Genomic DNA, 61337 nt, shown 5'->3' on the forward strand with positions numbered 1-61337 from the left:
TCAATGCTCATAATCCGACCAAATGTAGTATCTTACAACATAACATTTTTATAAAGCAGTTTATTACAACATCCTTTTTACAAGGTAATTTTTCACAAAAATCAAATTTTATAAGGTAGATTTTGACTAATTTGCCTATAAATTACAAATAGGGGTAGAGGAATTCGAACCTGAGAACTATTATACACAGACCCTAAATCTTAACCACCAGGCCAAGACCTCATTGGTATCGAGCAGATATGTTCGATTCAAAGTTATTTTGGAACAATAGAAATGTGCAATAGAAAGAGCTTGGATATAGACCATTAGGCCAATAATCTCGATTCCAGGCATTTATTTCAAAATCAGAATTCATCTGTTCAACAAATATGTGAATGTGACCAACCATTTTACACATAAATGGGGCAAACCAGTACTCAGGTAACAAATACAATCAACTACAAAATAGAACCAACCATCTCGATGTCTCGTTCGGGGGCGAAAATGGATATCAAGGAAAGAAATTTCGCTACACGCGAAACACCCATCTGAAGTTCTTTTAAAAAAATTAAAAAAAAATCAGTTCTTGACAGTTGTGACAAACTTCAGCAACATCTGAACAACTTCAGGAGAAATACTGGAAGATTGTGCCTTTAGCTGTTCGATTTTAGCATCGGTTTCTTTTTCAAGACGCTTAACATTTGCACCAGAGTCTCCGCTACTCTGTAACATTGGTATAGGAAGGAATGATCACAGTTATAATGAGCAATAGGTTGAAAATCAAACTGAAAAGACTTTAAAACTGAACTTGGCAAAAACATGGAAATAGGGACATTAACTTTCACTTGCAAAAATATGTTCCATGGGATATAAAAACACTCCCTGTCCAAAAATAATGGTCATGTACTCATGTCCAGTTCACACGAGATTGGAGAGGCGACATTCTGTGATAGGATAGGATACGCTGGTAATTTTGCATCATATAGCAGGGGCACGGGCCGCACGGTATACCATTGTTCTTTTTTTACACCATTGTTTTTATTTTTGATACCATTAAAAGTTCAATGTATTTACAGAATTGCCATGTTATGTTTTACTTATCTATAACGGTTATAGATATTTACTTCCTCAGTTCACACAGTAATTTCGCATCATATAGTAGGGGCACGGGCCGCACGGTATACCATTGTTCTTTTTTGTATACCATTGTTCTTTTTTGTATACCATTGTTCTTTTTTTACACCATTGTTTTTATTTTTGATACCATTAAAAGTTCAATGTATTTACAGAATTGTCATGTTATGTTTTTACTATCTATAACAGTTATAGGATATTTACTTCCTCAATTCACACGGATCAGAAGTGCCATAATATCATTAAAATACTCTTTTAAATAGTTATGTCCCTTCTGTTCCCTCCCCCTCGCATATTTCAAAGGGCAGTCTCACCGGAAATTCTATCACAAACTATTACTTTTTTAAGAAATAATCAATTATGTAACTTCTTTCCGAGTTTCCGGTCATATCAAGAAGTGCTTAGAAAACATAGGTTTTGCCGTTGGAGATGCATGGCCAAGGATATTAGCCTGTTATACAAGGATATATACAAGTCCAATAACCATTGCCTTAAAATTTGTCTCATGTTAAAGGACATCAGTAATTGGGGGTAAAAAAGAAAGGGGGACAAAGGAATACAGGAAGGGTTTGATTTAGCTTTCTGTATATCTTTGCTATTAACCTTAAAGGAACCTCTAAGAAGAATCAGAGATACACATGCAGAAAAAGTTCAGCAAATAGTAGATTTATATCGATCTTACCTCAGCAAGTTTTCTTTGGTATTCGGCTTCCATATGTGCACGGAATTCAGCAATATCCCTTTCAGCCTCTTCCTTCGCTTGTCTTAGTCTGGCCATCTTGGCTATTAGAGAACGAACAAAAGGTAGAATAATGAAGTCAAAACCAAAGGCAACAGTTGAAAATTGGCAGGAAAGCTGAATTCATAGGCCAATTTAAAGCTATTATTGTACATATTCTAAGGTAAATAATGCCAAAGCTGTATTTTTCTGGCAATAATAGGAGCTTGGAAGCGAGCTAATGGCAAAAAATATTGTTAATGCCTTCCCCTAAATTCATCATGTCACGAATTCTAAGAGGAGCACAAATTTATAAAAATCAGGGATGGTAAGTCAACTAAATAAAACTCGTATTTGTTACACATAATCAACGTATAGTATCCAATTATCCATCCTAATATAAAAAATATGAGGATGCTTTTTAGGTTAAGTTCTCTTACTACAACTACACAAGAAAAATATGAATTGTGATCACAAACACATAACTCTAATTCTCTAAATGGAGGACAACATGCTTCAGACAATCAATACCATTAAACGTGATCACGGTGAAAATTATTCCAGTTGATGTCTATGATAGAGAGAAATTAAAATCAAATACTAGTACATATAATGTGTAGGTGTACAGTACACGCATGGGAATTGCAGGCATACCGTTTTTGGCTGTATTAACAATGTGCTGGGCCTCTTGCTCTGCAGCCAACAAAAGTTGAATTCCATTTTGGCCTCTGTTTACTTCCATACTTACTGTAAAGGCTCACACGTCCTGAAACATTACCACAAATATTCTGTTATGACAAGAAATACACCTGATTGGCGGGTAGCAAAGAAACCAAATACTTCAGGTAACAAAGATTCAAAGAGGTCTCTCAAACAACTATCTAACGGGAATCTAAATACATCAGGATTCAGGTCTGGTAGTGACTTTATAAAGATGATGAACATGAGTGGATTAGTGGACAGATAATAACAATTTGTATGGCAAAAGATTAACTTTCTTCTAATTTAAACTCATCCTCTTTCTAATTCAAAACAGATAACAAGCTATTAAGTTTTCTATCATGTGACCAACTAAAGAAACAACCAAACAATAGTTGTCAGCAACTCAGCATAGTATTCCGGCACTACTGGAGAAAATGAAAGAAACATGCTATATAAGGATCTCCCTTCAGGAAACCACAACAAGCATCACCTCGTCTACTTGTCTACCGACCAGTGGCGGTGTCAGGAATTTTCCGTTAAGGGTTCGAAGTTTTCAAGAAAAAAAAAAGGCCCCCTAAACCACTGAGAATAAAAAGTACAAAAAAAAAAAAAAAGAATGATAATATAAAAAAAAAATATAAAGCAAAGGAGAAACAAAGAACCATAACTATACAAAAAATAGAAAACCAAGAATAATAACTATAAAAAAATAGAAAAACTGAAAAACTAAGAACAATAACTAAAAAAAGAAATTTCATCGAGTACAAAGCAAAAATAAATAACGAAAAAAGGAAAAAGAAGGCTTTGGTCAGGATTCGATCCCGCGTCTACAGGGTATTATTGAGGGGAGTGTACCACTGCGCTATGCCTACTCAACAATACCTATTTTTGCACGCAATTGTATTAATCCTGTTTTTTTCTTTATTTATTTTCCAGATTTACAAAGTCCAGTGGGGGTTCAGTTGAACCCACTGAACCCCTACTGGCACCGCCACTGCTACCGACTTCAAAAACTGCTATTGCCTTTATTACATTTACATTTATAATATGTCTACTATAATGCAGACCACAGGAAAATTGAAAGGCCTTCTGGATCTTTCCGGCAATGCAAAAGGAATGCTCGTTAGTTATTTCAAAATATTGTAATTTTTGTATCACAAAGAACTTCTACGGCCCGTTTGGTAGCCGGCCATATATGGTGTCAACGGGAATGAATTTGTATGTAAATTTATAAGGAAAATCAATATTCATTCCCATGATAATGCTAGTTCACTTAAAATTATCTCTTTTTCTTTATGAAATTTCATTACCATCCATTACCATTTGGGGAGTGGTATTAGGTGGGAATGCAAATTTATGAAGAAAAACACCAAGTTTGAGACAAAATTTCATTACCAATTTACCATGGACATGAGGACATCATGATGTTATTTTCTTGTCAAAAAACACTTAGATTTATTCCTCTTTCTCACCATTTATTACCGGCTACCAAACGGGCCGCTAATGTCATAAGATCACTAACACAAATAGATGAGAAACCATTCTATACAAATATATGAACTCGTTTGACAAGGGTTTTTTTTATACAAAGCTACATAGGAATCATGACGATTATGGCACCGCTCTAAAAGAGAAATAACCACAATCACATTACCCTCCCATCAAAAGTTAACAGCTCGCATAATTTATTGCCTCTCTAGCGTTAGCTAATAGATCCATGATTATGAGATTTACAATAAGAGAACATGTATGACAAAAGACAAACCAAAATTTTCTTCAACCACACATCCATGATAAACCGGCAAAAACTAAGATAAACCTACAAATCTATCGTTACCACCTCGTTTAAAGGTTGCTAATCAGAGCAAACTGTTAGCTTCACATAATTCCTAATCCACATTCAAACTGATCTACAACTCATCCAAAAGCAAGAGGACAAGTAACCAAAAACAAAAAGAAAATAACCAAACTAATTGTGACCTCAACTAACAAATTATCCTATCTTCCAAGCAACACAAGAAAGCTAAAAAATAATTTCAAATCAGTTACATGGATTAAAACGTACATTCAGATATTACAATGTCGATTCGCCGGAAATATTATTGCTAGAATCATGAAAGCCAAAGGATACAATTGGGAATCAGAATTTTAATCAGTTAAAATCAATAAGCATGATTCATGAGTACGATCTAATACCCAATTCGAATTACAGAATAATGCTAAAATCCTACCCCTACAGAGTTTAATTATTAAAAATCCCTAATTTCTGCCACACAATTAAGCAAAATTCTCTAATTCATTGGGATAAAACTGAAATTAAATAAGATTCAGCAATCAAGTCAAATTAACAAATTCGTATAAAATAAACAACGAAAATCAACACATAAATCACAAAGATCGGGGTCTAATCTAAACCATATAGTTTGATTGCCGATGAAATCTGGGAAAACAATAATATTGTGATATAGTATAATTATAGTTATTATTATAAAGTGTAAATCAAAATATGTGAAAGAAAATCGACGTGCGTTGATCGAGTAATAGAAAGCCACGATCTTGCGATGAAGAGAGAGAGAGAGAATGAGGGGACTTACAGAGGGTTGAGTTGGGGGAGAAGCAGAGAGAGGAAGGTGCTTCAATCGTCTGGAGATGTTGCTGCCAAAGTGACAGAGAGACAAACAAGTGAACTAGAGATAAAATAATTACGATTTTAAAAAAGTATATAAATGTGAAATTTGAAAGAAAAAAATATTATAAACTTTTAGGATTAGTTAAACAATGAAACTGATTAGTTAAGCAATAAAATCAATTAGTTAAGATTTTATGAGTTTTAATTAATAATAAGTTTTTTCAAAAATAATAACTATTCGACTCATCACTTTAACTATTTTTCTTTATACTTAACTATTTTGTTATTTAATTAGTCAAAAGAGTGGTCTAACCGTTAAGCGGTCTTACACAAAAGAAGAGGTCAAATAGTATAAAACAGTTTATGTTTCTAGAAATACTTCTAAAATTGAGTGGTTAAACACCTTCAAATTTCTCTAGAAGTAGTTTCTAGAGAAGCACCCGTGCGAAATAGAAACGGCTTTCCAGAAGCTTGACCTATTTTGTGACTGGTTTGCGATGGATAGATTTACTACCACTTATTTCAATTTCTACTGCCTTATTTCGCCTACTTTTTTTACGAGTATAACCGGAGACGTGTCAAGTTCGCGTGCCTCGTGCATCAACATATCATGTCTGAAACGGGTTATTGGCCTAATGATAAGTTGTCACGTGTTTATAATGGGTCATGATAAGTTGTGTCGTGCCGATCACGTACATCTCTTCCAAATTAGGCTCGTGCACGTGCTATTTGCCCCCCTAATCAAATTTTTTTTTTTGTTAATTGGTTAAAAATAAACTTATCGACGTGCGAGCTAGCCCTCCGTGCACGTGTCAAGTTTTTAAAACAATGTTCTTAAACAACCTATGGACCTTCAACCCGTCACTCATGTCGTGTCTGGCTTACAACAAGCTCGTGTCATGTCTGGCCAATTTCGCGTCACGCTCGAAAAGTCCGCTGCTCGTATATAATGAGAAATATAAGATCTACTATCGGTATGTTCTCTTGTCTAGTCTATTTTTTCTAGTTCTTGATCTGAATATTTTATGTGAATGTTTTTTGCCTTTTCTGGTCGGATCTGATCTTGATTGATTTTTCTGATATGAACTAATAAATAATTTAAGAATAAGGTGAAAATAATAATAATACGTCCACTTCATTAAGGGGTTATGTCCTTTTACGTTTTAATTGTTTGATTAGTCAACAATGTGCTCCAACCTCGCCCAAATTCTCGCAATTTTCTCTCCTCACTTTTTTTTGTCTGCCATCTCCTCTCCTACACTGACCCCCTAATTAAATATTTTTATGTTAATTGGTTAAAAATAAACTTGTGGACGTGCGGGCTGGCTCTTTGTGCTTGTGTCAAGTTTTCACAACAATGTTAACCTATGGACCATCAACCCATCTCTCATGTCGTGTCGGGCTTACAACAGGCTCATGTCATGTCAAACCAATTATGTGTCACGCTCGAAACGTCTGCTACTCGTCTATAATGAGACATATAAGATCTACTATTGGTATGTTCTCATGTCTAGTCTATTTTTTCTAGTTTCTGGTCTATATGGTCTGAATGTTTTATGTGAGTGATATTTGCCTTTTCTGGTCGGATCTGACATAGATATTTTAATTAATTAATTATTAATATATACAACTCCATCCAAAATCAAACACTCTAATAATTAAAAAATAAATCTAAAATAAAATTCAATCAAAAATCAAACACTAATCTAAAATAATATTCAATCCAAAATCAAACAATAATCCAATATCAAAGCGCCACTTAGGAAATCTAATGGTTTTAACGAATGAAAAATAAGAGTTCAAAATTATTTATGAATTAAAAAAGCCGAGTGCCACGTAGATAAATAATTAGGTGGCATATAGATAATTAATTACGAATACTACGTATATACAACTCCATCCAAAATCAACCACTCTAACAATTAAAATAAAATAAAATAAAATTCAATCCAATATCAAACACTTATCTAATCTAATATATAAAATATAGCAGTTGATATATATAACAGTTTTATTTTAACTTAACAATTTAAAAGAATGTGTGCATCGCACGGGCTAAAATTTAGTCTAAAATAAAAATCATCCAAAATCAAACTCTAATCTGAAATAAATTTCAATCTAAAATCAAACATTAATCCAATACTAGAGCGCCACGTAATAAATCTAATGGTTTCAGCCAATGAAAAATAAAATTTCAAAATTATTTTTGAATTAAAAAAGTCGAGTGCCACCTAGATAAATAATTAGGTATCATGTAGATATTTTTATTAATTAATTATTAATATTACATACTTCCTCCATTTTTTTTATAATTGCACCATCTTAGGTTTTGGCACTATTCACATATTCTTATATAGTTATTTTTTGTGATTTATATATAAAGAAAAATATATTCATGTGGGATCTTGTTAGATTCGTCTCCAAATATACTTTTAAATTATCAAATTCTTGTAATTTTTTCAAATGTATAATAAGAGATATTAATGGTTAAAATAGTACATTGGCAAACGTGAAATTTAAAATGGTGCAATTATAAAAAAATGAAGAAAGTATATACAATTTCATCCAAAAATCAAACACGGTAATCATTAATATTACGTTATAGGTATATACATAGTAGTTTATTGAAACATAACAATTTAAACATTGGTCTCATGCACTCAATAATTTGCTCCAACCTCGCCCAAATTCTCGCGATTTTCTCTCCTCTCGCTTTTTTGGTCTGCCATCTCCTCTCCTCTCCTCTCCTGCGGCGACACTGGCGCTGATCCTCCTCTCATCGCCGTCACCCGGCCGCCGTCAGCCGCCAGCCGCACTCAACTCCGCCTCGACCTTAAACTGAAGCTTCTCTCTTAGGTTTGATTTTATCATTACGGCCAATTACTTAATTTCTCCATGCTTTTTTGCTTAATTTCTTGTTTAATTCAACCACCTAAAAATTGGGTTGTTTTTAATTGGGGCTGCTTAATTTCTTGTTTCATTAGAATTCATTTATGCTTGATTTCATAATGTTGAAATTGGTTGAAGGACTTTGCCCTGTTAATGAATAATGGTTGCATTTTGTGATTCTTTGGGGGGTTTTTTGTGAATCTGCAATTGCTTGTAGTTTAACTACCAACGGATTGTTCAATGATAGATTTGATTTTTAGTGCATTAATCTGCAATTGGATAATTTTTTCTATTAGGCTATGTTTGGCAATCACTTTCAGTCATCTTAAATGATTAGGTGCTAATAATTTAAGTCACCTTAAATTAAATTTAAGTAGGAGCGTTTGGTAAGGAGCTGAAATAAAATTTAAGGTGGGTAAATGGACTGAAATTGAAACGTTACTAGAACTAGCTTCTGTAAATCAGTCACGGAAATTATATACCTCTGTATTTTTCTTTTTAAAGAAAAAGGAAGATATTAAAACCAAAGTCCATCGAAATAATTAATCAAACATCAAACAATATTACCGGAATCGATGCTCCATAATAGAAACATGCAGCTTATATTATCATCAAATCTCATATCAATTTCTTCAATGACAATGTCTTAATTTCCTTGTTCATCAAAGCCTAAAAATCCAATTATGCTAATTCCTGAATTTTCAGCAAAATAAGGTGTTTTATGGTGATTTGAAGGTGAGATTTAAGGTTTTTGACAAAATTTTAGGATTAAACCGAACAAATTTGAAAACTGAGAGAAAGAAAATAATGGCGAATTTGGTTGTTCTTGGCCGTAATAAAGAAATGGGGAAAGGAGAGATGTAGAAGAAAGCAGCAGAATTACCAACTAAATAAATAAAAAAAAGATAGAAGAAAACATGAGAGAGATGACGCAAATCCTAAATAAGTCTGCCAAATGACATTAATATTTTCTACAAAACCAATCCAAAGCAAGTCTATCAAATGACCCATCTTTCCCATTTATCATTCTTTTAAAAATAATTGCTTTTAGAGACCCAAATTTAAGAACCCAAATTAAAACACCATGTACTTCGTAATAATATTTTATTCATTTATAGAAAAAAATAATGTTGATATAGGAGTATATGATGTTGCTAAAAATTCAATAACTTAAACAATCAGTTTTACCAAACAATTTATCTAATCAGCTATCTTATCAGTTTCAGTACCTTATCAGTTTCAGCTACTACCTTATCGATTTCAGTTAACTTATCAGTTTCAGCTTCATTTCAGTTGGTGTTGCCAAACATAGCCTTAGTGGTCCATGGTTTTTCTTCTACGGATAAAGGGAGAATACGAGCCTTGTATTTTATGGAAAATATAGATTCTAAAATTCAATTACGAGTAGTATGTTTATTAGTAATTATTGGTAAAATTTTGTCTTGAATATTAACTACACTAATGAATTTTCTCATTTTGAGAAAATTGCTTACCTATGCTTTGATTAGCTTATTGATAGAATAGGGATTAGGGAATGAACGCAAGCCAAGGATTACGATAACACTCGTAATTTTAAGGACAAATTAGCAGGAGAAATTCCTTCTTTCACTGATCTTCTTAGAGTATTACCAACTCAGAATAATCCCATCTCGGTGGTTTTATCTTTTTGAAATGGTCTCAAGATAACTTGTGTTTAGGTCTAAAAATGGATTACTAGTGGTTCATGGATCCCTGAGTAGGGTTGGGTTAACAAAGGCTTGATTATGGGGGTTGGGATGTGAGGCAGAAATACTGGTTTTGTTAACTGGATTAACAAGTTATCGTAAGGCAAACTCTGGGATTACTATGATATAATTGCTAGTTGGGATTAGTCTAGAATTACCCGTTAAAGTTTGGTTTAATACTATTAAATTTTCCTATCTTTAAACAGGAGCTTTGCTATCGTAAAGAAAGTGGAAAAGATAGTTATATTTAATAAATAGTTATTCTTAGAGCTGTAAATTTGTAATTGCTAAAGTTAAGATCATGGGGGTTATCCAATGGTATGTACGTAATTATTAGTAAATTAGAAAAGTGATTTTCTTATTGGAGTATCTTAATTGGTATAATATTCTTCATAAATATTTCTGGGATGGAATGTGGCAAAGCGCATGCCCCTGTCCTAAAAACAGTATACTTTCAGTGGTGATCTGTAAGATGGTTCTTTGATAAAAGTACATGGTGTGCAAAGGAATGAAAGTTAGGTAAACATAATTGATCCTAGGAAATAGGAGCTTTCCTTGAACGACAATCAGAACCAGTCCAAAGGAAGCACCTGCATATTCTCTGTATCTCCCTCATTACCTTTTTTGGCAAAACAAAAATCTAGCACCAATATACTTGAATGCCAAACAACACTGTTTTGACAAGTTGAAGACTACCTGCATAAGAAAGAAGTTTTGCAGCCCAGCTCTTCACCCTAGCCACAATTTTCTCAACAAGGGGTTTGCAATCCGTGAAGCTCAACTTTCTAGTTGTTAGAGGCAACCCTAGATACTTAAAAGGGAAGGTACCTCTGAAAATACCAAGTTTAGTAATAATAGCACCAGTGACTGAATCAGACACACCAACTAAGTACATTTCACTCTTCATTAAGTTTGCTTCCAGCCCAGAGGCAGCAGAAAATTTACTGAAAGCATCAATAGAATAGACACAGATGGTTCATCACCTCTCGAAAACATTAGTAAATCATCAACAAACTTCATGTGAGTTAGATCAATCTTTTTGCATCTAGGATGGTACTTGAAAAGAGAGTCAGAACTGAGAGAGGAGAGACACCTAAACAAGTACTCCATACCCAGAGCAAACAAGGAAGGAGACATGGGGTCCCCCTGTTTTAACCCTTTCTTTGCTGGAATGGGAGAAGAAGGGAAACCATTCACCAATATTGAATAGGAAACAGTAGAGAGACAAGCCACGACCCATTTCACAAATTTTGCAGGCAAACCCAACTCCTGAAGTATAGCCTGCAGAAATGGCAACTCCAAGGAGTCATAGGCTTTCTCAAGATCCACTTTAATCATAGCACTTGATCAACTCAGTTTCCAATAGAACATTGTCAGAGGTAGCTCTACCTGGAAATCTGGAATGAAACCAGTTTGAGCAGAGTTAACAACATCACCAATTACAGCCTGCATCCTGTTAGTGAGGATTTTAGAAATAAGTTTATAGATCACAGTGCAGCAGGCAATAGGCCTAAAGTCCTTCACATTTGAAGCATTGTGAGCTTTAGGAACAAGTGTCACTACAATGTTGTTCGCTTGTTTCAACATACTCCCTGCGAGGAAGAAGAAATGTTGCAAGTTGTATAAACCTCCTCTTTGACAATCCCCCATGCTTTCTTGAAGAACAGACTATTCAGACCATCAATCCCTCGAGCCTTATTTATATCAATACCCTTAGAGCTAAATCATTCTCTACATTAGACACAGGCTTCACCAGTGATTCAGCACCTTCTGCAGAAAGTTGTTTACCTTTCCTCACAATCTCCACATCAATACCAGTGATAACCAATAAGGTTCACATAAAAACTTCTAATTTCCTCCTTAATGTCAGCAGTAGTAATCAGTTTGTCTCCTTCATTGTTATACAACATATCAATATTGTTTCTAGCAATTCTCTCCTTCATTGCACTGAAGAAGAACTTGGTGTTAAAATCTCCCTCTTTTAACAACCGAATCCTAGACTTCTGCCTGTAAGCACTCTCTTGAATTTTAATAAATTTCTTCAGTTTCAAGCGGCAATCTCTCTCCTGCTCCTGTAATTCAGAATCAGTAATCAGTATGAGCAGTAACAAGTTGAGATTGCACTCTATCCAAGTCTTGTCTAAGCAACTCAATTCTTTCTTCCAGTCTAACAAACTCTTTGATATGAAGATATTTAAGCCCAACCTTCACTGTTTTCAATTTCTACCAGAGAGTAAACATAGGCGACCAGAACAGCTAGCACTCCATCCTTTTTGAACAACGTTAAGGAACTCACCATGTTCAGCCATATAGAAGAATTTAAAAGGTCTTCCCCGTTGATGCACATTCACACTGCAGCTCAAAACCAAAGGAGAATGGTCTGACACGCCTGGATTCATATAATCCACAACAGCATCTAAGAAAGAACTATGCCGATCAATATTTCCAAATTCCCTGTCAATTCTTTAAGAAATTCTCAAATGTCCAGGCCCCTTATTGCTCCAGGAAAAGAAATGTCCACAACTTTTCAGTTCAGCCAGGTCAGTGGAGTTAAGACAAGCCTCAAAATCTCTAGTTTCAGCATCAATAGGATTACCATGCACTCTATCAGCAGAGTAAAGCAGAGCATTGAAATCCCCATGAGGCCATGACTAACCATGAGCCAGAAGTCAAAGCTTTCAAGTCAACTAAATCACTCCATAATGGCCTTCTAGTATCCATAGAGTGCAAGCTATAAACAGCTGTAAAATCAGTACTAAATTGTCCATTCTTAGCACTGATAGTGCCATGAATCAATTGATCTGTTTTCATCAGCACCTAGAACTCTAGAAGGTTACTAATTGATGTCTCCATCCCACCCATATTCTACCTTTTGGAGAAGAAGAGTAGTTCATCTCCCACCTCCACACATTCCCAAACTTCCCCTGAATCTTCTTGTGATTACTATACTTGACTTTACTTTCTACTATAGTAACTAGATAAATGTTATTTGCATTAAGGAACTTCCTAACTTCACCTACTTTAGAGGGGTCATTCATACCCCTTATGTTCCAAGAACATATATTCATGGTGGAAATGTTGAAACTCCACTGCCCCCTCTCCCTTCATCACCAAACTGGAACCCTACCCCTTCCTGAACTTGAGCCAGACCAACTTGAGTGATGGGAGTTCTAGCCTCCTTATTCCTCATTGTAACAACTCTCCACCCATCATCTTGAGCAGGAACATGTTGAGGTGGTTGAGTATCAGGAACAATATTAGTGTTAGGAGCAACCACTGGATTCACCGTAACAGTGACAGGTGGTTCCTTCGTTTTAGCACTTTGGTTCTGCACAGTCTGTTTAGGCCTCCATACTTTCATTACCCTCTTCTGATTTGGCACTGCTGGCCTGAACCTTGTAGTATTCTGTATTTCAGCACCACAAACATGCCTAACCACTTTATAATTATTGAAAAATGTTGGCAACCAGTCATACTTCACTCTACCTTCTGAGAGATAGTTTTACTGGTTGGATCCTGGACCTCAACTGACTTAGGCAAAGTTCTAGTTGCATCAACTTCAATCAGAATTCTAGCAAAGGAGATTCTCAGCTGTTTTGAAGTGCATTCACCAGCCAATAAAAGCACTCGAATCATACTACCTATTCTGCTCAGAGAATCATTCCCCCAACAGTTGAGAGGCAGGTTTGGCAGTTTGACCCAAATAGGTATGACTCTCAAGATCTCCTCCTGAAAATCAAAGTTTGGACCCAAGGCTTAATGATTATGGGTCTGCCAAAGAGTAAGTGTGGTCCCCACAGCAACACTTCCTCCCTCTCTACACAAGTACCAAATCTAACCACAAAGTACCCCTCATCATGGAGGTACACTAGAGGTTCCCATTCCTTCTCAATAAATAAAAAAACAGCCCAAATTTTGTATCCCAGTAAGCATACATTTTATCAATATCAAACTTATCTAAAATAGCCACAAGTTTCCCATCAGCAATTGTAGGAGCTACGAATTTCAGAGAATTACCTTTAGCTATAAGATTAGACCCAAATAGGCTTACCCATGGAGTTTTTGGTGCCATTTGAGTAGCCTCATTACGGGTCGTATCGCATCATCATCATCCTCTGAACTAGCCTCTTCTTCACCATGCTCTGTTTTGCGACCATTAGAGAAGGCAGAAGCACCTACAGAAATGACAGTATGCTTGTCCAACCCCAATGACGAGTGAACACTTCACATAATTTCATTAATTTTGTCCCTTGTCAACGCTTCATTCACACCTCCACCCTCCTGTGCTTCCTCCACCACCCCGAGAAGCGACGGAGTATGAAGCACACTCCTAACTTCCAGAATAGCAGACATCAGTCGATGAATAGCATTATGATAGGCAGTAATGACATCCGTTAACTCTGGTGAGAGCAGTCCATTGTTGGGATGAGGTGGCACATGTGTGCTGAAAATCGGATCAACAATTCGCGCCTTTCTCAGTTGATTTTGATTATTCGGGCAATTCACTTGAGTCCGAATGAGGGAGAGGAACCTCACTCGAAACCCCTTCCTCTTGACGAGTTGACGTTGTTGCTTCTTCTTTCTCGCCATAGCCGAAGGTGGCGTACGATAGCTATAGACCTTATCGTGCACCAAACACCATTGCTAGAGAGAAAGAATTTCACGCTTTTTTCCACTTCATTCCAGACTTGTTCTTATTAACTAATCTCTTTTGTAATTTTTGGATTACCTTGCATAGGACAGTGTATATCAATCGGATTCATAATTTAACTTCCTCTAATATAGTGGAAAACTAGCATTTTTTTATTCGGGAAAAAACAAATAGTAGCAGTTTTTTTTTTGCTTTGTTGTGATTCCGTCTTACTGTAACTTGAATAAAACCTAGAATTGCAAAAGTTACCATTAATAGGCTAGGATGTTGTTAGATAACACGTCCTCACACTTTATTGGACAAAGTCAACTTTAGTGAAGCACAAGAAACTTCTAAAACTCAAAACTAACATAAAAATTACTACCTTAACAAGCTAGATTGTGTTAAAGTAACTCGATTAGAACCTATAAATGCAAAAAAAAAAAAAAACACTAGTAAGCTAAGATGTTGTTAGATAGCATATTCTCACATTTTATTGGCCAAATACAACTTTAGTAAAGTAAGAAGAGTCTATAAAACTCGAAAATAACATGAATTAGTCAAAGTTACCTCAACTAGTCGATAATTTGCTAAAGTAACTCGAATAGAACCTAGAAATGCAAAAATAACCGTTAACAAGCTAAGATGTTGTAAGATAACATATTTTCACATTTTTTTGTGGACAACTTTAGATTCTCACATTTTTTGTCGACAACTTTAGTAAAAATAACACAAGGGATTTGTAAAACTCAATTCATGAATTTAACTTCAACATTCATGACTCTAAACAAAGTCTTACGAAGTATGTGTTTTCTTTGTTGGACATAATTACAAGGTATTCATGAATAAACGATTTTCGAGGCAAGTTGACATGCTTCATCACTAGTGAATGTCTTTGATTGATCGCGCTTTTTGCATTATCATGAATCTTTTAATATGGAAGCTAGCTACTTTTTTCCATTAATCAATTTTATACTATTTGATTTAACGCCCTTGATTGATATTTGTTTTGAATTTTTTTATTATTAAATGTATTGCGATTGTGGAAGTATATTATACGTGTGTTATTAAATTGTGTATGGATGAACAAGGGGCATGGCTATAATGGTGTAGTACATACGTTGTGATGGAATCAAGCTGCAGAGCTGCTTGTTGTAGGTATAGGTGCTTAGCTACAGCAGTCGGGCAGATTGTGTTGGAGTGGGAAGGTGCTGGCGAATTTTTAATTTTATTATTTAAAAAATAATATAGAGTGCTTGGGGTGTTTTAAAAAACCAAAGCACTTGACAAATCATGTGCTTGGGTATTTTTCAAAACCCAAGCACTTGAAAATTTGTCAAAGTGTTTGGGGCTCCATGTGCTTGGGACCAAATTACGAGCACTTCAGGGCATTTTCACCCAAGCACTTGAACTTTTTTCTACTAGTGTTTAGTTATATACTTCTGGTGGTCTGATTACATTTTTGGATAGAGAATGAATGAACAGGATCGAATTGTTTCAGACCATCTGCATGGGATAGATGATTTTCTTGATTTTACTTACCAATTGCATATGAGGGTAAAGAAAGTGAAACAACAATCAAATGGTTCTGTTGAGTGCCTAACTGTGATTGATCCTTTCTATTTTGTTCCTCTTTTTATGAATTGTTTGATTGCTACCTGTTCAAAATACTGAGTATTCTGTAATTTATTCATTTGTCTCGATTTTCGCCAAAATTTTGCTTGTTCAGGCTTTCCTTGAGATGAGAATGTCGATTACTTTTCTTGTTGTTACATGAACACACGCTTTAGATTGACTGCACTCCTAATTCCTAATTCATGATGAAAGTCTATAAATTGCTTATATTTTATTGTAGTTGATTCACCTTGATCTAACTTTTCGGGTTGGAACTGTGAATGTGGAATTATATTGTGCTCTTACTTTGACTCTGTATGAAATTAGATGTAAATCAGAAAGGCAGTTGTGTTTGTCTAAGTTAAAAACTAGTGTTGAAGACTTCATTTGATAATTGAACTTATCTGTTTAAAGTATGTGAAAACAGGGGCCGTGTCACATGCATATGCAGGATCTAATATGACAAACCGGTACTGAGTTTTTTAATATTAAACAACTACATGCATCACAGAACCTAACCAGTAGAAGTGTCACACAATGATACTCCAGAAAACTGATCAGTACTGAATCTGTTGAAGAACATTGTTAGGAAAGAGTGGGATGTTCAAACAATGACAAGTTCTTTTTGTTGCAGTTGATACACTTCCATAACTAGTCCCCTGCAAAGGAGATGAGGATTGTGGGACTAACGGGTGGGATTGCTTCCGGAAAGAGTACTGTTTCCAAGCTTTTCAAAGCTCAAGGCATTCCCATCGTTGATGCTGATATTGTTGCTCGGGTATTTTATGTTCTTCTTTCTCTCTTTTATGATCACGGGTACTTGACTTAGATTCTAGATGACTATGCTGCTGATTGTTATTGTGTGCCTTTGTACAAGTTATGTTTAATATTTAACACCAATTGTTGGATGTCTAATTTGCTTTTGTTGATGTTACTCTGACTGTGTAACTGTGTTGGTTTAATGATTGTATTTTTTCTTTGGTGGGGAGAATAGAAAAGGGTTTGGATGCTTTTGTGTCGAGAGTTGATTTGATCATATTTTCCTTCGGATTTTTGATAATTAAGAAAAAGGCGCTTGAGTGAGAAGTGGGATAACTCTTAGAGCATGTATATTGGTGAGAGCTCTCCAACTAGCTCTCCACTCTCTCGTTACCACCATCTCTCTACAAAATACTCTCAAGAACCCTTTCCAAAAAACACCCAACGTTGGTGGCTTCTTCAAAAGAGATCTTCAATCTCTTTTTTGCTATATGGTGGTCCCATATTATATTCTTTATTTATTCAACTTCGTAAGTAATTGTCTTTCACAAACAAAGTGACTCTCCACTTGTCAACAAGAATCAATTCTTGGAAGTTCTTGGACAAGAGCTACCTTGAAATAGCTTTCCATGAAGATCTCCTCAAGAGCCTCTAAAGAGCCCGCATGTTGGCCAAGAGATAGTTAATGTTGGAGAGCCCCAATTTACATGGTCTTAAGAGTTGGTTGAACTGTAGTACATGTGATTATGATACAAAACTGCTTCTTGATGGAAATGTATCTGCTTTTATCTTATGTTTGATGATGGTTTTTGTGAACTTTGTTCCTTAGCTACAAGCTCCTTGTATCAATAGGAGTACGAAACCAATGTCATCAGTGTTGAACACTTCAAGTCGTGAATGTAAAATTTTATTAATTTATTGCTTATAATTGAAATTTAGCTATTACGTAACCCCTTATGTAACATTAGATATGACGAATTGGAATGTGTCGAATGCTTTCCCCTTAAGTGACATTATTTAGCATGAATTGGAATTTGTCGGATTCTTTCCCCTTAAGTGACATTAGGTAGCATTAAGTATTGAAGTGGGATGTGTTGGGTTCATTCCTCTTATGTAACACTTGGCATCATGAAGTTGAATGTGTTGGATTCATTTGGTTCTCTGTGAGTGTTCAGTCATGCGGTACACTTTTTTTTATTACCATTTTGCTTGGTTTGAACAAATTCCAAGATGGACACACTCTTTGGTAGATTATTTAAGTTGGCTTATTGAATCAGGGATGTTTGGTACTTTGACTAGCTAACCTTTAGGAGCAGGAAATAGAAATTTGAAAAAAAAAGGTAGCCTATGAAGAGCAACTTCATTGAAAAAAAATTCTTGCCATTGCATCTACTTTTGACATTCATGTCTCATTATTCTCTTACGTTTTCAAGAAAATACAATGGTTAATTTTTCTAAAGATCTATACACCTATCAGCTGACTGCCTGACGGAAGCACAGAACAGAGTTGTGTTAATTAGTGCTCAAGTCTTTGAGGGATAGTTGTTGCTTGCCTCCTTTAACTCTTCTTGTCCTATCAGATAAAAGTGCTACTCATATCTCATAAGAGGTACTTTTTATTTCACCTTGTCTCTTTATCCTCTTCCCTGCATTTCAGAGAAATTTGTTAATTTTGTACAAATGTGATGTACCAACGTCTTTCTTTTACAGTTTTGGCCTTCTCCCCTCTCTATCTTTTCTATAAAAAAAATCTTGTTATTCTCTTGCGGGTGTTGCCACTTGTCCTTAGGACGAATGAGTTACTGTTTTGAAATTTGAGGTTACTTGCATTTTTTGTATATATTTCTGAAGCAAAAGCTTCGATTAGTAAACTTGATTTCTAGGTAGTGTAGAAGCTTATTTCTGATACTTCTACATAATGGTTGGAGGTTGAAACGTTGGACAAACACTGAAATGATAGTGAAGAAGAATCTCCTTCGCTTCAACTCCTTGAACTATTCAACCTTTCATTTCTTACCAACTAGAATATTGTAGAGAGTTATTTTTTCTTCATAAATTCATATACATAATCTATTGTCCTTAAACTTAATGGAAAATTACGGTTTTCCAGCAACAATATTAACATCACTGATAGGGCTGTGCAAAAAATCCGGAAAACCGAAACCGAATCCGAAAACCGAAAAAACCGAACCGAAAAAGCGAGTAACCGAACCGAAATAATAGGGTTAGGGTCAGTCTTTTTGAATTTTTAAAAAAACCGAACCGAACATGCGGGTAACCGACCCGAAAAGCGGGTAACCGAACCGCCCAAAATTACAATTTTTTTTACTTTTACCCATTTTTCCAGTAATACTTTTTAACAATATTTAATTTTTCTATTTTCTCCGAAATTTCCCTTTCAATTTTCCACTTCCCTCATTTTTCCAGTAATACTGTTGTTTTTGCTGTTTTTCTAATGTTGTGATTGATGTTGGATTTTGCTCGATCTATTACTGTTGGATGATGTATTATTGTTGTTTGCTAGTGGTGTATGATTTTGTTCTTCCAATTTTTTTTTTAGTCAGACTATTTTAGTAGATATTTAGATTTTTGTACTTACTTTATTTGTAATTTTTATAGAAAATATTTCATATTAATTTGAACTATTACCCTACCGAACCGACCGAAAAAAACCCGAAACCCGAAAAAGCGGGTACCGGTAGTTATGGATACGGTTTAGGGTCGATATTCTTGTAACCCGAAACTAACGGTTACCCGAAATAAATTCATAACGGATAACCGAACCCGATTTTGCACACCCCTAATCACTGATGTGTTACCCTGTATATTTTAGCCAATAGTAGAATTGCATCCCAGTTTTAAGGGCTTGTTATTTCAAATTTGCTTCCTGATGTTAAACCCTTGAAATTGGAGAGTAACAGACGTGGTGTTAGGTAACACATTAAAAGATGTCTTAATTTTCCATAATATCGAAAGTTTTTAATAGACACAACCTCTCTGTAGTCTTTTGTGAAGGGGTGTAATCATACATCTACCCCCACCATGTTAGTTCAGATCCCTGATTGAGGCACCAGAGTATTGATAACAAACATGATATTAAATTATTAATGGTCTTGAATCTAGAATTATGTTGCTTGCATTTTCAACAACTATTTCATATTGTTACAATTTATGACAAATGTTTATGATCATTGTTCTGGTTCAGGATGCATTGAAGAAGGGTACAGGAGGATGGAAGAAGGTTGTGGATGCATTTGGGGACGGCATTTTACAGCCTGATGGGGAAGTGGATAGGCCTAATCTGGGACGTATAGTATTCTCCAATCCCGATAAACGTCAACTACTTAACCGGTAAAGTAAATTTTTCCTGCAGAGCTTGATAAAGTAGTTCTTCCCTTGCACTTCTACCATCATTGCATGAGCAGTATGGAAGTCGAGTTTTGACATCTGATGCCCCTTCCATACTGAGCATACCTCATGTATTAAAAGCAAGGGACAATCATTGGATGTCAATTCTCCTATCCAACTGTGCAATCTCCATACTTTGAGGTTCTTACTCAGTTTCTAGTTAGGAGACAGGACAAGGGGTGTTAAATAGTTGAGTTCATTGGTTTTTGTACCGAAGAGTATCATATCCTGGTATTGGGCCTGTGTGGCAATTGGCTATAGGTTGTTGGCTTTTTATGTTGGCTGTTTGACTATACATTTTCTAAAAATAAGTTTGGTAAAGTTGGTTGTTAGTTACTCCCTCCGTATTTTTTTAAGAGATACACTTGGTCGGGCACGGGTATTAAGAAGAATAATTGAATGAAATAAAATCATAAAGCAAGTGGGGTTGGATAGATATTTTAATAATTAAATATGTGGGGACCATATCATTTTGGTGGGTGGAGAGTGGGGTGGGTTTATGAAAATATTTGTTTAATAGGATGGTGGGTGATATGGTATATTAGATGTATTATTTAATTAGATGGTGGGGTTGATAAGTTACTAAAAATGGCAAGTGAATCTCTTAAATAAATACGGCCGGAAAAGGCAAGTGTATCTCTTAAAAAAATACGGAGGGAGTACTAGCTGTTTCATACAAAATGTAATTGCCAAAATGAAAAACCAACAGCCAATGTTAAAAACTATTTTTACTAGCTTTTGAGTTTTGACGTAAAAGTTGTGTTTTTAGCCAAGTAAAAACCCATTTACCAAACATGTATTATTGGTTGTTTGACCACGTAAAAAAACCAAAAGCCAATGAAAAAGCCAGCAAAAACCCAGTTACCAAACAGACCCAATATGCAGAAGTCACATGTATGAGATGTTAAATGTTGTGTGCATTATGCCACAGGTTACTGGCGCCTTATATTTCTTCCGGCATCTTCCAAGAAATATTAAAGCTATGGTTGAAGGGACACAAGGTGATTGTTCTTGACGTCCCACTATTGTTTGAAGCCAAAATGGACAAATGGACCAACCCTGTTATCGTCGTCTGGGTTGATCGCGAAACACAGCTAAATAGATTGGTTTCAAGAGATAGAATAACCGAGGAAGAAGCTAATAACAAAATTGATGCTCAGATGCCTCTCGATTCCAAGAAAGATAAGGCGGACATTGTGATTGATAATACCGGGTCGCTAGATGACTTGAATGAACATTTACAGAATGTGTTGCGTGTAGTCAATCGGCCATTAACGTGGAGTGAATTCGTGCTTTCTAGGCAAGGAGCATTTTCAGCTTTTGCTTTTGTTGTTGTTGGTGTTTTTGTGGCCAAAAACATATTTAAATGTCGATTATAGGTTTTGTAGCCTTAATTACTTCATCTTGTAGTAATTTGGAAAGAGTGTAGTGCAGTAATTTGTACTTTCGTAGTAGTACTACGTATAATTGTAGATTTGTTGATGCACTATGTTGTCTCAATATAACATACACTTTTGACTTCAACAACTTATAGAACTTTCTATTTTTCTTAATCCACTAGAGAATTGGTAATTGCTTTACCCAATTATTCATGAAAGTTCCTTGTTCTTAAAGATGGCACCGTGCCATGCTGGCCTGAGGTATGGCAAGGGCATGAAGTCGTGGGCTAGGTTGGACCACAATTTTTTTTAAAGCGCGACAAAATATCGTGCGTGGGCCGCCATTTTGAAATTATCAGTATGGCCCGACACGAAACAAGTGGACTTTAGCGTGGGTTACCAAAGCACGTGGGCTTGGCCCCACACAGGAACACAACCCACGACCGTCTTTAAAAATCGTTTTTTCTTCTAGAATCAATGTAACAAAATGGACCTTTGATTGGTGATGCGACAACAAGATGTTGTATTACTTCCTTCTGTTAGTTCTGTATGATAATTCAATGTGAAGATGATTTTTATTTGCGCATAATGAATTTATTTCTCATTTCAAAAACAAAGTTGATAAAGACCATTACATGCATTCATATGCATATAAGTACATTCATGCGCCCTTAATCTAAAATTTACGGCCCTTCTCGTTATATATCCTTTGTTTATTAGAAGTCCTTGATCATATCATTTAACACAAATTCTTATTTACATGTGGTGTACAGTAAATATTATACACTGAATTTTAGTTAACTTAAAATACTTAAAAGTTACCTATATATATGTAAAAGTTATAAAAAATTTCATTTTAATAAAAATATTTTTTTTTTTTTTTTTTTTGACAAACGCTACAAGGAACAAAAGAAAACTAAATTAAGGGATCGAGTATCCCAAAATGCTACATCTTCGGGCAACATTGTCAGCCTTATCCACCTCCTGTCTTGGAACTTTTAGAATGGTGCATTGTCGGAACCTGCATCCCATAGCCTTGATGTCTCCTATAGTACCTACAATCGATATATCACTGACTTTTCCCATGTGAAGATACGAAATAAGAGCAGCCGAGTCCGTGTTGACCCGTAATTGACTAATTTGTCTATTTGACGCCCAGGTTAGGGCAAGGAGGCAAGCCTTCGCTTCTGCATGAACCGAAGAAACCGCCCTTCCATGATCACCTGCCGTCTCTCCTTCAAACAAAAGGTTAGAGGAGATTGCCATACCCCATCCTGCCTTCCCTGACTTCTGACAGGCTAAATCGCACTCCTATCAAAGATAAACCTAACGTTCACCAACTAAAAATATAGCAAGGGAAGCAGGGATCGTATCCACAGGGAAACAATGTTCTTTCTACTATTAATCGGCAATTCTAGACTATTGGGAAACAAGAATATGGATTGATTTGTATAATATAACTAGGACGATAATAAAATAGGAAAAAATCAGATATTAAAAGGTCTAGGGCATAGGTTCACCGATGAACAACATTCCAGGACGACAACAATCGATAACAATCAATATAACAGTTAATTAGACTAGCATGCTCTCTCGAATCGATACTAATCATAGACTTAGAATTAACGGGCTCTCGCTACGTATTAATCCCAATTCTACCTATTGAAACAAGCCTAAACATCAAATTGCATCTCTCGAATCTTAATTTGATATTGCGAAACTAATACAATCAAACCTGCGCAAATCTAATTGTAAAGTAAATAGGAGCAATCAATAGGAATTAACAGCTAAACCAACAATCAACAACAATTAATCATCCCTTCATATTCGTTCATGGATTCCCAAAACCCTAGAAAATCAACTACTCACGCATATTTAAATTAAACCAAATAAACATATTGAATAAAAACATGATTAAAATTGAATAATAAAATAAGGAATAAGGTAATACCTCAAACGAAGAACGAAACGATTAGCTGAAAGTTTGAATCTTTAATTAATTAAAAGTTGAGTTCTTGGAGAAATAAAAATTGAAGTTTTAAGCTAAGCAATCATAATAATAAGTTCGGAGAGGAGTGGCTACTAAAACACTAATTTAATATAAATAGCCTTCCCCTTAAACCTACGGAGAGAAACGAACAAAGGAATACGGTTTGGGGCCGAAAACCTGGCACCCCGGTTTGTGAAAACCTGCCGGTTTTCGGTCCTTCCCAGCATAGAAAACCTACAGGTAGCGAAAACCTGGCACCAGGGTTTGTGAAAACCTGCCGGTTTCGCGCCTAAAATTAAAATCCTCCTTTTCTCAAAACCTGCCGGTTTTCAGAACCCGGCCGGTTTTCGGTGCAAAACTGCAAAAAGTCTCTATCTTCAAAACGTCATAACTCCTTCGTTATTTATCGGAATTAGGCAAATGACCACTCGTTGGAAAGATATTGAAATTTAGAATTCAACCCAATTAAAATCACTGCATTTGGAGTTGTAGAACTTGAGTTATGATCAAAAGAGTAGACGAGTGTCGGTTTTCTACTTCTTTCACTATCCGCTTTGCTCGCAAACTCTTCCAACTCAATGTGTGTGCTCTCGAAAGTACATAATCTCTTGTATTGATTCAAATGAGTAGGAAATGCACAAAAATATGCTAATTCCTACAATGATGAGCCTGAAACTACAAACACACTACAAGGAGCACATTAGTACTAAAAATCGCTCCGAAGAGCTCATTTGAGATAAAAAAGTACTAAGGGACGGGGGTAAAAACACTATAAAATATAAACATATCAAACTCCCCCAAGCTAGATCTTTGCTTGTCTCTAAGCAAAGAAATCATCGATGAATACATAAATCAACTTCACCCCAAACACATCTTAAAACAATGGATACGATTCAAAGTAAAATTCAACAAGCATGCATCAATGCCAACCAATTAAAGCCATTCGACCACAAATCCTCCCTAACAATCGTCACGCAGAGCAAACCACAAGTGCACAATGGAATTCAAGACTAGTGCTCACACACTCTTCACTCATTTATGTGGCGGGTAAAAGATGTACCCGTTCGCTCTCCTCCCAATATGTATGTGAACAATGCCCTCCCAAACTCACAACACTCGTGTGTTTAAAAGAACATGCACTCAACCTAATAGTCGACTCGGAATATGTCATGTCATAACTTGCATTGATAAACAACTACTTTCACATTAATATGACTCTATGCACAAAGGTGGAAGGTCTTCAAAGCTTGCAATGATAGGCTTAGGTAGGGGTGAGGTAAATTTGGGTAAAATGTGAGCTTAAAGCCTTGGCTTTGGGGAGCATGAATCCTAAATACAACCACGATCAAACAAAATAATGACCACAACTCTCCCGCTCAACACATGATGAAACAACGAACACCAACACCATACTTTCTTGCCTTTTTCACAATTTCAAAAAAACAATCACTCATAAGGATACGAAATTGCAAAACTTGATTGAAACAACACTTTGAACCTTTTCTGAGAGTAATAGATTTTTTCTCTTTTTTTTTTCAAACTCTCTCCCTTTTTTTTTCTTTTCTTTTAGAAACCTTCACATTTGTTTTGTTCTTTCATCTTTTTTTTTTTTTTATTTTCAACTTATTTTCAACAACAAACACGATAAGACGAACTCCCTTTTCAACAATCACTTTGTGCTCAAAATGTAGCACACTACAACTCCCTCACCTCACTACTATTAGCTCCCCCAAGCTAGGCTTGGGAACAGTAACCAATGGGGTTTTCACAGGCTTGTAATGTGGCTAGTCACCGAATAAAAGGGCACAAGCAACAACATGGGAAGAAAAAGAGGGAACAAATGTATCTAAATTCATCTGAAGGCTACCTAAACAGAAAAATGCCTTCGTCCTTCACAATGTGCATGTATGTGAGTCATAAAACGCTACTAACAGTCGCAAATCAATACTCAAAATCAATGACACACCAGGAAGCTATCACACATCCTAACCAAATCAACTAGCCAAGCACCAAGTCCACAAATAGTTAGTCAGTGTTGACTCATGTCAAGGCATCAAAGTAATCGAATCTCAAATCATGGTTAACAAATAAACAATGCTCGTCATCAAAAACCAAGAATCAAAACAGTTTTCAATCAAGGGGCACAGGGAAGCATGGTTTTGTATTCATCGGGACGTATTTTTGTTTTTTTGTTTTTTTTCAAAAGCGATAAACTACTCTAGAAAGCAATAACACATACCTCCCCCAAGCCAAACTTAGCAATGTCCTCAGTGCTTGAAGGAGTGGAGATCGAGGGTCGCAATCTTCATTGAACCCCTCCGGCTCCAACTCTTATGTGCCTCCCTCAAAGCGATTGATTAATAAATAACCAACCAACGAGCGCAGAAGCTTGTCATGCGCACTCGCACATCTTTCGTGCAATAAGACATGCACGATAATCAACAACAATATTTGCATAAAGTCCGAATGAGCTCTATGCCAGTAAAGAGTAGGATGCCTAAAGGAAGAAGAACAAAAAGAAAAAACAATAATAAAAGAAGAATAATAAAATGAAGGAAAAGGGAAAGTAGGCATACTCTCCTTATGGAAGTTGTTTTCGCGGACTATTGATTCTTCAACCTCAATGATCAATGAAATAGCTCTCTCTGTGTTTTGGAATTCATGGTGGACAGGCTCTTCACCATATAGAGCTCTCTGCAAAGCATCCACCTCTTCTTTGTAAGTATTGTAAGTACCTGCAAAAGATTCACAAAGAGGAACTGACTCTATTGGGTCATTGGGCTTTTGATTTTCGTGGGGAGGAGGAAGATCCTCAAGCAAAGGTTTTATGAGGAAAGAGAAGGGGAGTGAGACGGTGTAAACGGGGCTAAGATTAACCCTTCCTGGACTTGGAATATGAGGGGTAGGGGTTGGCACAACAACAAGGATTTTATCAACTTCAACTTCCTCATGGACTTGCTCTATAACATATGACTTTTCAGTTTCAACAAATCCTTCATCCATTGATCCAACAGTCACATCATCATCCTCCAACTCATCCTCAACCTCTGTTATAAGTTCCTCCCACTCATGGTTGCCTATGGGTTCACTCAGTTGACCCCCATCCCCAACACAACTCGAATCATTATTTTCAATAATTTCTTGAACTTTTCTAAATCTCTCAAGAGTAGCCTTACTAGCTTTAATAATGTCCTTAGTAGTCCCTTGAGATCTAGTACACTGAATCTCAATCTCGGAGTTTAATCTTCTTAATTCCTCTAAGAAGCTATCTCTGTTTTCTGATTCGGGTTGAACAGGATTGGGCAAGGGTTCACAATAATACACGGGAGAAGCAACAGTGGAATCATGAGACAAAACATTGATATCCATGCAAGGGTTAGATAAGCCATTCAAATATGCATGATTGTCATAAAGATTAGAATGCACCTCATTATAACAAGTATTCAAGGGAGAGGGGGTAGAAACATGTAGATTATGCTCATAATTTGGATTAGCACATGGAACATGAATGACCATTTCACGCTCATACGAATCCCTTGCAAACCACATATAGTAATTCCACATATCATCCAAAGACAAGGCTCGAAAATCACCATTAAATCTACTTTCTATCACATTCCTTGTATACTCATTTAAACCACCATAAGCAAAACCACAAGAATCCCAAAGATTAAGATTTTGGTAACCAATAAAATCATTTAGCCTATCGAAATACACCCAAAAAGGCTCATTTACAAATTGAGGGAAAGAATAATAATCCATTTTTTTAGGGGAAAAATAGTAAAAAATAAAAATAAAAAATAAAATAAAATAAACTAAAGAAAATAAAACATATACATGGTCTAAAAGAACTGGAAGTTCTATGAGACTCAAGAAAATAATCTAGATCATAAAATTAATAGCAGAAAATTAAACCGTTTCCCCGGCAACGACGCCAAAATTTGACAGGCTAAATCGCACTCCTATCAAAGATAAACCTAACGTTCACCAACTAAAAATATAGCAAGGGAAGCAGGGATCGTATCCACAGGGAAACAATGTTCTTTCTACTATTAATCGGCAATTCTAGACTATTGGGAAACAAGAATATGGATTGATTTGTATAATATAACTAGGACGATAATAAAATAGGAAAAAATCAGATATTAAAAGGTCTAGGGCATAGGTTCACCGATGAACAACATTCCAGGACGACAACAATCGATAACAATCAATATAACAGTTAATTAGACTAGCATGCTCTCTCGAATCGATACTAATCATAGACTTAGAATTAACGGGCTCTCGCTACGTATTAATCCCAATTCTACCTATTGAAACAAGCCTAAACATCAAATTGCATCTCTCGAATCTTAATTTGATATTGCGAAACTAATACAATCAAACCTGCGCAAATCTAATTGTAAAGTAAATAGGAGCAATCAATAGGAATTAACAGCTAAACCAACAATCAACAACAATTAATCATCCCTTCATATTCGTTCATGGATTCCCAAAACCCTAGAAAATCAACTACTCACGCATATTTAAATTAAACCAAATAAACATATTGAATAAAAACATGATTAAAATTGAATAATAAAATAAGGAATAAGGTAATACCTCAAACGAAGAACGAAACGATTAGCTGAAAGTTTGAATCTTTAATTAATTAAAAGTTGAGTTCTTGGAGAAATAAAAATTGAAGTTTTAAGCTAAGCAATCATAATAATAAGTTCGGAGAGGAGTGGCTACTAAAACACTAATTTAATATAAATAGCCTTCCCCTTAAACCTACGGAGAGAAACGAACAAAGGAATACGGTTTGGGGCCGAAAACCTGGCACCCCGGTTTGTGAAAACCTGCCGGTTTTCGGTCCTTCCCAGCATAGAAAACCTACAGGTAGCGAAAACCTGGCACCCGGGTTTGTGAAAACCTGCCGGTTTCGCGCCTAAAATTAAAATCCTCCTTTTCTCAAAACCTGCCGGTTTTCAGAACCCGGCCGGTTTTCGGTGCAAAACTGCAAAAAGTCTCTATCTTCAAAACGTCATAACTCCTTCGTTATTTATCGGAATTAGGCAAATGACCACTCGTTGGAAAGATATTGAAATTTAGAATTCAACCCAATTAAAATCACTGCATTTGGAGTTGTAGAACTTGAGTTATGATCAAAAGAGTAGACGAGTGTCGGTTTTCTACTTCTTTCACTATCCGCTTTGCTCGCAAACTCTTCCAACTCAATGTGTGTGCTCTCGAAAGTACATAATCTCTTGTATTGATTCAAATGAGTAGGAAATGCACAAAAATATGCTAATTCCTACAATGATGAGCCTGAAACTACAAACACACTACAAGGAGCACATTAGTACTAAAAATCGCTCCGAAGAGCTCATTTGAGATAAAAAAGTACTAAGGGACGGGGGTAAAAACACTATAAAATATAAACATATCAACTTCTTGTCCCAAGATCCATCAATCTGGATCACCAATCCGTTATGAAACGCTTTCTCTCTCCCAATGTGCACCATATGGTAACCTGGGGGCTCTCTCGGCCCACCGATTGGACTCTCCTCCCTCCCCGACGTAAAGGTACCCACTTCTTGTAGTTGATTTTCCAACATAGCAAAAACGGCACCTGGATGCCCTCCCTCTCCTCTAAAAACCCTTGCATTCCTAACTTTCCACAAACTCCAAAGCAAAGCTATAAAGTTCTGAAGTCGTCCCCCGTTCCACCCATCCTCGCTATGATAAAGCAGGATATAGCTACGTAACCATTTTCTCAACGGCCACGATTCATTTTCAAATGGATTGATTCGAAGTGAACTAGTGTTCCAACTCAATTCTGCCACTGAGCAAAACCTCAAAACATGTTGCAAATCTTCCTCTCCTAAGCCACAATAGTTACACATAGTATCACAATTCAAACCCCTCCTCACTAAATTGACCTTCACAGCAAGGCCATCATAAAAAATCTTCCACACAAAATACTTCCATTTGGGTAAAATGTTCAATTTCCAGATAAGCCGAAGAGCAACTAAGTCATGATCGTCTAAAGTCCTAGAGTCCACCGCATATTTATTAAATAAATAATCATATCCTGAACTTACCGAAAACCTTCCTGATTTAGTGAAATTCCAATATCTATAATCCTCCCCTTCTTCTTTTGGAACTTCCATAGCCAAAATAGACCAAGCATCCTTCCAAACAAACCGTTCACGAACCAAATTAGCTTTCCAAGAAGAGGAATCCCTATATATAAATTCACTAACTCGCCATTTCGAAGAGGGACCAATTGTCTGATTCGAACGAACCTCAGGAATCTTACCTCCCACCCAAGGCATACTTGAAGCTAATGTTAGGTTATGATACATATGACATTTACATAAATCATGCGGAAACAACCATTAACCCAGGAAACATATTATTTACACATAATCATTTAGCATAGTTTAGATGCATACTCTTTGTTGCGTGCCTTCCCTAGCTGCGCCCGAACCGAACAAGAACAAGTCTTTTAGGACTCCAAGTGTCGTCCCTCCGTAGAAAGTCCACAGCACGTCCGGATCCGCCTTAAGATTGACCAACTAGAATCGCCCTTAAGGTACTCAGAAAATTCGGCACTTTTGGGGCAAGATGGGTTTTAATTTTCTCTCAAAAAACTCACTTTTGAATACTTTGAAACTTGTATATAAATTATGACCCCTAGGCCTTTATTTATAGAGTTATGGAAAAGGAATCGTAATCCTAGTAGGATGCGAATTAATTGGAATTAGAATTCTACATGAATTCTACTTAATCAATTTATCCAATAGGAATAGACATTTAATCATACACTGACTCTTGCAGATTCAGGAATCTCGCATGAGCTCAAACTCACACACACACGGCAGCCACAAGGGCTGCCCACGCATGCGAGCAGCAGCCCACGCAGCGCGGCCCACGCATGCGCGGCCTTGTGCGCGCTGGGCTGTGGCGTGCGTGCTTGCTGGGCGATGGCCTGGCTTCGTGCTGGGCCTTCGTCCGGCAGGCCTCGTCCGATGCTAATTCGTACGATACGCTTCCGATTAAATTTCCATTTCCGGAATCTATTTCCGATACGAACAATATTTAATATTTCCGATTCCGGAATTAATTTCCGTTTCGAACAAATATTTAATATTTCCGTTTCCGGAATTATTTTCCGATTCCGGTAATATTTCCGATTCTGACAATATTTCCGTTTCCGGCAATATTTCCGATTCTGGTAATATTTCCATTTCCAACAATATTTTCCGATACGTACCATGTTTCCGTTTCCGGCAACATCTACGACTTGGATAATATTCATATTTCCGATACGATCCATATTTCCGTTTCCGGCAATATCATCGTTTCCGGAGTATTCATTTCTTGCCTGTGACGATCTTAGCTCCCACTGAAACCAAGATCCGTCGGTTCCGAATATTCATAGATGGAGTATTTAATGCCATTAAATACTTGATCCGTTTACGTACTATTTGTGTGACCCTACGGGTTCAGTCAAGAGTAAGCTGTGGATTAATATCATTAATTCCACTTGAACTGAAGCGGCCTCTAGCTAGGCATTCAGCTCACTTGATCTCACTGAATTATTAACTTGTTAATTAATACTGAACCGCATTTATTAGACTTAACATAGAATGCATACTTGGACCAAGGGCATTATTTCCTTCAGTCTCCCACTTGTCCTTAGGGACAAGTGTGCATTTCCTAATTCCTTTGTCGCTCGATGCTTGCTCTTGAACATAAGGTAAGAGTTGTCATCCTTATTATGTCCAGAGGTGTTCCTCGGTTTCAGAGTTCAACTGATCAAATAAACAGATAATCATAGCCTATGATTCATCCGAGCACGGCCATGCATTTCACAGTTTCTAGCTCTCCGAGTGGCCTTGTACAACTTTTAAGCATCTCATCCCGATTTATGGGAGGACAATCCCAATCTTGCGATCTTGAGATTAGACTTCGTTTGATAGGTGATTACCTGAGCGTTGCCTTTATAGCCTCCTTTTACGGTGCGACGGTTGGTCAACGTCAAAGCAACCAGTTCTCAAACAAGTAATCTCAAATCACTCAGGTATTGAGGATTTAGTGTCTAATAATTTAATGAAATTTACTTATGACAGACTTTCATCTCTTACAGTAAAGTTTCATAGGTCTTGTCCGATACTAGTCTTCCCAAAGTAAGTATCTATGCAAATGATTATGACATTGCCATGTCCACATAGTTCAAGAAACAGAACTACTAGTCATCTTGCATTCTAATCGTCTAACGTTTTCTATGCGTCCAATTTTATAGAAAACTCCGACTAGGGACCATTTTCAACCTTTGACATTCAAGTTCACTTGATAGACATTTCTTAGTCACAGGACTGGTCCTGACAGTCTATCTTGAATATATCGTCAAGTTGAAGGGACTCATCATTTAATAAACCACAAATTAAATGGAAAAATGAATTCCTTTCATTTATTGTGAATGATTAACCAATAATGTTTTACAAAGATTTAAACTCTAAAACTTTAAAACATTAAACAGAGACATCAAAGCCATTCTCCAATATGCTTGATTCCCATAGCTGCAGTGTGCGAGTTGTGCTTCGCTTGCGGCAGAGGTTTAGTTAATGGATCTGATATGTTGTCATCAGTTCCAATTTTGCTTATCTCGACTTCTTTTCTTTCAACGAACTCTCGTAGAAGGTGAAATCTACGAAGTACATGCTTGACTCTCTGGTGGTGTCTAGGCTCTTTTGCCTGTGCAATAGCTCCGTTATTATCACAATACAGGGCTATTGGTCCTTTAATGGAGGGGACTACACCAAGTTCTCCTATGAACTTCCTTAGCCATATAGCTTCCTTTGCTGCTTCATGTGCAGCAATGTACTCCGCTTCAGTTGTAGAATCCGCAATGGTGCTTTGCTTAGCACTTTTCCAGCTTACTGCTCCTCCGTTGAGGCAGAAGACAAACCCAGACTGTGATCTGAAATCATCTTTGTCGGTTTGGAAACTTGCGTCCGTATAGCCTTTAACAATTAATTCATCATCTCCACCATAGACCAGGAAGTCATCTTTGTGCCTTTTCAGGTACTTCAGAATATTCTTGGCAGCAGTCCAATGCGCCTCTCCTGGGTCTGACTGGTATCTGCTCGTAGCACTGAGTGCGTACGCAACATCCGGGCGTGTACATATCATAGCATACATTATTGAACCAATCAATGATGCATATGGAATCCCATTCATTCGTCTACGCTCATCAAGTGTTTTTGGGCACTGAGTCTTGCTTAGAGTCATTCCATGAGACATGGGTAGGTAGCCTCGCTTGGAGTCCGCCATCTTGAACCTATCAAGCACCTTATTGATATAAGTGCTTTGACTAAGTCCAATCATCTTTTTAGATCTATCTCTGTAAATCTTGATGCCCAATATGTACTGTGCTTCTCCTAGATCCTTCATCGAAAAACATTTCCCAAGCCAAATCTTGACAGAGTTCAACATAGGAATGTCATTTCCGATAAGCAATATGTCGTCGACATATAATACTAGGAAAGCAATTTTGCTCCCACTGACCTTCTTGTATACACAAGATTCGTCCGCGTTCTTGATGAAACCAAAGTCACTGACTGCTTCATCAAAACGTATATTCCAGCTCCTGGATGCCTGCTTCAATCCGTAGATTGACTTCTTTAGCTTGCATACCTTTTTAGCATTCTTTGGATCCTCAAAACCTTCAGGCTGTGTCATAAACACAGTTTCTGTTAAAACGCCGTTTAAGAAAGCAGTTTTGACATCCATCTGCCATATTTCGTAATCGTAATATGCAGCGATTGCTAATATTATTCGAATAGACTTTAGCATTGCAACTGGTGAAAAGGTTTCATCGTAATCCACACCGTGGACTTGCCTGTAACCTTTCGCAACCAATCTAGCTTTGAAAACTTCAAGTTTCCCATCCTTGTCCTTTTTCAGTTTGAAAACCCATTTGCTTCCAATGGCTTGGTAGCCATCTGGCAAATCGACCAAATCCCATACTTGGTTTTCAGACATGGAGTCTAATTCAGATTGCATGGCTTCTTGCCACTGCTTGGAGCTAGGGCTCGTCATAGCTTGCTTGTAAGTCGCAGGTTCATCACTTTCAAGTAATAGAACGTCATAGCTCTCGTTCGTCAAAATACCTAAGTACCTTTCCGGTTGAGATCTATATCTTTGCGATCTACGCGGGGTAACATTTCTAGATTGACCATGATTCTCACCAGATTCTTCTAAAGATCTCTGAGTTTCATCCTGAATGTCATCTTGAGCATTCTCTAGAGTTTGTTGTTCGACTCGAATTTCTTCGAGGTCTACTTTTCTCCCACTTGTCATTTTGGAAATGTGATCTTTCTCCAAAAAGACACCATCTCGAGCAACAAACACTTTGTTCTCAGATGTATTGTAGAAGTAATACCCCTTTGTTTCCTTTGGATAGCCCACAAGGATACATTTGTCAGATTTTGGATGAAGTTTGTCTGAAATTAATCGTTTGACGTATACTTCACATCCCCAAATCTTAAGAAAAGACGCATTTGGAGGCTTTCCAAACCATAATTCGTATGGAGTCTTTTCGACAGCTTTAGACGGAGCTCTATTTATAGTGAGTGCAGCTGTATTTAGTGCATGTCCCCAAAATTCTAATGGAAGTTCGGCCTGACCCATCATTGACCTGACCATGTCTAGCAAGGTTCTGTTCCTCCGTTCTGACACACCGTTCCATTGTGGTGTTCCAGGAGGAGTCAATTCTGATAGAATTCCACATTCTTTCAGATGGTCATCAAATTCATAGCTCAGATATTCACCGCCTCTATCAGACCGCAGTGCCTTGATCTTCTTGCCTAATTGATTCTCTACTTCACTCTGAAATTCCTTGAATTTGTCAAAGGATTCAGACTTATGCTTCATTAGGTAGACATAACCATACCTACTGAAGTCATCAGTGAAAGTGATAAAGTAGCTGAAACCACCTCTAGCATTTGTACTCATTGGTCCACATACATCTGTATGGATTAAACCCAATAGTTCATTTGCTCTTTCTCCAACTTTAGAGAAATGTTGCTTTGTCATTTTGCCAAGTAAACATGATTCGCATTTACCATAATCCTCTAAGTCAAATGGTTCTAGAATTCCTTCCCTTTGAAGTCTTTCTAAGCGTTTCAAGTTTATATGGCCTAATCGACAATGCCACAGATAGGTGAGATCTGAATCATCCTTTTTGGCCTTTTTGGTATTTATGTTATATACTTGTTTGTCGTGATCTAATAAATAAAGTCCATTGACTAATCTAGCAAATCCATAAAACATCTCTTTAAAATAAAACGAACAACTATTGTCTTTTATTATAAAGGAAAATCCCTTAGCATCTAAGCAAGAAACTGAAATGATGTTTTTAGTAAGACTTGGAACATGGAAACATTCTTCCAGTTCCAAAACTAGCCCGGAGGGCAACGACAAATAGTAAGTTCCTACGGCTAATGCAGCAATCCGTGCTCCATTTCCCACTCGTAGGTCGACTTCTCCCTTGCTTAACTTTCTACTTCTTCTTAGTCCCTGTGGATTGGAACATAAGTGTGAGCCACAACCTGTATCTAATACCCAAGAAGTTGAATTAGCAAGTATACAGTCTATAACGAAAATACCTGAAGATGGAACGACTGTTCCGTTCTTCTGATCTTCCTTTAGCTTCAAGCAATCTCTCTTCCAATGCCCCTTCTTCTTGCAGTAGAAGCATTCGGATTCAGAAGTGGGTTGACTGACCTTCCTCTTTGCAGATTTGGCGCCAGTATGCTTAGTTGGGCTGGCCTTGTTGCCACCTTTCTTAGCATTCCTCTTCTTTCCAGATTTCTTGAACTTGCCCCCACGCACCATAAGCACATCCTGCTTATCACTTTTGAGCGCCTTTCAGCGGTCTTCAGCATACCGTGAAGCTCAGTGAGCGTTTTGTCCAGACTATTCATACTGTAGTTCAGTTTGAACTGATCATACCCGCTATGAAGAGAATGGAGGATGGTGTCTATAGCCATTTCCTGAGAAAATTGCTGATCCAGCCGACTCATATTCTCAATGAGTCCAATCATTTTGAGAACATGTGGACTTACGGGCTCGCCTCTCTTAAGCTTGGTCTCAAGAATTTGCCTATGAGTCTCGAATCTTTCGACTCGAGCCAGATCTTGGAACATGTTCTTCAACTCACTGATGATTGTGAAAGCATCTGAGTTGATGAACGTTTTCTGCAGATCCGCACTCATGGTGGCGAGCATTAGACATTTCACATCCTTGTTGGCATCAATCCAACGATTGAGGGCTGCCTGAGTGATCCCGTCGCCTGGAGCTTCGGGCATCGCCTCATCTAGGACATACTCCTTTTCTTCCTGCATAAGAACTATTTGCAAGTTCCTTTGCCAGTCAAGGAAGTTTTTCCCGTTCAACTTCTCCTTTTCGAGAATTGATCGAATGTTGAATGAATTGTTGTTTGCCATATTAAAAACTACAATTGAAAAGAATAAACAAATAAATAACCATTCACAGTTTCTCTTAATAAACTTAAATTCTAGCATTCATGCATAATTCAATGTTTATTAAGCATTTTATTCAAGTTATGTGTTCCGGCAGGTGTGAATAAAATGATTCCAAGATCCTAAAATCATTGAAGAACTAAGCACAGTTTGTCGACTTAATCCTAGAACATCTTAGGTAAGCAAAAGCCTTTTGCTAATAGTCTAGAAACTATTCTTGGTTGATAGGTACGTCTAAGAACTTATTAGGTAAACCTATCGAATTTGCCACGACATAAAAGGACTCCTTACTTATATCGTTGAGTTTCACCAAAACTAACATGTACTCACAATTATTTGTGTACCTTGCCCCTTTAGGACCAATAAGTAACACCTCGCTGAGCGAAAACTATTACTAGATTGATGTAAAGGATATCCAAGCAAGTGTATATTTTGGCATGGCACCTTTTAACTCAATTTTTAAGTTTGGAACTTAAGGCTCTTACTATGTTGGTTAGATTTTAAGTGAACTAAAATCCTTAATCATGCAACATAATCAAGCTTTTGATCTCATGCATTTTAAGACATATTTAAAGCAATAAATAACTTAAAACATGCATAAGATATTTGTGATCTAGTATGGCCCGACTTCATCTTGAAGCTTTGACTTCAAAGTCCGTCTTGAAAATCTCCGTGGGAGGCACCATTTTCTTCAAATAGGATAAGTTATAACTAATTACAACTATTTGATGGTACGCAGACCATATTTGAATTGAAAAATAACTTTGGTGCTTTAGACCAATTACATTCAAATTAATGGTACGCAGACCATATTTTCTATCCTATTTGGGCCATACTAGTCACTTCATAACCTGCAAAACAGTACATATACAATATATACCATTCACCCATTCATTATCATGAATGGCCCACATAGCTGGTTAGTTAAAACACATTATGCATCACGTAAACATTTGCAGCAATTAATCAAGGTCACCAATAATCTACCAATTATTCAGTCCTTATTAATTCTAATCGAGTTGTTTTAACCTTAAGGATTTGTAGACCTAATCAAGAGTTTATGACTAAAAGCACTCCCACTCAAACCAATAAATTCATATGCTTTACTAATTTTAAACATAAAATTGTATTTCTAGTCTAACCGGAAACATACAAATTTAATTAAAATTTAAAGCTCATATAAATTTATAATTGAATCCAAAAATTTAATTTTAATTTCAGTCACATTTAAATTAATTTATGATTTTAATTTTAGTAAAATAATTAGAATAAATGCCATTTATTATAATTATAATATTCAAAATTAAAATCCAAGAAATTAATTCAAATTATTAATTTTAAAATCAATTAAAATTACGTGAACTGAAATTTTCAAATTAAACATTCAAAAACGATCTAATCGAAACGCAAACATCCTATGCGTTGCACGCCCATGGGCTGTACGCACACAGCCATTGCTGGCCATGTGCGCGCAGCCCATGCGCTCGTTGCATAGCTGCTGCTGTCCCATACGCAAGCCTCCGCACAGCGCCCACCGCACGCGAGCTATCGCTCGCAGCGCGCGCGCGTTACCGCGCTCGCTGGTGCGCGAGATCGCTCGCTGGTGCGCGCGAGCCATCGCTCGCTGGGGCGCTGCATCGCTCGCTGGTGCGCGCGAGCCATCGCTCGCTGGCGCGCGAGATCGCTCGCTGCGCGCGCGCGAGCCATCGCTCGCTGGTGCGCGAGATCGCTCGCTGGTGCGCGCGAGCCATCGCTCGCTGGGGCGCGAGATCGCTCGCTGCGCGCGCGCGAGCCATCGCTCGCTGGTGCGCGACATCGCTCGCTGGGCGGGCGACGTCGCGCGCTGTGCGCGCGAGTGATGCTGTGCGCAGCGCTCGTGGCACGCGAGCTTGCGCTCGCTGCGCACGAGGTTGCGCGCTGTTGTGCGAGGCAGCGCGCGCTGTGGCGCAGCTCGCTTGCTGCCCACACGCGACTGCCTTGGCTCGCCCCTCGCCCATGCCCATCCGTTCATTGCTCGTCGCACACGACACAAGGCAGGGCTGCTGCCTTGCGCTCGTGCACTACGCCCTTGCTCATTGCATTCGTGCCGCACGGGCGACGAGCTCCCTTGCTCGTCGTCGCATGCCCGCATTATACAACACCCCTTAAGGGTAACACGAAGCGTCCATTGCTTCGTGCGTGCAAGTTATTTGAACGAATCGCATAAAAATTTAAAATTTATATTTAAAATTAATGACAAATTAATAAATAATATTAATTTCATAATTTTAGGGCGAAAAAATCGAAAATTTATTATCCAATTGATTTCCGATTGATATGGATTCAAGTCTAGGTCATAAAAATTTAAAATTTATCGTAAATTTACAATTTTTATGGTGGTTTTTAATCATAGGTTTCTAATTAAATTACAATTAATTATGAAAATCAAATTAATTCTAAATTATTCTAATTTTCAACAAATTAATCATAATTACAAATTAGATTGCATAATTAACAAGACTAGGCATTCAAACTTGTTAAACATATGCAGTAGGTCAATCAAAAATTCAAGATTTATCAACAAGAATCGCAAATATTTAATTTAACATCTTAAATTTACGAAATTTTGCATCCGAAAAACTAAAACCTTCGAAAAGTCATAGTTAGGCTTCGAATTTGAGAATTCTGGGTTCGGCAGAAAAATACTGTTTTTGTCAAAATTTTAGAATGCCTTTTACATGCGGAATTGACACAAAAATCACTCAATTCGGATGAGTAATGAAGAAACTGCCGAAAAACTGCGTACATATAATTAAATAAACGCAATTTGCAATTAATTAACAATTACGAAAATTAATCACCCCTTTTAATTCTTGCAAATTTGTAATATTTAACCATGTTTATGCAATTTAGATTATGAAAATAATAAGGGGCTCGTGATACCACTGTTAGGTTATGATACATATGACATTTACATAAATCATGCGGAAACAACCATTAACCCAGGAGACATATTATTTACACATAATCATTTAGCATAGTTTAGATGCATACTCTTTGTTGCGTGCCTTCCCTAGCTGCGCCCGAACCGAACAAGAACAAGTCTTTTAGGACTCCAAGTGTCGTCCCTCCGTAGAAAGTCCACAGCACGTCCGGATCCGCCTTAAGATTGACCAACTAGAATCGCCCTTAAGGTACTCAGAAAATTCGGCACTTTTGGGGCAAGATGGGTTTTAATTTTCTCTCAAAAAACTCACTTTTGAATACTTTGAAACTTGTATATAAATTATGACCCCTAGGCCTTTATTTATAGAGTTATGGAAAAGGAATCGTAATCCTAGTAGGATGCGAATTAATTGGAATTAGAATTCTACATGAATTCTACTTAATCAATTTATCCAATAGGAATAGACATTTAATCATACACTGACTCTTGCAGATTCAGGAATCTCGCATGAGCTCAAACTCACACACACACGGCAGCCACAAGGGCTGCCCACGCATGCGAGCAGCAGCCCACGCAGCGCGGCCCACGCATGCGCGGCCTTGTGCGCGCTGGGCTGTGGCGTGCGTGCTTGCTGGGCGATGGCCTGGCTTCGTGCTGGGCCTTCGTCCGGCAGGCCTCGTCCGATGCTAATTCGTACGATACGCTTCCGATTAAATTTCCATTTCCGGAATCTATTTCCGATACGAACAATATTTAATATTTCCGATTCCGGAATTAATTTCCGTTTCGAACAAATATTTAATATTTCCGTTTCCGGAATTATTTTCCGATTCCGGTAATATTTCCGATTCTGACAATATTTCCGTTTCCGGCAATATTTCCGATTCTGGTAATATTTCCATTTCCAACAATATTTTCCGATACGTACCATGTTTCCGTTTCCGGCAACATCTACGACTTGGATAATATTCATATTTCCGATACGATCCATATTTCCGTTTCCGGCAATATCATCGTTTCCGGAGTATTCATTTCTTGCCTGTGACGATCTTAGCTCCCACTGAAACCAAGATCCGTCGGTTCCGAATATTCATAGATGGAGTATTTAATGCCATTAAATACTTGATCCGTTTACGTACTATTTGTGTGACCCTACGGGTTCAGTCAAGAGTAAGCTGTGGATTAATATCATTAATTCCACTTGAACTGAAGCGGCCTCTAGCTAGGCATTCAGCTCACTTGATCTCACTGAATTATTAACTTGTTAATTAATACTGAACCGCATTTATTAGACTTAACATAGAATGCATACTTGGACCAAGGGCATTATTTCCTTCAGCTAACACCTTATTTTCCCTACCTATTTTCCAGACCATACCTCCCTCAAACTTACCTTGCGCCTGATAAAGACCCTTCCTTCCCCACGAGATTCCCACCCCTCTGCCTTCTTTACTACCAAGAAAATTATTCCCCTGACCATCAAAGCTACAAATCACTCTCGAAGATAATAATTGGGGGTTATTCACCAAGCGTTGAACCTGTTTAAACAACAAAGTATCATTCAACAAAGCTGCAGCTCTCACACCCAAACCTCCTTCTTTTTTGGGTTTTTGAACAATCTCTCGTCCCACCCAATGCATTCCCTTTCCACCCTTGCCTGCCCAGAAGAATCTAGTAACTAATGAATCTATTTTATTTGTGACAGAGGTAGGAACTTTTAAACATCTCATCACATGAGAGGCAACACTGAGAAGGACAGATCATATCAAGATAACCTTCGTTGGTTGAGAAAGACCTAAGGAGGACCAAGATAGAATTTTATTTTGTATCTTATCAATGAGGAACTGAAAATCCTCCTTTTTCCTTCTTCCTAGGTCAATCGGAGCACCTAAATGATTCCCTAACTTTCCAGTTTCACCTATTGTTAAGACATTTCTAAGCTTCCTTCTCATCTCTTCCTTCATATGAGATTAGAACTTAATATGGGATTTCCTTTGATTCAAACACTGGCCCGAGATACTCCCAAAATCATTGATTATTTTCATCACATTAACACAAGATTCCTCACTTGCTTTAAAAAAGACCATTGCATCATCGGCAAAGAAGAGATGGTTAATCGAAGGTGCACGCCTACACACTTTTATCCCTTTGAACAGATCAATATCTTCCCCTAGCGAGAGCATTCGCGAGAAAAATATTTCTTTAAAAATCACTAATAATGTATAAAATTAGTTATTTAACCGTTTAAAATGTTTATCTATCAACCTTTATTTGTTATAATATAAAAGTTAATCAAAGCATAGTAAAAGTTACAAAAAAAACTATGTAAAAGTTATCTGGTGTACAATAAATTTATTGTACACCTTGTGTGCACAAGATATTTATATCATTTAATCCTCACAATGAGAGTATCAAAAATTTAATACAAACTTTTATATAAGGCGGTCTTACACAAAAGACCACATTGGTGTCATATAAGTTAAGTAATGAAATCAATTAGTTAAACAATAAAATCAATTAGTTATGCACTGTAATAAATTAGTTAAGTACTGAAACTCATTAGTTAAACACTGAAACTAATTAGTTAAGCAATGCAACCAATTAGTGAAACGATTAGTTAAGCAATGCAACCAATTAGTTAAATGATTGGTCTTTTCCGTAAGGCGGTCTTACACAAAAGTTGCCGAAATTATGTGTATTGAGTAGTAACTAGTAAGTAGAACAAAGATATTTTGTGGAAGGAACAAGAACCGCATCACATAGCAACAAACCTCATAAAAAAAAAGCACCAACCAAAATAAAAAAGAAGAAAATGATTGAAAGGTCGAAGAAGAAAAACACCAAAAACTCTAATATAATGGAATTAACTACCAAAGTTTAGCCTTTTTGTTCTATGATAACTGATTTACCAAACTATATCTGTGACATAGATAACGACTTTTGAATTATCTTAATTTCTATCACTTTCTACTTTCTCCCGCCAAAAAAAAAAGAAAAAAGAAAAAGTTTAAACTTTGTAGATCACACGTGAATGAACACTGGTGTTATGCATGCATGCTATAGTTTAAATTTATGGTTAAAAGATGAGCACTCGTGAACTCTTTCAACTACTTAAGAATATACTTCACTTAATTAGGTTATTAGATACTATTCATATAATTTAATTTTTAAATGTGCTCCAACTATTTGATATCCATAATTTGTGTTTTTTCTTATACTCATTTTATTATATACTCCGTATTAAACCGCTAACAACTACCAGTTAATTTACCAAACGCTTTAAACAAACAACTAATTCAACCAGCTAGTCAAACTATCGAGCTAATATATACGACAAACAACAAACAACTAAATTTTCAAATGCTTTAAACAAATAGCTAATTCAATCAGCGCTAGTCAAACCATATAATACAAACCGCTAACAACTAGTCAAACCAGTTAACAGCTAATTAAGAGTTAATTGTCAAACAGGGTCGTAATCTTTTTGACCATTTATATTATCCAATATGCTTGTAAGCTTAATTTTATGTATCAAATTAAGTGTATTCATACTGGTAATTTTGTGTAACCCTAGTTGCTTATATTAGTGTTGAACTTTACGAACTAGCGGGTGATCTATATTATATAAAAGTACGTTTGAGTCGACGTCAAAATAGTGATACCTATATTACCTTTTTGAAATTTGAAAAATAATATATAAATATAATTAAAATATATGTATGGAGTACCAAAATCGCCCAATATTATAACTAGAAATAATACTTCGTATATAATTAAAAAGACATAAAATAATAAACCAATTAATGTTTGGGTATTTTTAAATTACAAGCACGCGCCATGTGTATAGAAAACTAGTAATTAAGTAAGTTAAGGATCGTTCCAACCCAAAATTAAACCAATTGTCAATAAATCAAGTTACTAACATAACTTGATCTTTAAAATTCCAAGTTGATAATCATCTACGTACCTCTCGACTCTCGTAAACTCATTTGTGCTGATGTGCACAAATATAAGGTGTTCAACAAACGAAGAACAGTGAAAGATCAGCCATGCAATTAATCATGACAACTTGAAATTGTTGTGAACCATTAGTTAATGAAACTTAAATCAAATACTTGATGAAAATTAAACGACAAAAATGTAATCAAATTCAACCACACAAATATTATTAATTGGCATTTCATATTAATTAATTGCATCAATAATATATAGTGGCTAGAAATATAGCTTTACATATTAACCATAAACGAAATGCAAGTAGACTTTAATTTCTTTTCCTATTTATTGCCAATTAACGTATTTGCATGGCAAATTGTTAGCCATGCAGAATCATAGGTAACTTGACCAAATGGGGGGTTCTAATTTTATTATTTTATTTCATTTGTAATTGATTGTTGAAGAAGTATTCTATCCATGCATTACTTTTTCCAACTAATTGTGATTCTCTCTGTCCCTTAATACTCGATCTGTTTTGACCGGACATGCTTGCCGATGCACAACTTTGACCATAAATTTCTTTAACTACACATTATAAAAACTTATAAAAATATTAATATTTTGAAAAAATATATTAAGATGACACCAACAATATATTATATACTAACATTTATTTTCATATACTAGAAATAAAGTAGAGTCAAAGTGAATTATGTGAATAGTGCAAAAAGTCAAAACAGGTCAAGTATTAAGGGACGGAGGGAGTATATGACTTGACCTTGGAAAAATTATACGAGTAACATTCTAGTCGTATAATCACTCATAAGATTAGAACTTGTGTAATTTATACGGAGTAATAAATATAACAATACCTAGTAAACGATAATAGTTTGTTTTAATAAAGGTACGTTACTACTAACGAAAATATAAGTTACAAAATGATTTCCCTTGAGTTTTTCCATATTAACATAGAAACAGAAGCCAAGAAAATAAGAACGAAGTAATTAAGTAGAATGTGGATTGATCATGAAGGTTGAAATGCACTTGGTTCTGATTAAATTTATCACTACAAGAATTTGTATCTATAATGATAACTTAATAACGACGGGTCAAAAATCCCGTCGCATAAGGCTTTTGCGATGGGGCTAACAACCAAACAAAGACGGGAACAACCGTCGTAAATGTCTTTTACGACGGATTAACGACGAGATTTTCCATTAATGACGGCCCCTTTTATGACGGGTTTGCGACAGGATTTCCCGTCATTAATCAACGATTATTGGCCTTTACTGACGGGATTTCCTGTCGTTAATCGTACAATTTTTTGTAGTGCATGTAGGGTAGAAATTGGTTTAGATGTGAATTATTATGCATACATTATACGAGTACAACTATACATAGAAACAGGTTCATACCATATTGGTTAATTTTGATGTCAATTCAACTAATAGGTCATGTATTCACTCTCAATCTCTTCAACCTTTAACATATTCACTCCCAATTTAAACATAGTACTTACTACGTACTTTACAAAGTTAGCTCGTCAAAGTTGACAAAATATAAATTAACTCTTTTAATTTATCAGAAAATATATTGTCTCGATCCTTCAACACTAAGGTGCGTTATAAATTACACTATCTTTTAATTTGTCTGAAAATATTGTCTCGTTCCTTACAATTAAAGTTCTAAAATTTAAAACAATGTCACCAAAACTTATCTAAAACGTTAATAGGAGGTGCAACTACACCTGTCAAAAATCGACCCGATCCGAAAACCGATCCTAATCCGACCTGAAAATATTGGGTCTTGAACAAGATTTTGTGATTCATAACCCGATTTTATCCGATCCCGAGCAACCTGAAAAGTAATGGGTCAAAACCCGACCGAACCCGTTTTGAACCCGACCAATTGAAAATCATTGTATTTATAGTAATAAATGAGATAATTTAAGCATAATAAACACGTTGCTTTTTACTATTGTTGTGTGTAATATGATTTTAATTTGAATTATACGTCATTTTATGGTTGAATTTGACTAAATATAAACTTGTGTAGGCAATTTTTTTTAACTTGTGCCCATATTTTGTATATTTATCACCTAAATTAATGAAAATATAATGCGCGTTCTAAAATCTCATAACCCGTTGGGTCGACCCGAACCGAAAGTTTTGGGTCTTGAACAAGCATTTTAAACCCGAACCCAAAAGTGACCGACCCGATTCAACCCAAACCCGAAAATAATTTTTTACAACCCAACCCGACCGACCCGTTTGACAGGTCTAGATGCAAGTGTTACTTGACAAGAAAAGAACATGATGATGTCCATGGTAATGAAATTTTGTCTCAAACTTGGTGTTTTTTTTCATAATTTTGCATTTCCACCAAATGTCACTCCTCAAATGGTAATGGACGGTAATGGAAATTTATAAAGAAAAAATAGATTATTTTGAGTGAACTAACATTACCATGGGAATGCAAGTTGATTTTCTTTACAAATTTACATACAAATTGGTTTCTATTGGTTGAAATGCATATTTCTTGTCTTTTCAGTCTCATTTTTTCGTGGGTTTGACGATGTGTCAACAAATTAATGGCGGTGTACAAGAAAATCTTGTACACTTAGTGCACATGTAGTCTTTTCTTGGAAAACGGCCTACTCTTGTTCCTCCCAATTAATATAACCCAATCTCTCAAGAATTCTAGTTTTATTTGCTTACATTTACGTGAATCTCGTGTTCAACAAAAAAAAAACTTCAAAACAAAACAATATGGAGTATTAATTAATTAAAGACTTTAATTAAATTTTAATTGCACGAACTCCTTTAAATTTACAACCTCCACAAAAATGAAATGCCACACACAACTTTACATGCATTGCATGAAAAAGACTTTCAACTGCATGCTTTTGTGTGGTCACGTAACAATTCAAGATTAATCTAGATTTCGACACTTTCTAGTTTATGGTCCACAACATCTTACGTTCAACTTCTAAGCATTCTTGTGCATATATAAATAAGCATTCTTGTAAACTTATCTTATTCATCTATCATCACTACAAAAAACCCTAATTATTATTAAGCCATCTTTCAACCTAATTAAGCTACATCGATCTCTTTTATACAATTAAGTTAACCCTTTAAATTAACTTTCTCGTACAAGTTCTTATTCGATCTAGCTAGTCATGGCACCACCACATGGAGAAGCCGTTCTTTCATCCTTCCCCATCCCAACAAGAAACTTCTCCAAACCACCAAGGTTATCTAACGACAACCTAAAAAGGACGGTTTCTGACATTGCTTTTGAATTAAGCAAAGAGATTGATAGAGAAATAGAAGAGTCGTCACAACTAGCACTACCACCTATTTCTGAGGCACAAGATGCAAAGTGTGAGTGTTGTGGAATGAGTGAAGAGTACACACCTGAGTACATAAAACGTGTACGTGACAAGTTTCTAGGTAAGTGGATATGTGGGTTGTGCTCTGAAGCCGTTAAAGAAGAAATGGAGAAAAATGGAGGAATGTGTAAAGAAGCCCTAGAAACTCACATGAGCCATTGTCATAGGTTCAATAAGCTCGGTAGGGCTTATCCGGTTCTATGTCAAGCTCAAGCCATGAGAGAGATTTTGAAGAAGAGTACTAGGATTAGGGCTAAGTCTATGAGCCCTAGAGATAACGTGAACCTCAAGAAAGGTGGCATAACTAGGAGTTCAAGTTGCATGCCTTCCATGATGAATGACCTTACTCTTAACAACTAATTATATTGATTAAATTAATTACCATGCTTTAATTTTGTGTTGTACACTAATAAGTTTTTTTTTTTTTTATTAACTTCTAGGTTGGTTTTTGGTGGTTGACATCGAATTAATTCATTGTTTTTAACACCTCCTTTTTTTGGGCTTTAAGGAGGATTTAATTTTCTTGGATTAACATAAGTTGTGCTTAATTATCCCACTTTGTTAGACTCATACACCCTTTTAGGGTTTTTTGAGTGGGTTAATACTAGCATATACTAAATGGGTTGATGAAAACCATATATAATTAGATAATTAATGTAATATGTCTATGTAATGAGACTAATTAAGTTGTTTTGTTAGAGCTTTGCCATCTTTGGCTTATCCTTTCGGCCTAACTGGAAGTCGATCATCTCTACTTATTGTAATCTTTGTATTATATTATGAAAAATCTAATAAAAAGAAAATTTGTATCATTAAAATTTTGCTCTTCCCATTTTGAATATCTAGCTCTATTTTCGATATTTGAAATTGCCCTTGTTGCTCAATCATTTGTACCCTTAAAAAAAATGCTATTATGATATATAATCCAAACAATGAAGGACAATGATGGCATCATAGCGAATACCTCAAAATTAGCCCCAAATTAAATTTCTTGGTTTATTTAGGAGCTCATAAGGAAGGAGTAACTCTTATTTAACGGTATCTTTTTTTCTTTGTTACGGGACAGTTACGTCTTTGAGTAACTATACTAGTTCAGTGGCGGAGTCACGGACCACTTTGTGGGGTCCTTGACCCCACTTGAATTTATTTTTTTCTCTTTTTATAGTTAAAATTTCAATTTTTTTAAAAAAAATTACATAATTTTAGTGAAAGTTTCATCAATTTTTAAATAGTGACCCTACTATCTCGAATTTCTGGATTCGCTACTGTACTAGTTGTATGAAGTTATAGGGCTGGAGGAAAGGGATTTACGGCATATAATTTGTGTAACATTTATGTTTAACTTCCTTCTATTGATTGATCAAGTACGAATATCAATTGGAGGAAGTGTCGCACACACAAACGATAAACAAATTGTGAGGTGGAAGATTCAGACTTGAAACGCAAAATCACCTCATATACTATGCACTACACATTTTGCCTTTTCCTCAAAGGAAACCATGAATTGTATTTTCGTGAACCTTCACATGCATGGATAAAGTTTCCTATGTAGGAGTATGGCAGTATGCAACTACTTTTTATGTGGATTGAATTCATTCACAAACAACATAGAAACTAGGATACACTTTCTAGCTTTTCTTTTGACAAGTTTCTTATGTGGGTTGTTGTAGTCATTAGAGGAACATCAGCGTCAAGTTTTAACTTGAATTTTGCTGACATGGCACATGACTCACCTAGTCTTAGGATCAGACATATCATTTTAAAGCATTGAAATGGGTTAGTCATACAAAAGTCTTAAATCGAGTCTTGAAAAACTAAGACTTCAAAGACCCAATATGCGAGCTTTAGAAAAAAAAAATTATTAAAATGTTATATTATTTGAGATATTTTAAATGAGTTTGAGAGATGAAGGACTAAATTTCTAAAAGTCTGAAGAAGTCTCAACAAAATTTAGTTATTTAAATATTAACGGAAAGCTAATATGACATATGAGAAAAGTCTTTAAGATAATACCCCCTTGATGTTGCTCTTAAAGCGAAGCTTTTGAAAATTGTTCAACCTTTAATATTGTGTTCGGAATTGGTTCGAATCATTAAAACCCTAATGCAAGCAAGGTAATTAAAGAATAATGCAGAGAAAATGTAGAAAAGTGTCACCGGAAAAATAAACAGAAAAGCAGTTTCAGGTCGTCTCTGCCTGTCTAGCTGTAACTTCCACCATAGATAGAGATCAGTTTACACAAGGTTCATATCATAGTAATACAACTACTTAATAGTCACTTAAATATATATATATATATATATATATAACCCTGTTTTTTTTCCAAGTGTTTTAACTTCGGATTTAATGATATTAGACGAAAGACCAGTTCATAAACATAAAGCAAATGCAGTGTGCATTCTCTTCTTCATTCAACACCTTCCATGCCACTGCCCTTTCATACGACACCGGACGACCCATACTTGACAGACAAATACCACCTTGTAGGCATGCAAAACCCTGCACCAACACAATGAAAGGTGTTTGTTAGTTTAATTATGAAGTTACGCGTTTAGCGGGCCCTTGGCTTTTGGTAGACCTGAGGACCGGGTCGGTTTCGGGCCGGTCGTAGCTTAAATATCAGCCCTTGTGCCGAGAAGGGCCAAATCCGGGACGGTTTTTCATGCCCATTCCGCTTTTTCGGATCTAAAACATCGGGCTTTTCATGCCGTTTCGGGCCAAGTCAAATTTATAACTAAAAATATAGTTTTTACGTTTCCCAAACCCACCAAAATTTTAAATTTACGGGCTGAGCCAGGCCCAAAAATCGGGCCTAAAACTGCCCAATCCAGCCAAATTTCGGGTTGGCCGGCAGGTCGAGCTCGTGTTGATCAGGTCTAGCTTTTGGCTATGACCCCTGACCCGCATGTATTTTTCTATGACCCGCCCAATAACCAGGCCTAGCAGGGGGGTAAAGCAAAAGACCTGTTGAAGAATCTGGGGAAATTCGGAGCAGAGAGTCTTTCGTCCGTGGTCATCCAAGATCTTCTCCAGTGTGATGTCTTGCAGGGCAACCAAGGTTGTTTCCAGCATGTCGAGACCGGCTTGATTTGCAAAGGTGAAAACCGGCAAAGCCTGCAAAAGAATACAGTCCTCCAAGTCAGGTGATTGAATCTTAATTCACTTATTATAACCATACGAAATCAGGGATGTGAAAATGGTGTGTATAATTTGCAAATTTGGATCTGTTGTAATATGAACAACTTAATCAAATCTTAAGAAATCCTAATGGTTTTTTGATTTAGCTTTATCTAGAAAACAAAACGGAACGGAACTAGAAAAGTATTCCCTTTGTTCCTAAATAACTGTCTCATTTGGTGAAAAACACGGGTATTAAGAAATGTGAAAAGTGTGTAAGAAAAATAATGATTAAGAGTGTTTTTTATATGGGGGGAAGGGGGAAAAGTAGATGATTGTTTATCGATAAAGTATAAATAAAAGTGGACGTGGGGATGGAAAAGTGGGAAAAATGTATGTCCAAAAATAGAAACATGACACTTAAATAGAAACGCCCCATTTGGAATACAAGACACTTATTTAGGAACAGAGGGAGTAATGAAAAAGACGAAAGATAAAGATAAATCCTCTGATATTCCCTAGCTAAAAACCCCAACAAATAGAAACAAAAATCTGCAATCATTTTCAAGGAAGAAAGAAAGAAAGACAGAATGAATGAATGAATGAATGAATGAATGAATGAATGAATGAATGAATGAATGAAAAGTAGTTCACCTTCAAGGAGCAGCACATGATGGCATCAGAGTGATGCCACAGAGACTTAAGGACTGCATCACTACCATCACCACTTGATTTAAGCAGCTCAACTCCCAAGAAGCATCTGTTCAAAAACAGACAAACCCAATCAGCTACACCTACACATCAAATTTTGTATTTGACCTTGACCAACATTTATTTCCTCCATCAATGGCAGACCCTAGGCTTAGCTAGGTGCATGTGTAAACAACTTGATTGTACTACACATCTTTAATTCTTCATGTAGCTTATAGCTAGCAGGAGCTTCGCTCAGTCAATCTCGCTGATTGGCGAGCAAAGCATATCAAGGGGTATTTTTCGTAAATAAATTGTCAAAATATATCGTCAAGGAGTAGTATTTGTTGGGGAAATACGGAGCGGCCACTATAAAAAAAAGCAAGTACCAGCAAAAGATGATTTCTGATTCATTTTTATTTCGACAGAAATTCGCAAATTTGGGATACTTTGGCTGCCTTATAGGACTGTTTTCAATACACATTTTTATGTCAAGATAATAGTTTTCTTTCAAGGGGCTTCATGCATCAGGTTAGGAACAGGAATTATAATCATAGGTTGTATGACGTACATACTTTCTTGACCGAAGCAACAAGCTGTTCTTACGTTAAGTAACTCTAAGGGGTTGTTTGGTTGACATTTAAAAATGAGGGAAGTGGAAGTTTATGGGAGTTTATATGGCTAGTTGTTTTGTAGCATGAAAATGTGAAAATGGAGGAAGTTGGAATTCTCAATGTTGTCAACCAAACAATTTAAGGAAATTCCTAGGAATTTAACAAGAGAAGTAATTTCCCTTGATTTACCACTTCCAATGGGAATTAAATTCCCATGTCAACCAAACAAGCCCTAAATCTTTACTATATGATGAAAAACCACGCAAGAGCGGAGAGTTGACTAGGTGAAGCAATAGAGTTCAAAAGACGCACCTATAACTCTGACAAATCCATCGAGCTAGCGTGTGAGCTTCAGGATTGCCAAGTGGTGACCGAAGTCCAGCTTGAGAACCCAAATGTGGAGAGAGAGCCAAGGCCACCCTCTGAACTGATGATATAATGCTACGAACATACTGTCGAGCCATAGATGCCACATTGTCTTGAAGATGGCTCTCAAAAGCGAATTGAAATGCAATTGTCATCACTGATCTCATATTATTACCAGAACCAGAATTATCAGATGAAGATCTGTTTGCCGATGGACCGACCTCAAGTGCAGAAGCGAGATCCAACGTACGGTTTGGACTCGAAGCTTCCTGTTTTAACAACATAGAAAAAACAGTGGAATAATATGAGTCAATCCTCCATCATAACTTCATAAGAACTAAGAATATTTTGAAACAGAGGTAGTAAGAGCTAAGAACTTGATAAGGAAAATCAGAAAAAGTGTGGCAAAGTTGTAACCTTTACAGAATCAAGGGGGATGATGCGAAAACCAGAAGGTAGGAGAGGAGCATCATCAGCAAATGAAGCATCTATGGGAGCAAATATGAGTTCAGCACATGTGCCAATTGCATTCTCATCCATTCCACTACATAGCTGCCAAGAAAAGAAAGCATGTCAGCATATTTAACGACCAGAAAATTTTCAAAAGGAAAAATGAAGAACAGCTAGAACTCTTAGCGGACATATCAAATTCATTGAAGAAATTCTCCAGAAAGGGGTATTCGGATAACAAAGTCACGTATGACACAGAAAGTTCCCGTCAGAATAGAGCATTGGACAAAGGTAGGATCACGGGAAGCATGTAACCAAACAGTTTAACAAAAGTTGGGTTAATTTTTAACAAAATGACTCATGACGCCATTTCAACCTATCTGGAAAGAAATTCTTCATTTATACCCTAAATTATAATTATTCCATCAGCTGAGAACTCTAGTTAAAGTTTACATTATTCACTTTCAACTGATTTGTTGATCAAAGAGTTTAATTTTCCTGCTGTAGTCTGGTGCTGCGGCTCTATTATCTTTCCACATTTAAAGCAGTTGAAGTAGTCATGGAAAATTGGAGACATCAGTAGCCAATTCTAAGCTACGCGTTACTAAGGACTCCATCAAACATCTTAATTATATAAATGTCTCATAAATTCCAACTCAAACTACCTCTCCGTAACAGCAATTTCAAGAGTAGGGTAACAAATATCTAAATTCATGCGCTAGATTGATGCTTATTTTCTCTCATTTCTTGAGTAAAATACTGAGAAACATGAACTTCGCCTATCTTAAGAACTCCGTTGCTTCAATTTCATGCAAAGAGACCCATCAATGTTTCAGTGATGTATGATTTCTCTGATGCAAAGAATGCAATTTGTAGTTTTGTTGTACAAAAAAATAAACAGAGACGCACAAGAGGAATCACAAACTGATTAAGTGATTATCTTGAAGGCAGTCATACTTAAATCGATCACATATTTTCAAGCACGCAAAAAAGAAAAATAAAACAATTATACACAGGATGTCGTCGATGTAAACATCTCTCGGTCAAAAAAAAAATGAATACTTAGCAAGTTAGCATTAAGGATATAGACAACAAATATCAACTATTCATCTTTCAGATTAACAGGTAACAGAGGAGTGGTAGCCTAGCACTTACTTGCAAAAGGAACATGTCTCTTGGCATCATAGCATCTTCAGGACAGCTGACAACACCTTCAAGCTTAATGACCTCCAACAACTAATCATATAGAAAGTAACGATTAAACAAAATTATACAGGTCATGTTACAAAAAGCCCGTGCAAAGGGTCAAAAAAAAATCAAATACAATCTTTTACATACACTTGAAATAGCATACCTCTTCATGCTCAATGGTGTGTGCCAATGGAAGTATAACTTGATTTCCAAACCCCCCAATTCGTGCTCCTGGCAAGCTACAGGGACTAATTTTGGCAGCTGCTGCCAAGTAAGCATCAATGTTGTTGTCAGCCCATTCTGATCTATGCTCCCTAAGGAACCTAAGAAGTACGGCAGGCGGAACATTCTGCAAAATTAAGAATTTGGCCAGGCCAATAGGGAATTAGATATTTAAATCGAGAAGGAATGGAACAAGATTTAGCAGGTTTCCTTTCAAGAAATCTTGATCTGACTTACTAGTGCAGCCGAAACTAGAGGCATCGTTAACCATGACAGACAAAGAGAAACTTTCTTACTCTATCTCCTATTCTCTTCCCATTGACCCAAACAAACTGTTTTTGATGACCTAAAACTTGGGTCATGGGAGATAATAGAGATAGAAAGGATATGAATGGAGCAAGTACATCTTATTGGATCACATGATCCAAAATTTAGGTCATCAAAAACAATTTTGTAAGGTGAAGGGGAGGGTGGAATTGTGGATAGACAAAAATTTAGTCATGGTAAATGATGCTCTACGAAACATACTAACAAGAATCACAGAAAAAAGTTGTTTTATGCATAGGCAACACAAGAAATTGAAAAAGGTGGGTAAAGATATGTGCAAAGAAGTTCTTCAATCGCAAACTAGTACACATCATGCATTTCTCTAGGGAAGCTAACCACAGTTACCAGAACTAATCAATGAGGTAATTCTGACTGGAGACCATCAATTCCAATTCTGGATCACCACTGAACAAAGTTGGACTGAAAGCACCTTTGCAGAATTAAATACAGTATAGTTTTTGAACCATTTACTATTTTCACAATGGACAAGAAGGTATACTACTCTACCAAGTCAACAATTTCACAGGATTAACATACTTCACTCCTTATGCTTATGGGCAAGTTACATGAAGAATAACTTATCAAACTTGACATTCAGCAATCCCTGCTCCGGAATGTATTCCACAAACAAGAACACATTCCAGGCAACACTCGGGCAAACATATAGACAGAATTCAACCGAAGGGGTAGTGGGGTAAACGAGTGCATCCACTGATCCACCCCACCAAGTGTCAATTTTCAACTTGTCAACCACATTTCGTCTCAAGTGACATGATATTCAGAGTAGGAAGCCTCCACATAGCCAAGGACAATAGCACAAAAATACAATAGAGAGATGGATGGCCTATGGGTTTCACATTGGACCTTCCCGGACAAGACTAGAAAACTTTAAAAAAAAAATTAAAAAAAACCAACTCTACAATACCCATGGTAGCCCACAATCCAAAAGGACAAATTTTGATATTATTAATCACTGTATATCAGACAAGCTTAAGGATGGCACTGATTTCCTTATTTAAACATTTTGGCGCTATCACCAGGGATTTCTTATAATATAAAAACGAAACATCTCCAAGGAAGCCTAGGTCCAACACTAATCAGTTATCATCATATTTACAGGTTAAGGAACCTTTAATTATGCAAATCTTCAATTGAAGTTGAAGAGGACAGGGGAAAAGTTACAATCCAATCCTGACTGAGAAATTTAGTTAGAGGCTTTAGAATTATAATTTTAACAGACTAAAAGTAGTGTTGCATTTTGAATAAAAACCTGAGGAAAAGGGAATCTAGACGTTACACTCACAGAAGCTCACAAAAACTCTAGCTTCAAATGGCAAACGATTTCCTACCAGAAGGAAGGCATCCTATACAGCTAAATTCATAAAAGTTTTAAAAGTTAACATGTGATCTAGCCTTCTTAATGGAAAGTTTTGTGCAAAGTAAGGTAATGCGAACCTGTAGAAGCATTGATGCTTTGGCACATAAAACTGTATTGCTCACAGCTGGAAAACCATTAGCGAATGTAAGATTCAATGCCATCAGTTTGTCGGGTGATGAATTAACAAGAACAGTGACATCATCTATGCCATCATTTCCAATCATCGACCATCCTTCATCAGTGAACCCGTTAAGTGCCTCATTAAAACCCCTGACAAATAGGAAATCGTCAAATTCTTATAGCAAGGAATCAATAGAAAACTAACATCTTCAATATAACTAGATTGTTTTCTCACCTATTCAACCTTTGGCTAAGAGCTCGCAGAGCAGCAGGCCGCCTACCCCAGTTAGAGACATTGGGCTGCGAAACTTCTTGAGCAATCTGCCTCAGTTGACGCAGAGCCTGCAGCCCAACAACAAATTGTAAGGAGAATTAACAAGAACAGAAAGTTTAGAAACTAAAGCTCCCTTCTTAATGTAGGACCTAAAAGTCCCTGTTGGTAGTACTTTATAATCCATAATATCAAGGACCAGAGAAAAAAACTTACCGCCATTGTTGTTTTCTGGGCTATAACTGTTGATGACTCATACAAGGGGCGCAACACTTCAGGCACACTCCATGGCTGTTTCACATTGAGATAAGACAGAACTTTTAGATATCAATGTCATCAATTTAGCATTATAATTAAGTATTTAGAGATGGAAAAAGATTTAACAGAATAGATTTTAACCTCGAGGTCCATATGGTCAACAATGTGTATTATGGAGCCACCCCCTTCACAAGGCCTTATAAGATACCCACTAGGCAGCATTTCTGCCCTTACAAAGTTCTGCACAGTAGGCATGCTCGGACCATTCTGAGTATTGTTAAGTGATCTTTCACAGACCACCAAACTGCCATCCTCCATAACAGAAGTATAGCGTAGCAACCAGAAATCTCGAGCAGGCGCCAAAGTTGTTGGAGCATAGAGCTGCAATCACCAAATACTGTGAGGAACACTAAACTAAGTGATAGCCAAATAATTGAAGTCAACGTACATATCAAATAATATCTCCATATTATTTGATATGTACGTTGACTTCAATTATTTGGCTATCACTAAGCGAGTAGCAGTGTAGCATAAAAGCACCAAACCAGACAACTCAGACACTGTAACAGATGTAAGTTACCTGCATGTATAGCAGCTCAATGGTTCCACTATTGGCAGTGGGCAGCACGTTAAGCACATCCACAGCTCGGCAATCGCGATACCACGACGGCCTATCCTTGAGGATTTCTGCAACCTGTGTGATGTATAAATAATCAATTCCGCTTAACATAAACACAAAACAAGGGACCTAATACACTCTTAAAGTAAATTGAAAAAGTGATCAATTCAGCTTAACATAAACACAAAACAAGGGACCTAATACACTCTTAAAGTAAGTTGAATAAATGATCAATTCAGCTTAACATAAACACAAAACAAGGGACCTAATACACTCTTAATGTAAATTGAATAAATGGTCAATTCAGCTTAACATAAACACAAAACAAGGGACCTAATACACTCTTAAAGTAAATTGAATAAATGATCAATTCAGCTTAACATAAACACAAAACAAGGGACCTAATACACTCTTAAAAGTAAATTGAATAAATGATCAATTCAGCTTTAAAATAAACACAGAACAAGGAACCTAATAATACATTCTTAAAAGTAAAATCGACTTACCCTTGTAGGTTCAAGACCCACAAGGCCGCAGGCTCGTGCTGCCACGCCAGTGCAACCATGAGAAATAGCAACGATTCCAATGGAATCCGGACCAGGCTACACAAATAAACAACTAATTAGCAAGACTTGCACCCTAAAAAAATTAATTATCTTAAAACACAAGTATCCATAACAATTATCAATAATAAATACTACCCTAACAACTACTACGGCGTGTAATCTAAGTTAAATCACAAGTAATAAAGGTGAACAATGGTAATTAGTTAACAATTAAGGGTATTAATTTATTAATAAAGGAAAAGGTACCTTCATTCCAGGCATTTGGACCCACTCAACAGCGGTTCCAGTGGCCTTTGAAAGAAACTCTGCTAAAGTTTCTTCTGCAATGGACAAAAGTCTGGGAAAAAAAAGCACAAAGCCATTAGCCACACACCAACAAAACAAAAGAAGTTCACATTACACGATGTTTTGTTTTTCCAGAAAATGACACAACATCCCAATTATTCCCCCCACTTACCCTGCAGGACTAGCATCTCTTGGAGGATGCTGTGGCGTCAGATGGTGTTGACCACTCGTCACCACTGATTCACAGCTTGTGTCTTTACTAGCTACACCAGACTTCAACCACATAACATAATCAATCAAACAAAAACTAGTTAATACACATTATTAAAGGAAAAGATAATTAAAATTAGCTAGAAGTTGATACATTAAGCATTGACTAAACATTCATAACACCAATCAACAAGTTAATACAGACTATTAAAGGAAAAGCTAATTAAAATTAGCTAGAAGTGGATACATTAAGCATTGACTAAACATTCATAACACCAATCAACAAGTTAATACAGACTATTAAAGGAAAAGCTAATTAAAATTAGCTAGAAGTTGATACATTAAGCATTGACTAAATATTCATAACACCAATCAACGCATGATTTTATCATATATTCAGTTCTTATACTCAATTTTGATGAACCTAGCATATATTATAACCTTAATTGTTATACCCACTTAAATGCAGCTCAAGATTATGCTACTAAAAGCAAGATTAGTAAAAAAAAATGATGACAAAAGTTAAGATTTTTTGCTCACTTTCTGAGTCTGCTGGCTATTAGTTCTTATACTCAATTTGATGAATCTAGCATATATTATTACCTTAATTGTTACACCCACTTAAATGTAGCTCAAGATTATGCTACTAAAAGCAAGATTAGTAAAAAAAAAAATGATGACAAAAGTTAAGATTTTTTGCTCACTTTCTGAGTCTGCTGGCGAAAATAGCCATTCTCATACACAAGATGTGAAACTTGTTTCTGCAACCTATCATTCTCCTCCATAAGAAGCTTATTCATAGCAGTCAACTTCCTATTCACAGCTTGTAGCCGTGATGCCTCTTTTCTCTGCTTCTCCCTGCATCTGTTGTTTCAACATTAATTAAACCACATTATAAGTTTTATTACTCACTCAACCCCATATCTAAAAATTGATTTGGGGAAGACGAAGATACCTTCTATTCTGAAACCAGACTTTGATCTGCTTAGGCTCGATGTTTGAGAGAATAGGGCATTCACGAATAAGCTGTTGACGACGAAGTGAACTGGGTTTAGGACATTCATGATAAAGCCTCTCAAGAGCTTCAACCTGCTCAGGTGTATACCTCACATACTTTCCATTATCCATTACTCCTTTACCATCCTTGCAGGACATTGCCATCATCTTCAAAACCAGTTCTTATTTTGAAACTAACTAAAATCTAGAGAAAGATAAATAAATATAAATGAACAACTCTGTAGTTTTTGTTTTTGGTTTTTTTGGTGCTCGTTTTTTGAATTTTCTAGTGAAGACGACGTAGATGATAATCTGCTAACATAGACTGAGGCAGCGGATAACACAAGGAATATGTGTTTATCTTTCTTCAAGACAAGATCAGAAAAATTTACTACCACCCAAAAACAAACTGACCAAAATAGTAGTACTCCCTTACTATTTTTGTAATATACAATACAACGATCTAAAAAGCGACGAAAATACGCAGCTCAAGAACCATGAACCCCATTTCTTCTTCTTCTCAGAAAGCGACGGGAATATTTATATAAATAGAAACCATAAGTTATAGTAAATTAAAGTTGGAAAAAAAAAAAAAAAAAAAAAAAGGAAGTGGGGAAATCAAGTGGAATTCAACGAAGATAGTATAATTGGAAGTGGGTAATCAAGATCTCTGATAAAAATAGAACAGAAAGCAGAAATTTCTTCTTTTTCTTCTGAGTATTCAGCATCTTCTTTATTTATGAACCCAGAAACTGATTGAGTTGATAGAACAAACTAAAGAATACCCAGAAATTTTGCATTCATGAATTTGGAAGAGAGAACAAAACAGGAGAGAGAAAGTACTGAAATGAGCTGGAAAAAAAAAGTATATAAAGCTTCAAACCAAAACAAAAACAAAAACAAAACAAAAAAAACCCTAATTTTACAAATTGGGGATTTATGAGTATAATTTTACTTTTTTTGAGGTTTTTGGATTATTGATTGTTGCTGACCTTGCTGCTGTGTAGGGCTCTGTAGCTTTAATTTTCTCTCTCTTCAATGGTGAGTGTTTGCTTTATCAGCTGTTTTTGGGTGTACAGTTGCTAGTATAGCCGTATAGAGGGAGGCTGAGGAAGAATTTTTTAAATTAATATTTTTTAATGGAAAAAATGGAGTGGGAAGTTTTCAAATTGGAAATGTGAAATTATGTATTGACAAAACTACCCTTTGGTGTTCCCTTTGGTTTAGGGTTGGTTTTTTTTTAACTTTTTTACCCTTAAAATTTTGGATCTTTTACACTTTTGCCAAAAGAAGCTTTTGTTTTTATTTTTGTTGCTGAAAAGGAAAAATAAATGGAAATTAGTATTCTTTTCTCTCAAAAAAGGTTAAATTATTTTTTACCACCTTAAAAAAATAAAAATTGTTATTTACCACCTAAAAATAAAATAAAAATTGTCTTTTACCACCTCTTTACTACAAAATGGATGAAAACGCTATGTGAATTAATAAAAAGTAAAGAAAAATAGTAGCTTATATGCATGAAAGTCGTGGGAGAAGAGAAGGAACAAAAAATATAGTCGGTGAAATGGATCTGCATAACGTTTTCTTGTATTTTCGGTTAAGAGGAGGTAAAAAACGTATTTTGTTTTATTTTTAGGTGGTAAAAGACAACTTTTATTTTTGTAGGTGGTAAAAAATAATTTGTCAATTTTTATAGGTGGTAAAAAAAATTAACCCTATAAAAATAAACCTTCGTATGAAGATTATCGTAGATAAAAGAACTTATATCTTGGTGGCTCGGGATATAATAGTCAATGGATTATACTAATGTTAATTTATTTTACAGGTCAATGGATATAACATACAGAGTAGTCTATTGTCAAAGACTTACTCGTATATTTATTTATTTTTATCGAAATAAACACACAATAGAAATTAGAATACTTTGTAGTTTTATCTCAAAGTTGTTTGTCAAAAGTCTTATATGTGAAGGTCGATAAAAGTGAAAATTAAATTGAGAAAACACAATTTTATTTTATTTTTGGGTGTGATTTTTTTTGGTGGGACAAAAGGAAAGGGCACAACAACAGACAAGAATTTGTAGGAACAAAGCTTTGTTAGATGATTGGTGCAATTGTGGTTTTTTTTTTTTTCTTTTTTAGAATTGTGTATTTGGAAATTTTAGTGGGGTTGAAAAGGTGAATTGATTTTTCATGGTAATTGATTGCTTTAGCACTATACTTAGTGTTTTTATAGGGAAAAAGGGTCATGTTTATCATGCATGCTCTTATGTGTAGAATGTGTAAATGCATGCTAGTAAGTGTGGTTTGCAAGATCTCTCCTTTTCTTTTCTTTTTTCTTTTTTATTGTCTATATCACCAATTCACCACATACTACTCCCTCCGTTTCTTTTTGTTTGTTATGTAATCCTTTTAGGGTGTTTCACAATGTTTGTTAAATGGGAGAATATTTATTTTTATAGACTTATTATAATGTTATTTTTTGTGCCAACTTTTAATTTTAATTGGTCCAATTTTTTTTAACTCATTAAATTCTTTACAATTTCCTAAGTATGTTAAGTTAGCAATCTGTGTGCTTTTTCATTATTGGTTTATTTTGATAAATAAAACAATCTTATTGATTGTTATAATGTTTAGTGGATTGAGGTTTTTCTTGGGTTTATTTTTTTAATTAAAAAAAAGGAATCTTTATTATATGTTAACAAACGTGCAAAACTCCAAACGTAACAAACAAAAAGAAACGGAGGAAGTATAAAATATACTTCACTTGTAATGTCTAGCAAAATGAAAGGAACTTTTCATAATTTTTGCTTCAACTTTTTCATTTTTCTTAAGTTGACATCTGGCTTATGTAAATGTTGAATTAATTGTATCCTTCGTTAAAACTTTTAATCCCTCCCTCCGTCTCTTTTTGTTCTTTACGTTTGGTATTTTTCACGCATTTTAACAAATAATTAATTTGCATTGAGATTCCTCAATTTATTTTTTTAAACAAGATAAATTACGTTTATTTATAATGATTTCACTTTTATCAAAATTCTGATATTGGGAAATGAGAAAAATTTAATGTCCCAATGAAAAAGTGTGAGAGATTAACACTACAACAAATAAGATCAAAGAGGGCGACATTTTTCGCCCTCTTTGATTCAAATATCGCCCTCTTAGGCTACAAGGGCGACAGAAAATCGCCCTCAAGGTCGCCCTGTTATAGTCGTTGTATTAGCTTTGCAGGGCAATTGTTAAATGTCGCCCTCTTTGGTTGAGAACAAATAGGGCAATTCTTTTCGCCCTCTTTGATTAAATCAAAGAGG

The 61337-nt window shown here is 36.2% G+C and overlaps 5 protein-coding genes across 5 annotated transcripts; 2 read left to right on the top strand and 3 right to left on the bottom strand.

Moving 5' to 3' along the window:
* Positions 1-298: 298 nt before the first annotated feature.
* Positions 299-5285, bottom strand: LOC110775847 (V-type proton ATPase subunit G 1). Its single transcript, XM_021980442.2, has 4 exons — positions 5128-5285; positions 2486-2597; positions 1796-1896; positions 299-702 (listed from the first exon to the last, which is right to left on the bottom strand). The coding sequence occupies exons 2-4, from the start codon at positions 2571-2573 to the stop codon at positions 559-561; spliced, it is 333 nt and encodes a 110-aa protein (XP_021836134.1). The 5' UTR covers positions 2574-2597; positions 5128-5285; the 3' UTR covers positions 299-558.
* Positions 5286-7799: 2514 nt separating this feature from the next.
* On the top strand, positions 7800-21739 carry LOC110775840 (dephospho-CoA kinase). Its single transcript, XM_021980435.2, has 4 exons — positions 7800-8018; positions 16654-16797; positions 19984-20129; positions 21118-21739. Exons 2-4 carry the CDS (start codon positions 16690-16692, stop codon positions 21563-21565), a joined length of 702 nt encoding a protein of 233 aa, XP_021836127.1. The 5' UTR covers positions 7800-8018; positions 16654-16689; the 3' UTR covers positions 21566-21739.
* A 747-nt stretch (positions 21740-22486) lies between these two features.
* LOC110775849 (uncharacterized) lies at positions 22487-29875 on the bottom strand. The gene is made up of 2 exons (XM_056842786.1): positions 29021-29875; positions 22487-22876 (listed from the first exon to the last, which is right to left on the bottom strand). The coding sequence occupies exons 1-2, from the start codon at positions 29873-29875 to the stop codon at positions 22487-22489; spliced, it is 1245 nt and encodes a 414-aa protein (XP_056698764.1).
* Positions 29876-45982: 16107 nt separating this feature from the next.
* LOC110775844 (uncharacterized) lies at positions 45983-47165 on the top strand. The gene has a single exon (XM_021980438.2). It carries the CDS (start codon positions 46135-46137, stop codon positions 46705-46707), a length of 573 nt encoding a protein of 190 aa, XP_021836130.1. The 5' UTR covers positions 45983-46134; the 3' UTR covers positions 46708-47165.
* A 1322-nt stretch (positions 47166-48487) lies between these two features.
* Positions 48488-59120, bottom strand: LOC110775839 (homeobox-leucine zipper protein ATHB-15). Its single transcript, XM_021980434.2, has 17 exons — positions 57987-59120; positions 57736-57895; positions 56994-57094; positions 56783-56873; positions 56477-56572; positions 55932-56045; positions 55493-55732; positions 55310-55384; positions 55058-55164; positions 54780-54972; positions 52939-53124; positions 52740-52820; positions 51552-51686; positions 51081-51403; positions 50119-50224; positions 49312-49461; positions 48488-48846 (listed from the first exon to the last, which is right to left on the bottom strand). The coding sequence occupies exons 1-17, from the start codon at positions 58193-58195 to the stop codon at positions 48700-48702; spliced, it is 2514 nt and encodes an 837-aa protein (XP_021836126.1). The 5' UTR covers positions 58196-59120; the 3' UTR covers positions 48488-48699.
* Between the last annotated feature and the right edge of the window lie 2217 nt (positions 59121-61337).

The sequence above is a fragment of the Spinacia oleracea genome, chromosome 4, assembly GCF_020520425.1.
Source record: "Spinacia oleracea cultivar Varoflay chromosome 4, BTI_SOV_V1, whole genome shotgun sequence".
NCBI lineage: Eukaryota > Viridiplantae > Streptophyta > Magnoliopsida > Caryophyllales > Amaranthaceae > Spinacia > Spinacia oleracea.

Excerpts from the sequence above, each read along its gene's own strand:
- LOC110775847 (XM_021980442.2), bottom strand. The coding sequence starts at position 2,573 with ATGGAAGTAAACAGAGGCCAAAATGGAATTCAACTTTTGTTGGCTGCA. Across the intron at positions 1,897-2,485 it reads TGTTAATACAGCCAAAAACG|CCAAGATGGCCAGACTAAGA; the intron begins GTATGCCTGCAA and ends GTTCTCTAATAG. Across the intron at positions 703-1,795 it reads ACCAAAGAAAACTTGCTGAG|AGTAGCGGAGACTCTGGTGC; the intron begins GTAAGATCGATA and ends CCAATGTTACAG.
- LOC110775849 (XM_056842786.1), bottom strand. The coding sequence starts at position 29,875 with ATGCCTTGGGTGGGAGGTAAGATTCCTGAGGTTCGTTCGAATCAGACA. Across the intron at positions 22,877-29,020 it reads AAGCGTTTCATAACGGATTG|GAGTGCGATTTAGCCTGTCA; the intron begins GTGATCCAGATT and ends TATCTTTGATAG.
- LOC110775844 (XM_021980438.2), top strand. The coding sequence starts at position 46,135 with ATGGCACCACCACATGGAGAAGCCGTTCTTTCATCCTTCCCCATCCCA.
- LOC110775840 (XM_021980435.2), top strand. The coding sequence starts at position 16,690 with ATGAGGATTGTGGGACTAACGGGTGGGATTGCTTCCGGAAAGAGTACT. Across the intron at positions 16,798-19,983 it reads ATGCTGATATTGTTGCTCGG|GATGCATTGAAGAAGGGTAC; the intron begins GTATTTTATGTT and ends GTTCTGGTTCAG. Across the intron at positions 20,130-21,117 it reads AAACGTCAACTACTTAACCG|GTTACTGGCGCCTTATATTT; the intron begins GTAAAGTAAATT and ends ATTATGCCACAG.
- LOC110775839 (XM_021980434.2), bottom strand. The coding sequence starts at position 58,195 with ATGATGGCAATGTCCTGCAAGGATGGTAAAGGAGTAATGGATAATGGA. Across the intron at positions 52,821-52,938 it reads ACACCATTGAGCATGAAGAG|TTGTTGGAGGTCATTAAGCT; the intron begins GTATGCTATTTC and ends CTATATGATTAG. Across the intron at positions 48,847-49,311 it reads TTCCCCAGATTCTTCAACAG|GGTTTTGCATGCCTACAAGG; the intron begins GTCTTTTGCTTT and ends GTGTTGGTGCAG.